Here is a 71445-nt window from a genome sequence, read left to right on the forward strand (position 1 = left end):
CTATTATTAAGGATTTGAATGTAGTAGATTTATCTATTTCTACTTTACTATCAAAATTTTGGATTAAACTACAAAAAAAGTTAAGATTATAAGAAATTCAATCTATATGAAGATTATATCTTTTTAATCATGATAATCTTAAAATAATTAGATTGAAAGGAGATCTTATCACATTAAATATTATTACACTATTATGATCTTTAATTTCTATATCTTAAGGAATAGTCTCATGAATAATATGTCTAGAAGATAACAAACAACCATTTATGAATTCTATATGTACAGATTTAATTTTCTTAAGTAAAGATATTTCTTATTTTTTGACAAAGTCTTTATCTATAAAATAGGTTAATGTTCTTGATTCTAATAATATAAAGACTTTATGATTTTTAGGTCTTAAATATATATTTATTGTAAAATAAGGTAAGAAATAAGATTAAATTCATAGATGCATTTTTATCTAAAAGTGCTCTCTCTTGCTTTGCATCTTTAATAGAAAAATATTTATAATTCTTTTATGATTTGAATTCATTCTTAGAAATATTTACGACTATATTCAGAGAAAGTGATCAAAAAAGAATATCAAAGACTAAGCTTTTATCTTTATAATAAGGATTATTGTCAACCACTATATATACTACTAAATTTTAAAATTTTACTTACAACGTGGATTGAAATGACAAAGCTTTTATCAATAAATTTTGATATGGATTAAAGGATAATGCCAAAGATTTGTTATTGACAATATTAAAGGCAAAATCCTTGAAACAATTTATTGCTCAAGCCATTGCATTTAACAATCAATTATTTAAAAAGCATCAAGAATAAAGACTTTGCTGAAAAGGAATAAGTCAAGTAATCATGGTAGTTTTTAAGTTTTCAAAAATTTCTTCATTAAGGCTGGAATCCATGTAAAATGATATAATATATTTTAAATCTCTCATGGAGCAAGAAAAGATTTGACATTGTTAAGAAGATTTGTGCTTATATTGTAAAGAAGCTAAGCACACTATTCAACATTATTCAAAGAAACAATGCAATCAAAAAATGAGGAAAATAATTGCCAAAAAAGACAATATGTTGAAAAATAAGTTTTTCTAGCTACAATAGAGACCATACTATTGAAATCATGTACAACACCTAATAAAGGTCATATTTTCTCTTCAAAATATAATAATAGAAGTGAGATAATCCACTCATTTTTAAAATAAGAGAAGAACAAAAACTTAATACTCTTGTCAAACTATCAAAGACATGAACCTCAAAAAACTGAAATGTCAATATATTCTTGTCACAAGATTTTATGATTTTTTGTCATAGATTTTATGATTTTTTGGTCATAAATAAACTTCTATTGTAAAATAAGATGAAGGATTAAAAGAAAGAATATGAGCTTTATTATGTATTACACAAGATTCTACCCGCATAATCTCTATTGTAGTTGAAGAAATTTATTTTTTCACACATCATCCTCTTTAGCTTCTTATTTTGTGGTTGTATTACTTCTTTTAATAATGTTGAGTAATGTACTTAGGTTCTCTATAATATAAGCATAAAACTTTTTGATATCATTGAATTTTTTCTTGCTCATTAAGAAGCTTAAAATGTATTATATCAATTTGTATAGGTTTCAATCTTAATGAATAAGCTTTTGTAAAATTAGAAGCTATTAACATGGCTTGATTTTTATCTCTCCAATCAAATCTTTATTTTTTTCATATTTTAAAGAGTCAATTTTCACATATAATGGCTTGAGTAATAAATTTCTTTAATGAGTTTCCTCTTGGCATTGTCAATAATAAATCTTTGATATTATCTTTTAATTCATATTAAAATTGATTAATAAAGGCTTTATCATTCCAATTCTTTTTGCAAGCAAGGTTTTAGAATTTAATACCATATATAGTAGCTAAACATGATCCTTCTCATAAAGATACAAGTTTGGTCTTTAGTATCCTTTCTCAGTTATTTTTTTCAAAAGTAGTCATAAATACTTCTAAGAAAAAATTTAGATTAAAAAAAAAAGCATGAATCTTTTTCCATCAAAAGTAAAAATCAAGAAAGTACACTCTCAAAAAAAATGTATCTAAGAATAAAACTTGAATAAATCCATCAAAATATTGAAAAAGATAGAGCCTTAGATAGAACTTTATTTATTGTAGAAAACTTTGAAATTTTGATCTTCTTTCATCAAACTTCTTGAGCATACTTATCCTTACTTCTTTCGTATTTGGAATAACAAGACTTCTTGGATTTAGTTTTGAGCTTGATCTACTTTTTTCTTTTAATTGAGTAATTTCGTAGCATAGATTTTAAACTTTATTGTTGATCTGTTCCATAAGTATCAAAATACTACCTCATTAATTGATATTAAAGATACATGAGATTTCTATCCTTAGAGTATTGTTAAGTTCATAAAGATTTATAATAGTTATAAATATATTTTTACTTTTACTAAGAATAGTATTTATAATTTTCTTTTATAAAAAATTCAATAAAATCTAAAAGTCAAATTAAAGGAAGATAATTTGTAAATTCTAATATCAGATAAAATTTTCTATAAAGAAAGATAGTCCATTCTTTTTTTAAAAAAAATAATTAATATTAAAAAACTAAATGTGAATTTAAAGGTGGATAGTTCACAACCTTCAAAATACAACAATAGAAGTAAAATAATTCACTCATTACTAACACAAAATAAGGATAATAAATTAACACTCTTGTCAAACTATCAAGGTTATGAATTTCAGAGAATTAAAAGATCAATACACCTTATGATACTCAAAAATACTAGAGAATTATTCAAAGACGGCATAATATTAAACTATAATGACTATTGCCAAAGACAAAAAATCAAAAAGACTTAAAATAAGATTAAGGATTAAAAAGTATTGATAAGAGTGAAGAAAGCTTCACTATTGCCTCCATATATACTATCCAATTAGGAGATATATGACGACATTCTATAAGACCTCCAATAGGTGTCTAATTTTTAAAACACGTCTTAACTTTTAAAGCAAATTTCCTATATGCACACTATATTGTTAGCTTATACCACAAGCTATCCACATAAATAATACATGGCTAATTTTTTGGCCAAATTTCTAACCTAGAAATTAATTATAAATATGTATAAAGTAAAATATGTATCTATAAAGCTTTTAAGAAACTATGCCATAAGATAATATCAAATCTATTTATATTTTTTTCTTATCTAATACTTCTTATGTAAGTAAATACATATGTGCTTGACAATAGGCATAAGAGTTTTTTTACATGCTACAAAAAAAAGAATTGCCTTGTGTTATTTATGCTACACCTACTTCTTTTAGTAGATAAACTGTAAATAGTATTTTAGATCAATATCAAGATCATCAAGATATTTTTGAAATAAATATAAATATTCTTTCAAAATATTATTCTTTTAATTGCTCAATTTACTTTTAAAAGAGAGCTAAATATTTTTATGAATCAATCTACAATGTATTACAAAATGAACTAGATCAATTGAAAGAATATATTGAAGAAAACTTAGCCAAAAATTTCAAACACTATTCAAGGTCTCCAATAGGAGCTTCAATCTTGTTTGTAAAGAAAAAAGATAGATCATTGTAGATGTAAGTAGATTATAAAAAGTTCAATAAGATCACTATTAAGAATAGATATCTTTTACCTTTCAAATAATTGTCTTATGATGGATCCTAAGCAGATCCAAACTATCATGGATTGAAAGGTCTTTAAAATAATAAAAGATGTCCAATGTTTTTTGAAATTTGCCAATTACTATCAAAACTTCATTGAGGATTTTTTTTTCTAGTTTCAATTCTACTTACACATTCGATATATAAAGATAAACTTGAGTGGAGCAAAGAAACTGAAGCATCTTTTGAATTTTTAAATACAACTTTTATTTATGCACTAATATTATATTGCTTCAACTTCTCTAAGGTATTTTTTATATAAATCAATGTATTAGACTTTATTTTAGATATGATATTGTTATAAATAGAAATAGATGACAAACTTCTCTAAAATACTTTTTATTCAAGCAATTTTTAGTAATAAAGATCAACTACAAAATCTATAATAAAGAACTTGTAATTATGGATTCATTTCAAAAAAAAATTCATTATTTAGAAAGTGCTTGAAGTCTAGTTATCATGTATATGGATTAGAAGAATTTTAAGTATTTTATGTCAATATTTTTTTTGAATTGTTACCAAGCTCAATAGAATATGTCTTTATCAAGATTTGATTTCAAGATCACTTGTCAATAAAGAAAATAACAAAGTTTTTTAAATTCCCTTCCTTAAAAAAATTATTTTTTATCAAAAGAAGAAGATAAAATTTTTAATCAATAAAAAATGATTATGTTAAAACTACAAAAATTTCATCTTTAAGCAGTAAAATCAATATTGATTATTGATTCAACCTTTCTCAAGTAGGTTCAATTGAATATATCCTCAAATCCTCTTATTCATGATATTATAATGAATTCTTTTAAATCTTATGATATTTCTAAGTTTGGATTTAAAAATAATCTATCCTATTTTGAAGCATATTTATATGTTCTAAAAAATAAAGCACAATTATATGTTCTTTAAGCTTATCACAACTTCTCAATAGTAGTACATTTTGGATATAACAAGACTTTAGAACTAATATTAAGAAATTTTTGGTAGCCTTAATTGTAAAAATTAATTAAATACTTTGTATAATTATGTGATGATTATTCAAGATCAAGAATTCATTATTATTAACCTTATAAACTTCTTCAACCATTATCAATATCTAAACAACCATAGTATTTTAGTTTTGTGGATTTTATTATAGATCTTTTAATTTTGAATTTATACAATTCTACACTTATAATTATAGGCTTTTTACCAAGATGGCATATTTTGTATCATATATAAAATCTATTAAAAGTAAAAAATCATCCAAGCTTTTTTTTGAGAATATTTATTGCTTTCATGGGTTGCTAAAGGATATTATATTAAATAAGAATATTCAATTTGTATCAAAAATTTTAAAAAATCTTTTCTAAATCCTAAAAAAAGATATAAAACTATCTTTGGACTTTTATCCTATAATTAACGGACAAACAAAGTGAATGAATCAAGTTCTGAAATAGTATTTGAAATGTACCATCAACTACCATTAAATTGATTGAACAAGTCTTTTATCATTGGCAAAGTTTGCTAATAATAAAAAAATAGATTTATCTATTTAACAAACATCTTTCTATAATAATTATAATTATTATCTTTTACTTGATATTTTTGACTTTTCAAAAGTTGATAATCCTATAATGGAAGATTTGGCAAATTATTTATTATAACTACATACAACAATGAAGACACAACTAAAAGAAGCTCAAGAAGGACAAAAAATCAATGTAGATGTGTATTGCAAAGAACAACCTTAATTTTATGTAGGCAAAAAGATATGGTTACCTTGTTATAATATCAAGATTATTTGCTCTTATGATAAGTTTGATTATTTTAAATTTAAATCATTTTTTTATTAATGAACAAATTAATCTAGTTACATATCTATTACACCTATCAAAGTTTATAAAGATTCAACTTGTATTCCATGTGTTTCTTTTAGAGTCATATAGAATTAGAAATTTCTTAGAAATAAGACAATTACAACCTCTTTCGATAGAAATAATTAATAATTAAGAGTTTGAGATGGAAGAAATCTTAGACTTAAGGCAATATTGACTTAGGCTGAAATATCTTGTTTATTAGCATGGATATGATATTAATGAATGCACATGAGAGTTAATTAAGATTCTCACAAATGTAATAAAGAAGGTCAAAGATTTTTATCAACAACATCCACCAAAATCAAAATAAAGAGTCAAAAAATTTCTTATTTTAAGGGAATTGATGTTCAATGAAGATTACATTCTATCTCTTATCCTTGTTTGTGGTTTTTTTTTTTGTGTAGCTACAAAGATAGATAACATATAGCTAAAAGATTTAATTCAAGTCCTATCATTTGCAAAGATTTTAGATAAGACATTACAATTGTCACAACCTTCAAGACAACATAATAGAAATAAAGACCTTCAAGAGCAATATGTTCTTCTTGAAATAGATAGCAAAATATGACACATTTGATATTATGACATTAAAAGAAACTTTCAATGTTTTGTGATTCTATTGGAGATAGAAATATTTTTTAATAGAACTATATATTTTTTATTTGAAGAAAGTAATCAAGGCCTTAACAATGATCAAATATCAAGGTAGTCTTCATGCCATAGAATAGAACATTATTCATGGTTGAGACAACCTATCAACTATCTTTGAAGGAAACAAAGATCAAAATATGTTTCAAATATAATTTGTCGCAACTTAGACTTCTTCAACACGTGATCACTACTCTTTGTGAAACTTGTCTCTAAAAGAAGAGGAAAATAATGCCACAAATATATAAATTTATTCTAATAATTATGTAGATAATATGAATAGATAGATGTAGATAAAAATAAATTAATTTCATAATATCTTGTAAAAGAGCTTCTTAGAAGCTTCACAAATACGACTTTGATTTTGACACGTTTGTAATTGTTTGATAGATTAAAAAATTAGCCAAAACATTAGTCACATATTGTATATATTGATAGTTTTTGATACAAGCTAATTATGTGGCATACATATAAAAAATTTATGTTGCAAGTTAAGACATGTGTCTTGTAAGTTGGACCTCTAGAGTATCACTATATAACTTCTAGTTAGATAGTATATATCGAGGTAAGACTAAAGCCTTTTTCTTTCTTATCAATTCTTTTTTTACTTCTAATCCAGTTTCAAGAATTTTTAGTTTTCTAGTCTTTGGCAATAGCCATTTTAGTTTCTTCTTGAATATACATACATTCTTATTTTTATTTTTTCACCTCTCTTTGCTAAATATCTTACTTATTTACATATCTTCTTTAAATTCTTATTCTTAACACCTAAAATAATACTCAAATTGTCTATTAGGATATATAAGACCTTTGAAATTATAATTTTTTAAACTTTGAGGAGTTTGATACTCCTTTGAAATTGGAGCCTTGTGTTTGCTACCATCACTTTGACAATGTTGTCCATTTATTGCAAGCATCAATAAACTTATTATCTTTAGTAGAATTGTTAATATTGTACAGTGACTACATATTTCTTTATTGCTCTCGAAAAGGCGATCTTACCAAATACATTCTTTGCTGGCAAGCAACATATTTTTCTCTTTTAACTTGTCAATGTTCAAGCCATGGATTCTATCATTTTTTACAAGTATGACTTGGCTTGCCTAAGCTTGCTAAAGATCATGTAGTTGGTACCAAGGCTTTCATTTTTTGCCACAACAACCTGATTAAAAACAACATTAGGTGAGCTTTTGTTGTTGAACACCTCTCAAATAGCCTTGCTTCTAATGGCTTGCCAACCAAACATGGATTTTAAGATTTAATCAAAGAATGTAAATAATGTATGGTGCTTAATATGCTCTATGGATTTTTCTTTTCAAATTATATTTTTAACATTAAAGGTAATTTAGATTATGAAAAATAATTTTATTTGAAAATAAATATCTTGAATCTCTAATCTTAGTGGAGAATTAATCACAATCCATGTTATAGCCACCAAATGAAAACAAAGATATTGATTCAAGTAAAAATGTTGATGACATGTTGACACATGAGCTCTATATTATACTAAATAATTCACAAGTTTCTATGTACATAAAATAGAACTATATAAAAATGAATTTCATCCACTTATTGTTACTAAGTTATCTTTTAGAATTTATAGAACACTCAACTAAATTCCTTCTTGTTTAGTTATTTGGTGTTTGTAATTAGAAACATATATTTTTGTATGAGATCGGTTCAAATGGTTTCTTTAGATTAGTTTTACAAGAGCATATAGAATTACAAAATAACACACATTTTTAGAGAATCAAATAAATTGTTTTATAAGCACCTCTGCTTTCAAGATTGTCATTGAAACAAGTCATGTACTTTAAAAAAAGTACTTTCTAACTGCATGTAATTAGAAGTTTCTACAATTTGATACATGAAATTAATACACCAATCATGTATATATATTTATATTTATTGAAGGAAATAAAAATAAAAATTGAGAGTGTAAATTAACCACACAAACCAGGATGATATGATGTTATTTTTATGTATATATATATATATATATATACAGATTTCAATGGTCGTTTGAATCATAAAAGTGTCGGAAATCATTAATGTTTCTACTCGGTCTCTGGAGTCTGACATTGTAGTCATAGGGTTAAATTTTAAAAATATAAAATACTTATAAAACAACGACGGAATTAAGTTGACTGACATGCAATGGTGTCCGGGAGCGACAGATCATGATCTGGAAACTTCGACAGCAAATCCTTCAGTCAGTTAATCGATATAATTTATCTTTACCCACAAAGATATTTTCTCAAAATCCGATTCATAGTTGACATTTTCTTCACGTCATCACAATTATAAGCAACAAAGTTGAACTTATAAAATGTGAATGGATTCAAAAGTCATGGACCAGATTCTAGAAGAAGCTTAACACTTCCCCTGATCTGCGAATTGGAATGAAAAAATGTCACAAACAATCGCATACAATAAATTATTTCAGGTTTGCAGAATCGTATAGAATCGGTTTATGATTTCATCATCTCAACTTTCCTAGCTACCTTGTAACATACCTAAAATTTCCCTGTTCGCGTTTAAGATCCCACTCGATGTAGGTACATGCAACGGTTAAAGATCCAGTTTAGTTCAAAAGCATCACAAATTATGTCAGAAGTAATTCCAAGATGACCAGCATTCATGAATTGTTTTAACTGGTCAACATATTATGAGCAATTAAGTCATAGGTCGATGGATCATCGAACAGAAGCAAACCCTGCTTCTTTGATCTCCATGATCAACTGGAAGGGGAAAGAAAATGCCCAATCCTCAGTCACATCGCAGTCATTCATAGACCAACTAGGGCTTCTGAATAATTCTAGAGCTTCACAGATTGAAATCATAGGATGGAAGAGAGACAAGAGAGACTCCACTTTACGAGACAGGGAACATCTTTTACGAAACATTCCACCTGCCGGCTGGGACAGGTGCAGAGTAAGGACTGGCTCCAGTGACAACGGTCAACGGTATTACAGAGTCTAGCGATGAAAATAGGGACCAGACCTTGAAACCCCAAGTTCAGGACACAAGACCACAGCCTACACAATCCTTAACTTCCGATAATTCTGTGAGAAATGAATCGAAAACATCACAACAAGCGCAATTCTTTGTTTAATCGCATCGACAAACCTGGAACAGAACAGCGTCGACGAAAAGAGTACAACACACTCGTCACAGTTGAACATATCACAGTAACACAAAAGTACGCACGCAGCGACTTGCATCGACCAGTGAATCAATCCCGACCCCCTCGAATTCTTAATACTTCAAACATCCCATACAAGCGACGCAAAAACGAGGTACAGCTCGAGCAGCATGAAAGAAAGCACTGATCGGGGTGAATGAAAGGCGGCAACGAAATTCCGAACAGTGTAAAGGAACGATCGGGAGTCAAAGCAAAGAATGGTGAGAAGCAAGAGGTGATCGCAGTGGGAGAGGAAGGCACAGCGCAATAGAATGGAGGCAGCAGCAGCTATATGTATTAAAAAAAGCTTTAAGCCTCGCCCAGCACAAGAACTACTAAACAACAACAACCACGTCCTCGACGGTTCTGGAAACACACGCAAGTGTTCGAGAAACCATGATACCCGGAATGTACCCTTATTAGGCCCTGTTGCAGTATGTACGTATTGATACCCTAATTTGGTGATGCTCTCTGATATCTGGGGATCGCGACGCGACATTGATACCCTGGAGGAACGAAGCTCTATGATATCCGGGAAAGCGGGAAACTCTCGTCATACGTGAAAATAAATATTTTTCGCGTCATGTGTATCAATTTTTGCAAAAAATAATATTTTTAATCAGTTAAAAAGCATTGGATTTTATTTTCTTGAATTATTTCTCAGAACAATGTGAAAGCATTGTGCTGAAACTTTTTATTTATTATATTAGAAAGAAAAAAATTAATCTTTTTTATAATTTTATCATTAACTCTTCATGTATACATGTGAATTTCAAATGAATGAGATAACAAGAACATCAAGTTCAAATTATCTTTTTGTCTTGAAACTAATTTCTGACGCTATCAAATTTAAAACAACACAAAATTAATATGTTTTAATTCACATGCAACAAAGAAAGCAAAAGACAAAAAAAAATTATAGTTGCAAACATAATGATTTGTATAGGTATGTGTATGTATGTGCATATATATATTTATATATTTATTTATTGAAAATAATATAATATAACTAGTGGAAACATGTACCATTGGGCACAATAACTATTTTTATATAAATTAAGGCAACATATATGAAAGGGCTACATTTATTTTTACATTGGAAAAGGTCATCAATGTAAACAATATTTTGACAAAAATTTAGGCAACATACAACAAGAAAGGGCAACATGTGTGAAAGGGTTACATACATGTTTACCTTGTGAAAGAGCATGTGTTTTTAGTGATTTTGGCATATATTTTAATTATTTTATTGGACAACATTTTTATAATATTGTAGGAATATGCAATGACTATTGAAATTTGTGGAATAAATTATATTTTACTGACGTAATTATACCTTTCTTATATTTTCTATTTCTATATTAACATATGTTTATACAAATTATTACAACATTAAGAATTTCAAAAGAATAAATGGACCAATATTTGCATTTCAAATTGAAATTAATTGTTATTTGTATCCATGACTTTTTGCATTCTCTGCAAGCACAATAACTACATGCACTTTATATTTCAAGTTGAGGTGATACTTTGATTACATAAACATGGAAAATGTTCATAACTATTTGAGTTGAGGATATTCAAAAACAATTCTAATCAAGCATATTTTTTTACATTTTATTTATTTTATTTTTCATATTTAATACTGATCATAATGATTTTATTGTTGGAAATTATATATTTAAAGTTACATAATATATTAAACATCTAGAAATCCGTAAATAAATCCAAATATAATGACATTTAAAAAGAATCAAAGAATGTAAAATAAACAAATACAATTAGAGAGATATAAATTAGTAAAGCAAGAGTGTACTTAGGAGGGTTTTTATACTTAGGAGACAAGAAGAGAAGTTGCAACTTTTAAATATTTTAATTAGATAAAATTAAGAAGCTTGTATTCTTCAACCAATAAAAGGATTTAAAAGTTGCAATCTCTTATCTTGTTCCTTAAGTATTAGAATCTTTTAATTATACAATAAGATAAAATGTGAATAGAATCCTTTGACTATGCAACAATATTAAATGTGATAAGATTAAATGCTGATAGTTTAAAATAATAATAATAAATAAATAAATAAATAAATAAATAAACAAAACATCCTCATTAACAAAAAAAATTAAAAACCTAATTCTATTTTATTTGCTACAAGTTTTGTTTAGTCTATATCTCTTTCAGTTTGGCGGACATATTTTTTGTTGTAGTAATGACCAAATTCTCATATATGTTTGATTAGTATACTGTTAGAATGATGCCCTTTTGATTTATTTTCATATTTATTTATTTATTTATTAAGTTGTGACTTTGATACATACAAGATTTGGTTGAAACAAGTGTTTTACAAAACGTTCTTTAAAAAATGGCTCACCATACAATTTTTCATGCACAATTTGCTATTTGCATTAAAATGAGGAAGATTTTTTTTTTTTAAATGATTTCACATATTTTACCACTTCAAAACATTGAAACAAGAATGTAAAATATGAACACACCTTAAGGAGCATAAAATTAATTGAATTTTTTTTATTGATGTTAATTCTTCTACTTATTTGAATGTAGGCAAGTACATATGAATAAGAATGAACTTAGAATTTGATTTCTTCAACAAGTATGATACTTTCGAAATTGCTACAAACACAAACTGTATTTATAACTGTGACTATTACCTCTGACGAACATTTTTCGTGAAGCAAAAAGTTACAGGTAATCAAAACCATTAAATCAACAGATAATCTACTCTCACCTGCATTAATAAAATAGAATGAAAAACTAAAACAAATATTTATAAGTCAGCGGTTACAATACATCATGTTTCCAGGACACGAGACAGAATATAGTGATCACAATACATCTGTTTGGTTTTCTTCTTCTAAAAACTTGTATGGGTTTTCAAAATTCAACATATTTTATATCTCTAATAAACAAGGAAACTAACAAACATTATTCTTAACACAGCATTCAGAAATGTAAGTAATAAGACGAGACGCCTTGTCCAATATGTACGCAGCTCATCATACAAGTTGTCGAGTTACTCCAGGATGGACCAACATGCCCCAGGGGCGTAATGAGCTCAAAAGTTGATCCTTTGAGAGTTGTTCAGAACATTTAACTATAATGAGTACATAAAAAATAATTTGCTTAGAACTACATTATATAACAGTACACGCTTTTTGTAGTCGTGTCATTAAATACATACACATGCCTTCGAACACAAACTGGAGCAAAAGTAGCTCAGTAAGAGAAATTGACTCACTGCTTAAAATTCTGAATCTGTAACTACTAAAGCGTAAAGATGTACCGGCATAAATGCATCCAAAAATTATAATATTGAAGGACGGGTGCTGGTTGAGGAACAATGGATAAAACAATGCTGAACAGGAAAAAAAAATGCTGCTTTGAACTTAAACAACACGTAGTGCAACAAACAATCCTGCTATAACTAGGCAGAACATGCGATTAAGTTGTAAGGAATGCAGGGCATATAGAGCAGTGGTTGAGCTAGTGGCAGTACCCAGCTCCCATAAATTACAGGACCCATCGTGAGCTACTTCAACTCCAGCACACTTTGCATCGGCAGCTCCACACCTGGTTATAGTTCCAAGAATCACAGTACATGTGAAGATGCAAAGACATTGAGTAGGACATCAAATTCAAAAGAAATGGAAATTTCCACTAACATAACCAAATTTGCAGATGTACTAAAGTACGTCTACTGGAACACACAATGCCCAGACAAACAACTGTGCCTGTGAAGGCTATCACAAAATGGAAAAGAAAGAAGCATACTGATACTTACCAGTATGTGACCTTATCCACCCCACAAACCCTGCAAAAAGAACCAAGATAGAGATACCCCACATTTCAATTACGGTTGCACATTCTTGGTGTTTCAAAAGCAGCGATAAAGATGATGCACAAACACACAGTCATGGATGAACTGCAACATAAAGGATAAATTGCCCAAAAGTAAAAAAACACCCTTGTTTCTCCTTTGAACTAAAAGGAGAGGTTGAAGAGGATGAATACTTACGGATCAGTTCTGACGCATTTCACAGGGCATGACTTGGTTGTTTGAAGAATGCAAGGCTCTGGATCAGAGTAAAGACAATAGAGTTAATCTGTGAACGTTTATGTATTGATCCCAACAAGTGACAATAAAAGGCTCTGCAAGAGCTGCCCTGGAATGATTAACACTGTCTTTCTCAGAGAAGGAATAAATTTTAAGCCTCTGTTGACCATAGTTGATAAAAAAACAACGAACAGAAGCTTTAACTGATTAAGACAAAAGCCCATAACCCACTATGCAGAATTATGAACTCCAAAACATAGAATCACCAATTTTTATGATCGAATTGGAGTGGATAGTGTACACAACAAATTACCTATGAGCACATTGTTAGCGCCATCAGCAGCAGCTTTAGAAACTACGCTTCGAATCAAGGATTCCTCTGGCCGTAACTGCATACACGCGACGGAACCTTGCACAAACATTGAGTAAATCCTAGAACGAAAATTGCTAGAAAGATTGCAGCGAGACAAGAAGACAGAAGTTCATGTACCAACATATTTCATAAGTCAACGTGTACGTAGCACTGTTCAAAGTTTTCGACAACCAATCGCCATACAGTTCCAACGGATCTCTTCATTTGAAACACCTCGCTGATTACGGAGATCACATCAACGGTCAGGCAGCGGAAAAAACATTTCGTTACCAAGTGACGAAAGCAAATCCACTGCCGCGTGCAATTTCCCGCATCAATCACATGAATACATCACCGATCTATTATCCAAAGTAATCTCTAGTCCTGATGACCCATCCAATTAACCCTTGAAAAACAAATGAAAACCTCAGAATGTTCTGATTCTAGCACCGAAACATCAAGATCAGTCCTGAACTCACACATCTCACCCCACTCGAATCAGACCCAACAAATTGGCGTCCAAATTAGATTGCCAGCCTCGTACCTCAGCACCAGAACGACACGGCGATGCACCGCGCGTGACGAGATTCACGCTCCCATCTCCTCCTCCTCCTCCTCCTCCGTGCTGACTAACTACAAAAGAGTTCTCCTCCGTCCTGGCCTGGATCACAACGCCACAATGAAACACCACCACAGATAGCAGCAACAACAGGGCTTCGAAACAACGCGGACCCCGCCCCAATGCCGCCATTGAAGTCAGTAAGCAAGGAAAGTGTTGTGTTGTGTGTATGGGAGTCAATTCTCGGCCTCACCGCAGCAAGCAAGCAAGCATCATTGTCGCGAATGAATGAATGAATGAATGAATGGGCACGAGCAGTGTGAGTGAGACTATCATGCTGCTTGCTCTGCGCAAAGTGTAAAGGCTGCATGCATTATCATATCACGATACCCACCCAAACACGCACAATTCCCATTTCTTGCTTAGGGCTTGAAGGCAAAAAAAAGAGGGAAAATCGGAGTGTGTCGGCCGAGAATCAGACGCGGAGCATCAAAAGTCGCGGAACTACTTTTTGGATGATCACTTTCGTGAACTCAGTGCACTGCACTGGAACTCACTATTAGTTGCTTCTGGTGAAAAGAAAAAGAAAAGCAATTGGGATCTTCTTTTTCTGAGTCCCCTGATTTTCATTGCCAGTGTGCTACACACAAATACTTTACTTCTTTTTGAAAGGGAGAAAGAAATGAATAAAAGGAAAAAGAAGTTCTAAATGTTGTTGATTGGTGATCTACTACTTTTTTGTTTTGTATTTGTTGTTCATTTTTTCTTAACTAAAAAAATTGTCAAGTTTAATCTACATGCTCAAAATTAAACCTACTGTTGTTGTGTTTACGTCAATTTTATATTCTACAAAGAAAAGAAAGTAAAAATAAACAATAAATAAATAAAATCAATATTTTACAATATTTTTAGATCTCGTGGCATGTTATTTGAAGCTTCATTTGCTTCAAGATGTTTTCTTTTGATTTTTTTTTTCCATGATTCTTTTCAATTTTATTTATTATCATCATTATTATCATTGTTTTTTTTAGGAAGTCATGTGGTTTTGGTATTAGAATAAGATAAATTATAACTCCTTGGAACTCAAATACTCCAGAAATCAAGCTTGGAATCCAAGCTAAGGTTGTAGCAAATATAGTACTTGAGATACACTTTAACACACAATAGAGAAGCATTATTTTGCTATTTGTTTTCAAGAATTAGTGTGGCCCATTCAACTACGGGGGGGTGCTTGGCGTCGAAATTCCTATTCGACGCATTCACACCGCAGAGACACCATATCTCCAAAGTGAGCCACGGTTTATTCACACGGGGGATGCGAGATTCTCCTCCCACGTCATCTGTGTGGTGCCAGCGTGGCAGATCGAGTTTTGTCGTGTTGGCAACGGAATATGCTCGGCACTCCATTCCCAAGGCACTAGGCTGATTTCAAAATCTCCAGCGAGCTTCGCATTGCTCAGTTGTCGTCGTCGTCGTCGTGAGGCGATGGGTAGCTAGCTCCACAATGTGAGAGAGCTCCGACATTTGTTCTCACGCCGCCCCTCGCCGTCGCCACCCAGTTCGCCTGCTTCACGTCGAGGTGCGTTCTCCTTATGCCTTCTGGGTTTCATTAATTGAGTTGGGTGTGGGTGAGTGGTTGATGAGTTTCCGAGATGAGAAGGAAGGAAGTTGGGTTTGATGTTTGGATTGGGAATGTGTGTGTGTGTGTGTGTCCTCACGCGCTAGTTGTGTTTGTTTGTCAGAGCTCTCTGACAGTTCTGAGAATTGCGAGTTGGATTTCTTTCATGTGGTAGGCTGAGTATTTCTAGTGTTATTTAGCTGGAGTGGTCTTGCATTGTGTTGATGTATTGAGTTACGGGGCTTCGGTTGCTTCGATGATAGATTCGTACCTGCGTCTAAAGATTCTGGAGTGAGGTTAAGTTTGATGGAGGGGGGTGGGGGTTACGCTAGACGTTCTGGTTTTCTCTCACTCGTCGTACATTGTGGCTTCTCGCACATTTGACGTGGCAGTGTTTGCAGCACCAAGTTGCGTGCATTGGAAATGCTGATCGCACCTGTATGTAGCTGTAGCAGCGTTACTCTCTGGAAACGAGTTGTTGTGCTCGTATCTTCTTTCAAATCCATGTGTCAAAGTTTCTCAAGTCTTACGCAATGTTGACAACCACCGCAGCCTCGACTTGCGCGTTGTTTGATCTGAATACCACGCTTCACACCTGAGTTCGTCTCATGTGCCCAGTTATTTATAGAGGCATGTATAAGCTCATTCGGGGTAGAGGGTTTATTGTCTTTTTGCTAAGAACTGATGTCCTCGTCAAGCTGTGGATAGAGAAAAGAAATGTTCATGTTGCTTCTGTTTCAGTATTCGTTCAATGTCAGTCCCATCAAGAAAAATGATGGGAATCTCATTGCAATCTGGTTTGTGGTTCACGGCTGAAAATTCTTCGCAATGTCCAATCATGAATGTAACTTGGGTTTGAGCTGAGGCAACGTCTCGATAGTAGTTTGAGATTACATTTTACCTTTCATCCTCTTACAGACTGTAAATAGTTTCCTTATGCTATCAAGCCTAGAGTAACCTCGGTCTATTCTTCCACTGTGTCATCTTGTGAATGTACACCGTCACGGTAATTTGAGAAGCTATAGTATCTCTAAGATTTGTAAAAATTGTTCAGAGTTTAAGTGGATTGCTCACGTAATGAATGCAGAAGCTCTGCTGCTCAAGCTCTGTGCTGGCATTGGTAGAGCTTAGTGCAGTTCTCTTTTTTGGATTCTGATCACAAGTTATGATTTCCGTTCACGTTATATTAAGACTCTAACCTGATTGCCAATGAAACTTACTCGTATCTGAAAGAACCTTTTTTCCCACCCTTTTTTAATATTTATTTTATTATTATTATTATTATTATTATTATTATTATTTTGTTTCGTTTTGTACATTAGCATTGAAAAATAACCAATGTCAGTATTTGTGAGCAAATCTAGTCCATAACGTGGATGCTGTAACTTTGGTTTCACTCTGCATGTTTTACTTCTCATTGCAACTCACTTTTGAACATAACGTTCCATGTCATGACTGGCTCATCGGTCGTTTCGCTAAATTGGTGTGCAGGAGAATTGATCAGTCTGGATTCCAGTCGATGACCACAAAAGGTTTTGACTTGGAGGCGATCAATCTATGTGGTTTTGATTCTAGTCTAGAATGTTCGGGACAAGTTGGAATTAATCTATGTGGTTTTGTCAGCCTTTTTTGGGGACCTGTTGATTTGTAACTACAATGGACATGGCCATTATCACAGACAACCTGGTGCTGTTTGGATCGATATGCTTGTTTACCGCCGTGTATTTCTATGGCTATTTTTTCTTATTCAGCAAGCTATGGAAGGGGCGATCCCGATACGAGGCAGCTAGCTGTGGAATGTCTTTGACCCATGGTACCGCTGTGGCTGCCTTGTGCTGTTATGAAATTTTTTCCAAAGAATGGGTTCTGGACGCTCCCAACACTCCTCTACAGAACAAAATCATGGAGTATTCCATGGCATATTTTATTGTTGATTTACTCAACCTTGCATTCACTGCCCCGGATGACTATCTCTTCATCATTCATCATATTGGAACTTTGTCCTACATGATATCGTGTCGGTACTTCATTCAGCATGGGGCCATATCTGTGATGTGCTGTATAGCAGGGGGAGAAATCACAAGCCCTGTGCAGAACATTTGGACTCTGTCTAAAATGGCGCAGGATTCATCTCAGAAAGCTAAGCAATTATTCTTAAGCATCTCTCCTTTTTTTACAGTGTATTTTACCATTGTGAGGGCAGGCTTTGGTCCGTACTTGACATGGGCTCTTGGGAGATTCTACTTGGGAGGCCACGCGGACCACATAATGCCAAGGTGGCTGGCATGTTGTTGGTTGTTCAAGCTCGTGTTTGCAATCCTCGCGAGCATGTTGTGGGTTACGCATCTGTGGGTGGCACTGTTTAAGTTCTACTCCTGGAGAATGCCCCAAGGATCTGTTCAGGAAAAAATTGACTGAAAAGTCTCTCTCTCTTGGCTACCCACTTCGAACATCTTTTGTTCTTCATGGATCTTGTACCATGTGATCTCATTGATTTTGTAGTTTGTACCAGGATGCGCAGGTCAGCTTTGCTTCTGATTTAGAGTGAAGCTTGGAGGCTCCCAGTGGAGTTGAGGCTAATTCCTGGAAACTTGGAATTGATGAAGGTGCTCTGCAGCACCCATTTGGATCGGTGTACATACGTTCTTGCCGAGTTGTCAATGTGGGTGATTGTTTGCTTCTGTCTGTCAAAAAATGAATGTCTGGAGGAAGTTCTGCTGGTCCAATTTAGGTTCCCATAGGTGCTGTGTAGCTGAGAAACTCTTCGTAGGCATTAAATTGATGGATTTTTGAAAAAAACATCCTTCGTGGTGTTGTCAAGATTGTACTGTTGAATCTTGATAGCTGGATTGTTTATTGGTGAACTGGGTTATTAATTTCCTACTTTTTGTGACTGGATTTCCATGATGATTAAGACTATTCTATTAGTACTTCTATGTTTCTTTATTCCATTGTATAGCGATGTTTGATATTTGTACTGTTGTCAAGCTTAGTTGCAAGATCCTGTACAATCTAGGAGTTATTGCTTTGACCATTGTGAATTTCAAGCTTTGCACATTCTTTCAGATGACTCTCAAGCTATCATCAATGCTTAAAATACCACCAACGTATTTGATTCACCCACTTCGGCACTGTATGTGCGTGAATATATATATATATATATATATATATATATATATATATATATATATATATATATATATTATATATATATATATTTTTTATATATATATATATGTGTGTGTGTGTAGAGTTTCAAATCTCTTTTCTTTTTGTTTTTATATTTTTCTGTTAAAAAGGATAGTTGTACCTCCAATCTAATTAGGTACCTTGGAGATGCCGGCCAATAAACTCGTATCAATTTAAGAAGATGAACTGTGAAGACCATGGTTGCTGATGTCAACCTTGAGCATTAAGACAATTTAGAGTGAATGAATTTTTCATGAAAACTTCTTTTATCGACCTTCAAATGCATTTTGATATTCTCAGAGTAACTAAACAGCTATATTTATATTTACGTACATATATATTTGTATATCTTTGGTGACAAGTTAGCGAAATAGTAATAAAAAAACGAAAAACTAAGGGTAAAGATGCACATTCGATTTTTTTCGATTAGTTTAAATAAAATAAACAATGATAAAAGTTTAGTCTGGATGTTAAAACATATTACTACATTCTGAATGCAGGTGGACCAGTTTTCAAATCAATCCTTTGTTTAACATTAACTGCACCATCAATGTCCAATTCTTTTGACATACATACACTTCAAGAAATCTATAAACATGACAAAAATGAAATTTGCATTCAAGTATAACATTGAAATATGTTTTGCTGTCTATTCCAAATCCTAGTTCTTCACAAACTCCTAACTTGACACCAAAATGAACGAGTTCTGTGTATTTTTTTTGATTGATTTATTTATTTATTTCAAATGGATGCTAAAAGTTTATTTCTACAATGAAGAAGGTCATGGTTGTGTGGTAGCTCACGCCATTTTATGTTTTTTAATCGTCGATCCGCAGTTTTCATGTGTTGTGGTGCAGAATTTGATAGAAATTTCTGAAGCCGTGTCGACGAAGACAAAAAGCAGGGTCCTGAGAGCAAAAACCAACCCCACCACCGCGCACGTTCTGCCCTCTTTCGGAGGCCAGTTCTGGCGCAGAATCTGCCACTCAATTCCCTCACGACCTTCCCCGATCTTTCGACCTACCCCAGCATTCAAGACAGTACTGACCTAACTAAAGGATCACGGAACGACACTAAAATCGGGCTGGCGTTGATACCCGGAAGGACGGGTATCGAATCTATATCTGGAGCAGTTGAACGAATAAAGGTTCCATCACATCATGACGGGTCGAGCCGGGCTGGGCGGAGCGTGGCACCCCGACCCAGCCCGCGCCAACGCTGGAGCTTTCCAGGAGAGTCGAAGAAGAGCCCTTCTCCGTGCTCGGGATGCCGAGTCGTCTCTGGCATTCAGTCAGTCAGTCTCGAGAGAGAGAGTTTCGCAAGCGAGAGAGGGTGCGGAGTTGCGGGACATTGTGCAAGTTTACGAGGGTCAAAGCATAGAGGAGGGTGAGGAATTGGCACCATTCAGCGGACGTATGGAGAAGCCGAGCACCAGTTTACAGTGTCGGTGTTGTATATGTATGCAGATTCGAGATGCACGAGTTAGCCCTAGTATTGCGAGTCCATCCCGCGGTGAAGCGTGTCGCGGGGTTGTTTAATCCCGAAGGTGTGGCGTAGGTATTATCGAGATGCTTGTCGCGGTTGGCGTGGATTTGCGGTTATGTGCGATCGTTGAGGAGTCGGAGAGCTTGTGGATGTGAAGCCTCGGTGCATTGTAGGGGGGAATGGATTGGTTGTGATGTAGGAAGGGGAATGTTGTGGCTGGAAGTAGCGGTTTCGGTGTCGATTTTGCGCACTGGTAGAGAATGTGCTGATATGGTGCTAAGCATTCTCTCCGTAATGGTTTCCGTGTGTACGACCCGTGCTTTGTCGGTAGCTTGTAAATGACTTCATTTTATTTTATTTTATGTTATTTATTATTAGATGCTTGAGGTAGTGTGCTTAAGGTTGTGGTGCGGAAGAAGGCAGATTCAGGCTTTGTGTTTTCTGTGGTTGAGTTACGAAATTAGGTGCTCAGGGTTTTATAGATTTTTTTTTGTAAGCCGTGGACGGTAAGTTGAATAGTGTAAATCAAAGCCATGGCTGCCCCAGATGGGGAGGCTCGGGTGCTGGCGACCGCGCAGCACATCGTGAAAGCTCTGGGAACCACAGACACTATGACGGATGACATGCTGCATATTTTATCCAAGTTTGATCATCGATTCTCCAGCATGAATGCGAAAGAGGACGTTACTCCGGAACCATCAAGCTCGCATGATTCGGACGTTGAAGATTATCCCCCTCGGACCAACAGATCAACCGCTCGGAATTCCACCGTCCGAAATTCCAGCCAAACAAGAGCTAACAACTTCGCGTTGGATGCAGCACAAAATGTGATATCGCAATGGACCAATGGTTATTCAGACAGAAGTGGATCTGTACAAGCTGGACAGAAGTGGATCTTTGAGGGTTCCGAAGAAGATTCGTTACAATTTCTGCAAGCAGTAGACGAGATCGTCCATCAATTAGATTTTATGAAAATTCATAATCGAGATCCTGGGACCCTGGAGCGAGCTCAAAACCTACATCATTTGGCTCTTCAAAAACTACTGGAAGAGTTTCGATACATGTTGGACAAGTACAGCGAAAAAGTGGACCCGGATTGGTTGTTGGATTTGCTATCCGCCGGGTACTTTAGAGCTCCTGCAAATGATGCAGTTGATCCGGAGTCGGGAAGCTCCGACGGTGAAGACGACGAAGATGAGGATGTTCCCGTGGCTTATCCAGTGGATAAAATTGAAACTTCAGTAGATTTGGTTCCCCCACAAGTTGCAGCTGATCTTGCTGACATTGCGAAACGCTTGATTGGGGGAGAGTATAAAAGGGAGTGCACGGATATGTATGTGAAGAAAAGGAAGGTCATATTAGAGGGAAGTTTATATGAGCTGGGAGTCGAAAGAGTGACAATTGACGAGGTGCAGAAAATGCAATGGGAAGTTCAGGAAGACAGAATCAAGAAATGGAACCAGGCCATGAATGTAGGGGTGAAGGTGCTGTTTGCCAGCGAAAAGCAGCTTTGTGATGAGGTGCGTCTTTATCCCTTCATTGAAACCATCCTATTGCTGTTTATGACGTAGGCTGCAGTCTAAACTTTATTTTATTTTTAACGATTTTTTTTTGTTGTATGTGTTTTGAGTTTCTTTCCGTTTTTAAAGTTTTGGACTTGATTGCAAATTGAATTACTTACACTTCGTGTCATTTTCTGAAATTGTCTCGACTGTGCAAGCCCAGTTATTTCCACTATCCCTGAGTGAGAACATTTTCAATGAAATCGGGAAAGGAGCTATGATGCAACTCCTGAGCTTCGGGGAGGCTATAGCTATTAGTCGGCGGTCTCCTGAGAAGCTTTTCAAAGTTCTTGATATGTATGAAGTATTACGAGACATCCTTCCCGAATTGGATGTCGTTTTCGCCGGAGCTTCTGGTGCAAGTGTAAGGTCAGAAGCCGAAGGAATTCTAATGCGTTTAGGAGAAGCGGCAAGAGGAACCTTTGGTGAATTTGAAAATGCCATTCAGAGAGATGCTTCGAAGACTCCAGTTTTGGGAGGAGCCGTGCACCCACTTAACCGGTATGTGATGAATTACATCAAATTATTGTGTGATTATACCGAAACTTTAAAGCTGCTTTTTGGGAAAAAAAAGGAGGTTCCAAAGTTGTTAGGGGATGATCCCGAGTTGCCTGGGTACGGAGACGATTACAGAGGGGGCAGAGAAGAGCTTTCACCCTTAGCTGTGCAGATCAACTGGTTGATGCACGTTCTCCAGAACAATTTAGAGACGAAATCAAAAATTCACAAGGATCCCGCGTTGAGCAGCTTATTTTTGATGAACAACGTCCATTACATGGTTCAGAAGGTGAAAGACTCTGAGGTTAGGGCGTTGATTGGAGATGACTGGGTCAAAAAGCACACCAGCATGTTGCGTCAGTATGCCACAAACTATCAGAGGGCTGCTTGGAGCAAGGTCTTATCATTTTTGAAAGATGAAGGAATCCAGAGCTCGGGCGGATCTAGTAATATTTCTCGAGCAATTCTGAAGGACAGATTCAAGAATTTCAATGCTGCTTTCGATGACGCCCACCGTATACAATCACAATGGGTTGTGTACGGCGATGAGTTGCGTGACGAATTGAGGATTTCCATCGCTGATAAGTTGCTCCCAGCTTATCGAGCTTTTGTTGGGCGTTATAGGAACTTCATAGAAAATGGACGGCATCCAGACAAGTACATCAAGTACCAAGTTGAAGATCTTGAGGTTTATATTGGTGATTTTTTTTCAGGAAATTCTCCAAGTATTAATTCTAGGAGAAAATCGTTTTCAAGTCAATGATTTCAAGTCGCTACCAACAAATAGGGATAATTCTTTTACAGGGTAGACATGGCTCAGTGTTCAGAGGCTTAAGACTCAAGTTTTTCTTCAATCTTCACAACTCGGAAAGTTCCATATTTATCAATACTTCCTACTTGTGAAAGTTACCAGACGTTGTAGTCCCTGTCGATAATATGCACATTCGCTAGACTATCCTGTTGCAGTTGCTCAGAATCTGAAAGCCGGCTTGAGCAATTCTGTGACACTCAGTGTAGGAGTTACTAGTTGTAGAGGTGACCGACTAGATCATTGTTTCGAGTTTTAGAAATCCTGTTACACTTGGAATAGAACTTCTGCTAATCCTTTACCATTATATCCTCCTTGCGTGTTTTTTATGCCCAGGTTAGAGTAGAAGTTTGGCTGGGTTTCTACATAGTGTGTATTTACTGTATTTTAGTGTGTTGGAAATTATTTTCTACCCATGGCAGAGATTACGCTGTCCGGTTATGTCATTTACCTGAAATAGCAGATGTAGTGAGTATGTAATCTATGTTTACGAGGCCTCTTTTCTCAGTTGCAGAGCCGGTGTGCCGCGCAAACTGCAACTACGCTTGTCATCGGTTTTGAAATTCGGATGGTTTGGAAAACCTAGTCACGTAGCTTGCTTTTTCATGCTGTTCTCTTTACTACCCAGCGTATTCTCAACCTCGCCATTGTGAACATTCAATCGGTTCCAGATTTCAATTTCCCCTGCCCCTGTGACTGCTGCCCAGAGCTCCTGTAACATTGCCAGCCCCAATCTGTGGTAAATTACTCCAGATATGGTACCGTTCTGAGAGCCCTGTCCCGGTTGTCATCCCAACCATAGATTTGGATACGCTTTTATTCAATTATTCGTTTATATCGTATCTGTTCCATGCAACCAGTTATTCCTAGATATCATCACGCGATAAGCGTTAAAATTCAGCTTTTCTATCCGTTGTGGAGATATTAATACCTGCTGGGGTTGTTATAATTTCTGCATCGTGGCACCTACCGGTTGATCCGGTTGTCAAGTCCTCTGATCTGCTGCAGCGTCGTCAATTACATCTCCACGAAGCCTCTCAAATGCATGAAGCTGAGCTGGGTGGAAGGATTCCATCCATCTCCCAAACTGGGAAAAGCCATGGCTTCGGTGATTCTCACGTGGCGCTGCAAGTGATCCGCCGTCGCTAGTTGTCAGGCATAATCCCCCTCTATTATAGGCTACATCGCACTCAGATTCCACATCGGAATAGTTGGTGTTGTAAAGGATGCTCACTGGTGATGAATCCACGAGCCTCGCGAATTACTAATCCCTGTGTTGATGCTGCGTATGACCATGTTTGTAAGCAGAGCAATCGGGGTTGCCAAGCGGAGGCTCAAAATGGGAGGCTGCAGACAAAAGCGGCACTGTGGCAGCGCCTACCCTAAAACGGCAGCTTCACAATAGCTAAGGATGTTACAATTCTAGAGGGGAAGCACTGGTGGAAACGATCTACAAGTACAAATACTTTTCCTGGTGATTTAGGCTACTTGTTTATTCTAACGATGGAAAGTCAGTCAAAACCCAGTTGAAATATGATAATGAAAGTTTGAAGCTAACTTACAATTCTGCTAAGGAAGGAATGACAACTCGGCTAAATTATAAACCAACATGCACTGCAAATAAACCATATGTCATGTGTCCAACATCTGCATACAACGGTGAAGTTATGCTACCAACACAGCACCTGACTGACTGTCAAATGTAGGTACTCTACCATTGATGAATTCTCAACAATTCAACACCGAGGGGTCTATTCTCTTCAACAATAACTAGAGTTTGATACACATTCTAGAGAAATTATGTCCAAATGGAAGACCCCAATCTTTGCAAAGTTCGCACCATTCCAGGTGGATCCAGCAGACGAGTCGATCACATGGAAGAGTTCAATTGGTTGCGCAAGTTGCCTAGGTCAAGAGTTTCGAGTCTGTCGTAATTGACTCTGTCTTCTTTCAATCCTCATGTATAGTCTATCAATCGCTAACAGTTGTATACAAGTCTTGTAATCATACAGTACAGTTCCCAGTCTTCACTCTTCGTTCCAATTTCCATGGTTCGATGGTTTGAGCGGAATGAAGGGAAGTAGAAGCCGAAAGCTTGGGTACTGTAGCCCTCTTGCTGCACTCTCCACAACGAAGACTTTTCATCATTCTTATCGCGCCCTGGCATCGAATGATCTCCCGCCCCTCCTAGCCATCGCGGACCGGTTTCGAATCGTTTCATTCCAATCTTTATCAGTTTTTCAGCTCTCAACTTCTGCGGCTACTGAGTTCACGCAGCTCACTGTAGAAAGAAAGCGACTTATCTAAAGGCTGAATTAATCACGTGCAGTAAGAACAGAATTGGGGAGTTTGCGAGTTTAGTTTGCAAGTTGGGTGAGTGGTCATTGTGCTGTGGAAATTTGTTCTCTGAGGACGAGTATCTGTTAGTATTAGTGTGTTGGGAGGAGGTGGAGGAGGAGGAGGAGAAGCTAAGATGTCGCTGTGGAATCTCAAGCTTGAGGTGGAGTTTTGGGGTTCGGAATCTAATAGGTCGGAGTATGGGTATTCTGCAAAGTTTTCCTGGAGGTTTGCGAAGAGAGAAAGTGATGTTGAGACTTAGTTGTCAAGTTATGTGGGTATTCGGGCTGCCCAATTGGAGATTTTATCTTAAAAAGTATGCTTGTGGAAGACAGAAGACCTGACTGTGGTGGTGTGCGAAGCTGAGCGAGTATTTGTGACCTAGAGTCCTAATGCGTAAAGAAGGAGAAGTGGAGGGGCAGGCAGAAGACGGGATTATTTTAGGTGTGCGTCGGTGTCTGAGTTTTTGGGGGTTTGAGTTTGCGGTGGAGGATTTTGGGTCCTGCACTGCGAGGATGCCATAAAGGAGGTGAATCCAAAGATGGAAATCGTGAAGAAGAAGAAGAAGAAGAAGGCGAGGAAATGGTCGTCCTCGACAAGAGAGCCTGGGTTCCGCTAGCAGCGAAGCTAATAATCTAAGCCCTTGGAACGTCGAACGTCATGATATTCGTCCTGAGAAAGTTCGATCGTAGGTTGCGTCAAGTCCCTCCAGCCGTGTGCCAAGAGGATACACAATTTGGCCCTGGATTTGGCGAGGAAAATCATCATTCACTTGGACTTTTTCTAGTCGGAGAGGCAATGTCACTTTTATAATTTCGAGAGCAAGATTGATGATGCCCAGACCTACATCGATGCTGTTGACGAGGTGTTCACCAAAAATCGAGTCTATGAGACTCACAACCGCGACCCTAAGCTCCTGGAAGAAGCGCAACATTTCTTACAATTAGTCATGAAAACATTGGAGCAAGTGCTCAAACAAGTTGTTGGATCGCTTCACAAAGTTTGTTGACCTTAAAGTCCTCCTGGATGCTTTCTCTGTTGGATCGTTCCGAGATCCTAACTGCGTCGATGACGGCCAAGGATTCCACGGCCAGTAGGATTCCACCAGAGTGCGTGCATGTGTACATTAAATCCAAGAAAGTGGTGCTTAAGAACAGTTTGTTAGTCGTGGAAGGCAACCATAGACGAGGTGCAGAAGCTGCAATGGGAGAACCTCGAAGGTGAGATCAATAAACAGAACTAGGCTACAAAAGTAAGCGTGACGGTGATGTTTGCCACTGAGAAGCAGCGATGCGATCAGGTAAACTTATTGAATGGACTCCAACCATGTCTCCAATATCTTGCAATGCTTGTCAGTAAGTGCGCTCAGTTGTGTGTTATGTCTGTTGGGCAACGTTAAGGAAGTCAACCAACAAGGTTTACGGCTAAATTCTCTAGCAAGAATTGCATTGTCTGTTTTGATTAATCACGTACACGTGAAGGATTGGATCCGTCGTGCCTGGATAGAGACAACAACCCTTCATTCTCATGCATAGTGGAATTAGCATTTAGATTCATGTCTCCAAGCTGAAAATCCTAGTGTCGGTAGATCGAACTCATTTTTTTACATGCAGTAGGCAATTTGTTGCAATGCTGTAGCATAGTGTCTAAGCAAGGAAGGCGACAGTTCAGCGAGTGAATGCACCGTGACAAGCCTGCTGAAGTGATGCAATGAAGTGGGGCAACTTCACAAGGTGCAGAGATAAACATGGAACTCCATAAGTCGTCTTAAGCTTCATAGCCACAGGCGAATAAAGAGTCCCACATCTGAACTGTTTGCATCTAATAGTATGTCCGGAAAGTGAATTAACCCAGTAATTGATTTGCACTATGCATTCTAGAATAGATCATATTAACAGCTTTCACCCTCCAGTGGCGGTTTTTTAACATATAATGTAACCCACATGACAGATATTCCTCACCTTGATGTTGTAGTAATTGATTCCATCACTTCTGCATGATGTTCAAGGGACGTACTCTAGGTTTGAGGTGAATGTAACCCGCTTTCACGAATTTCTTTCTTATGAACAACACTGATCATGTGGTTCAGAAAGTGAAATCCTCTAAAGCCAGGGCATTGCTTGGGGATATATGGGAGTTCGGCGAGCTATCACAAGCTCCAAGGATTTTAACACAAGTTTGACAAGCTTCACCTCACGCAGTTGTAGTAGGTGAGATTGAAATCTGGGTTTGGGTGATGAGCTCTGGATTTTCATAGCTGACAAAATTTGAGATGGAGATTTGTTTTGTTTTGTTTTTGTTTTTGGTTTGTTTTGTTTTGTTTGCAAGTCTGCAGAACTACAGGAGCTACTTTCCATATGGGAGTTTCAAAGAGGGTCCAGATCAGAGGAAAGTTTTAAAAGAACATGGGAGAAATGTTGCAACACATGGAAGTTATTTATCCATATAGACTGGTTTCACTCATGCAATTTGAGCATAAAAAGCAACAATGTTGGAGCATCGAAGTTTGGGAAACAGTTGGAGTGTGGTATATGAAGTAGATTTATGTTCTTCATAATTCATTGCGTTGCAGTTTATTTTTTTAGGATTGGTATCAAATTGGAGTGAAAGGAAATTGAAGAAAAGCAGTTTTTCATTACGGGAACTTCAAATCTTAATTTGAAAAACTTCTTCTTGATTATGTTTGATGCCTAATACATTGTATATAATTTTGGTTAAATAAGATAATCTTGTTGTAAGTCTAATGTTATTAAATCTAATTATACTATTAGTAATAGATTTTAACAATATTATAATAAAAGAAGATATTTGGAAGGTGTTGAAGAATAATGAGTTTGTCAAAGTAACCAACAAAAATAAGATTAGTAATACATATTTAATTTTTAATTAAATGAATAAATTATAATAAAATTTTAATAAATTTAATATTCATAAATTAGTAATATTCATGAAAATAGGCATTTAACAAGAGATTTATTTGTTTCATTAATACATATTTAAAAGCTGCATTTCTAAAACATCAACAATATAATATACCTTAGTTACTTTTTGCTCTAATAAAGAAATGGTAGTTTATAGTAAGAAGTTTTATTTTAGACCTTTCAATTTACAATGACAATCTCAACTTTGGAAATTATGAACTATTTATAAAAATATCTAATCATATTTTATGCAATAAAGATTTTTATTGGTGTAAAAAAAATTATGTTTTTTATTTTCTAATATTTCCATAATTATGGTTGTTTTAACACATGTATTATTAAATAAAAATAATTTAATTTATATCTAACAATGGATATCAAAATTAACTGTATTATAATAAAAATATCTTAGAATAGATAATTAAAACAACTATATTGATGCAATTTTAAAATTGTATATTTGTTGTAATATGACCTATTAACAAGATAATTGAACTAATTCCTTGTTGTTGGTAGAATGCTCTTATAATAATTAAATATTTTATTTTTTTATATTTATTTATTTATTTTACATATATATTTTTAGTTTCAACCACTATCTTCAATTCTATCTTTCAAAATTTCTCAAAATCCTAAGTATAAGAACTTCAATTAATCCTTGTAATATTATTAAACAAATCCTTTATATTAACAAAAAAATATTTATATATATATATACACATACTCACACACAAAAGATATTATTAAAAATCTTAAGTATAATTTAAAGGAAGACATTAGGTATTAATATAATATGTAAAACAAATATACCATTTAAAAAATTAAATCATTAAAGATTATAAATTCTATTTACAATTATCTACCAAATCACTTTGTTTAATTTTTTTACCAACTAGATGCATTTTAAGGAAAATAAAATTAATATCTTTGAATATAAATTAAAATATAATTATAAGTCACATATTTTAAATAGTAACATTCTACCTCAATCTCTACATAAATTTTTAAATAAAATTCATATACAAATTTAAAAAATTCTTTGATTTAAAACTTAAATATTGTTATTCAAAATAATTAATACACTAAAAAGGTTAAGGTATTAGAAAAAGACATCAAATTTATTATTTAATCAAATTAACGTGTCACTAAAATTTATAGGTTTTCTTAGTTATATCTTTATATACTAAAATTCACACACACATATATATATATATATATATATATATATATATATATATAAATTTTAAAGATTATATTACATATATAATATTAATAAAATAATTTAAAAATTTTACCTATAATTATATATAAATAAAAATGCTATAAAAGTTTGTGAAAAATATTAAATATTTAGAATATATAAAAATAGATGATTAAAGAACTTTATAGAAAAATTTTCTACAAGAAAAAGTAGTGTCTTAAACATGTAAAAAGTTGCAACTTTAATCACTGCTTAAAATAGTTTAGAAACTTTTAAAATTTTCTAAATATTTGTACCAATTTTTATAGTTATTTTAAAGTCTCTAAATATTTTTATAATCTTTGGTAAGATTCAAAAGCCCTCTAAAATGTTTCAAAGATTACCAAGAACCTTCTATGATCTTTCAAAAGCTTTTATGACCTTCTGTAGCATTCCAAAATCATTTTTAGTCGTCTTAAAGTTTTCATAGAAGTTTTTTACACTTTCAAAATACTTAAGAATCCTTAAAAAAACTCTAAAAAATTTTGGTAGTATCCAATTTTTATAGTATAAATTACAAGATAAAAAAATAAAAAAACTTTAATCTCACGAATTTAAGTTTTGAAACAAGTAGTCTTATTTTTAGTCCTATATTTAAATTTATTTCAAATCTTAAATATATATATATATATATATATATATATATAATTCTTTTATTTCTATAAAATTATTTTTATTTTTATCATCCTAAATTCAATAATAATTTATTTTAAATTTAAACTATAGATTTTAAAGACATTATAGTTAATAAGATATAAAATTAATTACAATATTCTTTTAACACTTTAAGCTAGTCCATAATGATTTATAATATTAAAAATTTACGATTTATTAATATAATTTAAAAATAAAAATAGTTTTTTTAAAAGATATTTATTAATCTAAAGCTAAAAATTTAATTTTAGAAAAAAAATATATTTAATATATAAAATACTTGTTATTAATTTTATACTATAATAATAATTATTATTTTCTTATAATAATTTATAAATTTTAATTATCTTTAAAATATGATTAAAAATATTTTTTTATTTTAATCTATAATATAGAAACTTTAATCCTAAAGAACATAATTTTTCTAAAGATTTATATAACCTTACCATAAATGAATTCCATCATCTTTATATTCTATAACTTTTTATAATCACCTTTAATCATCTATTTGTTTGTATTTTGGATTTTTTTTTTTGTAGATATAATCTATATATTATTATTTTTATTATTATGTATTATCAGTGTTTTAAAATTTTTAGGAGTATATATAAGAAAATAATTCTTGCTATAGCAACTATTTTTTGTACATGTACTTTTAGCAAGAATTGCTCTAATACTTTTATACACAAATACTAGATTTGTTAATTAGCAACACTATTTTTTGTTCCAATTTAATTGAATTAGACCTTGACTAGATAGAAAGTCAAGATAGAAAAATTTCTTTTGTGTTCAAAGTTATACATCATCATTACCATTTCCCAATCCAACAACTCATGTTTCATTTCTACTTCAATTTAACAAAACAATGATATTGATATCTAATAAAATATTGTTTTATATTTCATCCTCCAATTCATCATTAAAATACTCTTAAATTAATCTTCTCTAACACTTCAATTACATATTATGATATACCCAATCACACTTGTGCAATGAATTTTTAGTACATAAAAATTCCACCAAATCACCATGTTCCATCTTTTCCACCCTTGCGTTACTTTGTCTAGTGACTTAGCTCACTCTCTAGGAGGACATTTCTTCAGAGAATGCCTCTGAGTCAAAATCCCTTCACAATCTATACTTACAGTCCAAAATTATTCAAATGTGCTTTATTATGAGGACCCAGATTTGCTAAACAGAAGGCAGCAAAATTCATTGCTTGTCTCTGAAAGTGAATAAGAACTTGTGGGAGTTGATACAAATATGTTAGTTCAGAGTGGGAGAGCTCGCGAGGGTTTTCATTTGTTGGTTTGATCGTTGTAAGTTTGCCTAATTTATTAACAGTCATGAAATGGAAGCATTTGTGTGGATCGGAGGGATGAGATCGGATCGTGAGAGATTCACGATGACCTAAGACCTGCAGGGGTTCTCGCTTTGGAGAAAAATTCCTGCTTCAATGCTGCTCATGTCGGTGAGAATGGCCAAGTCAGAAAGCGGCACTTTTGCTTCTGAGCAATGCTGCACTATTTGCTAGGAACCCAGCTTCTCATCCCCGCGTCACCAGGCTGAACTCTTCTTAAGAAAATTAGAAACAGAGCATCTGGAGATCGAGAAAGAATTGTTCAAAATGGCAGATGGTCGCTCATGCTCAGATGATGAACACGAGGAACGTGAAAACGCTTTTCCAGGTTCCAATCGTGACTAAGACCATTCGGATCTGCAAAGCCAGTTGAGAGAATGCTCGGAGGGTCTAGAAAGTGACAGAGCTTACTCGCACTATTTCACCCACGCTCCTCATCATGACTACCACTATTATATTCCGAGTCAGATCCAGAAATTGAAAACAACTTTGTAACTTATTCAAGGAAATTCTAAAAACAAAGAAAAACTGAAGCAGCGGTGGTGATCTTTATAAAAGAATGACATCGAAACTGAGTTTCACTCCGTACCCTGCAGTGACTTGGTCTCCAGAGTCCGTATATTCTGTTGAGTACTATGTCCATGCCATTAGTAGCTAGGTAAGAGATTACCTCCTACCATTCTACCATCAATGGCAAGGTGGCAGGAATTAGCACCTGTCCATTTCTTACCTAGTATTGCGCATATACAGTAAAATATGAACCCTTCATCTAAATAACATAATACGGCAAAAAGCCACTTTCCCAGATGCTACGAAATGTTACGAAAATTTCTACCTAAAAAAGGTTCTCTAAAGCAACTATGCACCATTTCAGGCACTACATATTGCACTAAGCTAAACAAAATTGCGCGAGAAACAACCAATTTGTTTCCCGTCCTCAGGCAGTTTTGATGAACTTCACCCTTCAAGCTTTGGCGAATCAGCTTCTGGATTAAATTTAACAACTTGAATATATGCTATGTTACTTCGTGAGACAGTAGCCTCCCTACTCCCTCTTCTGAGTCTGTAGTGTCTTGCTCTGCCGCATTGCCCCTCTTACTAGAAGCTATCAGATCATCACCATCCGAATCAGTGTAATCAGATTCCTCACCGGAAAAGCTGAACCATCTGCCCTCCATGCCTTCCTCATGTCCCAAACTTTCCTCCTGTTCTCCATCTTCATTGTCGTCCTCATCATAATCCTCTTCAGTCCAATTATCAATGCCAAAGTCATCCTCATCGTCATCATCCTCAACATCATCTTTCTTAATCTCTAATTCGCTTACACTACTCGTAGCACTTCGACCGTCTGATGTCAAAGTGTCTTCATCTTCTTCTTCGTCTTCTTGCCTGGAAGCTGCCAAGTCCGGCCGTCCTTCACCAGGAGGCCACCCACGATAAAATATAAGTTTGCTTGGTTCTGTATCGAGTAAAACAGCCCCAGTAGATTCCTGAAAGAACCAGCAATAGAGGGCTTGTAATCAGTATTTCCGCCTGTTAATTAACGTATCCAATATAGAAAATACATAACATGATTTAGCAATTCTACATTTAATAGATTTTCTAAAATATTTTTAAGAGTATATTGTAGTGAGCATCACAGATGTGAGTCATTCAAGGGTGGTGATTGCTTCTATTTTTATTTAGCTTCACACGGCCTGCTATACCCAGAAGTAAAGGAACACTGCAAGAATCAAGTCACACCCGGGAAGTAAGAATACCTCAATTTGTTCCACAACTGAAGCCACCGAGGTACCCTTTGGTCTTCCCTTCACACCAATTTTTACAAAAGGATTCTTTTCAAGAAACGCACAAATAGACTTGGCTAAGTCTTCATACACAGTCTCCTTTCCTGGATTTCAAACCACCATTTAAATCAGCCTCCTTACAATACGATAAAGTAAATAAACAGGAGCAAAAAAAGATATTTCAGGGCAGCCGAGAAAGAATACTATGATACTCACCAATGTTGAAATTAGCAGCTTTCCCCATCATTAGTGGAATTTGTTGCCGCAAAAAATGCCTTTGTTTACGTGTAAGAGGTTCAGCCCGGAAATAGGAGCCACTCTTTTCCTTCACTCGTGAAAATTCGCCGTCATACTCAAATCCGTCAAATGCAAAGTCTGCGTCGTCAAGGTCTTCAAGTTTGCTTCGTGAGCCGTTGTCACTTTCCGAATCATCTTCCTCCTCCATTTTGCTCTGTTCAAGACAATAGTGCAACCATTAATGAAGTAAATACTTGCATAATCATGGCTTCGTTCACAAATAAAACTCACGTTGTAGCGATAGCATTAGCTAGTAGACCAGTTGAAAATTCAACATCGTGATCACAAGCTGCTGATAATGCTAGGCGTGCTTGAGGACGTACACAACAGCACCTTAGTCGCTTTGAAAAAAAACTTTCATGATAAAACATTGGTTGCTTAAAACTCCTAAAAGATGCAGTTTTTGGTTTGATTGTTTCTTAGTATATTATCAAGCATTCTGAAACCCACCAAGCCTGCCTGCATTGTCTCAATCTCCTTCTTTAGTACCCGGATATGCTTCTCCAAGGACTGCCACAGGTACACAGAAAGAAATCATTTGATACTGCAACAGGGCATTCATATATAAACATGTAGACGTAAATTGGCCATATCCTACATGCAAAAATCATAACTAATGCTCCAAGTCGTACTAGCAGACTCCAGATAAACGTGGTAGCTTGAATTATACATAGGCATCATTCTAGTAATGCTCGTTGGCTAATCTTATCACTAGCAACACAGAAGATTCAAGACCGTTCTTTTCGACTAGCACAGTCCACAGTCAGATCAAAGACATGGTAGGTTGTAATTTAAAGGCTGAAAATCATACCTCCATCCGCTGCATCTCGAGAGATCGTTTCAAAGCTTGTCTTTTTGTGAGAAGATGCCTCGGTCTAAGTTCAGATGGACGCTGGTAATTCTTGCCTCGGTACATCACAATGGCTTGTCCCTTAGAAGTAGTGATAATATCAACCAAAATTCCTCCACTCTCATTCTCAAGTATTTTCGCTATTCGTTCAGCCTCAGGCAGTGATGTCTTCACAAGAATTTTTACAAGTTCCCTATATTTCCAGTGAAGGTGCATATTCTCAACAGTGCCGCTGAATACTCCCCTCCTACCTGTGAAACGCCAAAGAGAAGTTGCACATCAAATTCTTGCTACAGATTGTGAAAACCTAGGCACAGCACTGCAACGAAATGGACAAATATTTATTAAGTTCGTTATCTGAAAGTTTTAGATGTTACTAGTAAGATGTGGAGAGAGAACAATCTAAAGGCTAGCATGCAAGTTTGATAAACAAAGAACAAAGTCTCACCCAATAGAAGAAAGGCCTTCATTTTCAACCCAAGCTTTCTGTACATGTATCTCTCTCCATCTGAAAGATGCTCCTTATCCAGGGTAACATTAGCAGGAGTCGTTTTTGCTTCAACCTTGTTTAGCTCTAACTGTGCTCTTTCCATCTTTTTAAGTGCCTGGGACAAACACAAGTAGAGAAATGTCTTAAATCGGGGTAGCACAAAAAAAAATACAATCAAAATTGGGCCTTCTTTTCGGTTAAAAGGACTTCTCAAAACGGACACACCCTTGTTGGGGTAAAGTTGTTACGTGTCCAGCCCACTACGATTCAAAGAAGCGGAACCTTATGTGGTCACCTATTCTAGATGATTGGCAGAAAAACAAACACCACAGCTCTAAAATACTCCATGTGTACATGGAAAAAAGAGCGTTTCATCTACAGCATAAACTTGAAGTAACTAAACGTAGTCCAGTAAACACCATTGCAGATTCAACAGCTAATCTGAAAGAAGAAATTGCCCTGCTTGGTACACATAAGATGCTGCAAACGTCTTTTTAACTCATACAACAGATAATGGACTCCAACTATACAGTGTACTTACCAAGTTCAACTTTGACCGTATCCTGTCAGTGGCCTGAGCTCTTTTCCTCTTCCGTGCTGCTATTCTTTCTTTGCGAGCTTCATCACTATCCAGCCAGGCTTCCCACTTAGCTCTTGTTTCCAGGGCCTCTTCCAATGTCCCCACTTTGCTGTCAACAGTAAAAGAAAACGAACATCGTCAGGAGCAACTAAAGGAAGTCATCTGAGCAGTACCAATTCTCAGACACAGAAATAAAACTATGAACTAAACGCCCTGGTACCTGGTTTCTTCGACGACTTGCACTGGTCTACTCCGGCCCCCCATACGAAACCTTTCTTCCTCCTCCTGCAATGCTTTAGCCATTTGATCCCTCTCTTCAAGTGCCGCTTGAACTGCTGGGGGTAAAAAGTCTTTGCCACGATGAAACACGATGAACTCCTTATCTCTAGATAATAAGGTTCCTCCAGTCAGCCTCTGCAAATCATTAAATAAATAAAATCGTCATATCTGTGATCTCCTGATGTATGAGACAATGGTGAGATGACCAGAAAAGATGGAATTTGCATACAAATTTTACCTTCAGCTCTTCAGCCATTCGCTCGTTGCTTGTATTTTGGACCCCCCTCTTCACACCTATCTTCACAATTTCGCTCCTCTCCCACAATTTCACAATAGCTGCAGCAACTCCATCAAGTCCTCTATTTTTACCTGTATACAACACCCAAATGAGTGAGACTGCTAGAAACGGGATTTTACTGTAAGCAGCTCTGAAGACTAAAAATACAACTTAAAGATCAAGTCAACTTTCAGTGGTACTGCTGCAGTCTAGCCTACCAGCAATTGACATCTTAACGATATTAACGGACTTTATGAATACACTTGCAAGTAAGCAAGCAGAAATCAGCAGAGAACAACACAACTTCGCAACTACAGGACCAATCCTCACACACAAGACAGTATCAATTTAGTTACTCACCGAGTACAATATGAGGAGGAATAGGTCGTGCCAGATGACGTAGTTCTGTCAATTCAAAATTGTTAAGTTTGGGTTTTACTCCATAGGGCAGTAGCCTGAAGGGACGCTTGAATTCAAAATCTGAACTTAGCAAAAGATCCCCATCCACTGGCACTGGTCTCCTCCCAGTCCAGTCGGCATACCGTGGCCCTAGTCCATCAAGAATTTCTTCCACCATCCTCAGATCATTCTCCTGCTTCTTCAAATATGCTTCCCTCTCTACAGACACTAAACAAACACATCAACACTCATTTCAACTGAAGGCCACAGTATGCGAAATTGTCCTTCTATGATGCAGTAACTCTTTACCGAAACAACTCTCTGTCGACCATTTTTTTCATCCGTAAAAAGATCACAAATAGTGTTTTCTAATTTAGATAAGGAATTAAGAAATCAAACTTCCATGAATTCAAAAATACGTGTTGCATCAGCTGACCTGAATCCAGTGGTGCTTCATCCACTGACTGCTCTTCTGTGCTATGAAGTGTCACAACTTTGTTTGACGGCTTCTCTTTCTCTTCATTACCAGTAGACGTGGAGTCTATTTGTTCTTCCCTTTCTTCATCCTCGTCCAGATTAAGAGATAATAATTTCCTCCTTTCCCTTTCCTCTCTTTCCTCTCTCTCCCGCACAGATGGGTGGACATAGTCCTTCCCACGATAAACTACTGCGGCACTGCCTGAACGCCATATGACCAACCCGCCAGTCAATCGCTGCAGCCACAGCAATAAGAACAACAATTTCAAACAAGCTTTTCATTGTAATGTAAATCGCCAACTTAGCACCTCTAAAGAAATACTTTCATTCGGCTTGCTCACTTGAACGACCGAATTGCGACTATTGTTTTACTTGCCATTGATTAATATTATAAAACCGACTCAAACTGACCTCGTCCAAACTTTGATCAAAGCCTTCTACCTAAACACCGTTATTAAGAAGGTCGGAGAGCTTGAGCGGGGAATCAAAGCGAATGCTACAACTGAAACCCAAGAAGCTGAAAGAATTGAACTGCTACTTTCTCAGAGAAGCAAAAACTCGTATTGACTGCATCACACTCTGAAACGCATACCTACTCAATAAGACAGGAAAAATGTGATCAATCAACTGAAGACGTTCAATACATATTATTCTGATATTTTCCTTTATATGATTAAGCGGAAGGAGATAGTGAATGATGAATCATTACCTCAAGATCCTCGTGTGCTTTCTTCATATTCATTGATAGGGGAGCATCACATTTCACTTTAGCGATCTCACAAGTGCGCCACCTTTCATGGATTGCCTCCACAATTCCGGGAGTCACTCCTAATCGACCAATCTTCAGCCGTCCCTGCAACTGCAGCCCAAGTGTACGCAACCTTTTCAACTCAAAATCTGGTATTGTGAGCTCGGCCATGGAGGGAGATCTGACTCTCTGTTTCTTGGCAACCTGTCCTTCTTCTTCATTGACTTCTTCATGTGTATTCTTGTCCCAAGGAAATTTTGCATCTAGCGTAAGCTGCCCAAGATCATCAGAAGCCTGCTTTGGTACTGGATGATCGGAGTTGCTCCATCTTCCATTTAACCCAGACTGTGCAGCCTGACCAGGTCTGTGAGCAAAAGGAAAATTGTTTAACCTACGCTTTCATGATGAGATTAATCACTGTGTTGTACCTAGACATGAGAATTTCCACAAGGACAAATAGCTGCTACTAAATCACAAAAACATCCAATAAAGAGCAAAAGCGCATAGCCTCATCCTGGTCATCAAATAGAATCCTACATGAACTAACGTAACCGAATAAGGTCCTCTGCGTTGACCATTAATTTTTCTTTTTTCTTGAGGGTACTCGCAGCACAAACAAACAGCTAGATCCTCCAAATGTTTTCTTCCAGTAAAACCCATATCACTTTAGCCAGCTCATGGTTGGAACCCCGTCAGTGCAGTCCATGAAATAAGAGACTCAGCGACCACATCAACCACCACCCAGCGTAGGGACAGTCGATAGTACGCGAGTTCAAACACGTACCTTGGCAGAAAGACCGAAGTCGCAGGGACAGGCAAACTTTTGTTGGAGCCCGCCGAAATTGCAGACTGATCGTTACCAATTGCACGCAATTTTTCCACGATTCGAGCCATAGCAGATTTTCGACCTCCGCCCGAGTAGGTTTCTGCGCTCGATCTGGAATCTTCAAAGTCGAACTCTTCCTTTTCGTCAACATCTCTTTCATTCAAACTCCTGTTCATTGACGGTGACAAACTCCTGTCTCGAAATTTTCCTTGAGCTGCTCCGGACTCCCATGGTGCCCTATGCATGTTCCGCCCCGAATCATGTTTAGGATACCTAGAAGTGGTTGGCTTCGAAGATTCATTTTTTTTCATTGGGTAATTACCCCCTGCTCTACCTGTTTCGTCTCCTCGCCTATTGGAGGCAAAAGAGCCTGGTTTCTGGTACCTAGAGTTTGAGTGTCGCATCTGCGCATCCCCTCTCCCAAAAACATTTTTATTGAAATCCGGTGAAAACTCAGCATCAGACTGCCTATCTAGGGCACTATTCCCATATCTGCGTTTTTGAGAGTAATTGGTCCCGTCATTTGAAGGCTCGTCTTCTATTGCTTTTCTCCAAGGAAATTCTGGTTCGGAACTCTTCCCCCGGACAGGATAGGTGAATTTGTCTTTGGGTTTAGGAGTTGGGGTTGATTTCTTCCATTTGTCGCGTAGAGAAGGAACTTCACCTTCCTCAATATTCTTCAGTGACACAATGCAAGTCTGTCCCCGTCGCCAGTTGGGAGACTGAGAATGCAAAGAGGGGAACCTATTGTGGTGAATGAAAAACAGAAGAGAAGTTTTGGAAGTTCTACGAACAAAAGATGTGGACGACAGGTTGCGTGGGCCTCGAACATCCAGCGCACGAATAGGCCCTAAAAACCGAACGGGAGCCACGCTCGCCATGATAGAAACATCCATAAAAAAGCTTCAAATAAACTCGCTCGTCACTTCGCCCTCGTTATTTCTCAAGGACCTGAACCGCAACATTCACGTGCATTCCGCACCACCTAACAAATAAGTGAATAAATAAATAAAGATTCCATTGCTTACAAACGCCAACCACAATTTCATTTGCCCTCCAACTTCCTAGAAACTAGAACAACACACCTACCACTGCTCATCTCTCTACATCCCAATTCCCGCCACATAATTTCCAATAATCACAAAATCCATGTGAAAAAAATCTTAGAAACACAAGGCGACCCTACAATTTCCGAGCTTCGTCCACTTTAAGTCTGTTTCTCGAGTCAATCCGCACCTCCAACTCAAAAACCTCAGCTCATACATCCCTCCAAAACACATTGAAACAGTAAAAAAAAATTGAAACGCTTTACAATTCGCCAATTGCTATGGCATTCTCGAAGTTTCCAAAGCCCATTATCACTTCCACGAAGAATTCTCAACTACCAAACCAGAACCCTAAATCTTATCTTCCGGTAATTGACACACTGATTGCAAATCCCAATCAAAACCCCGTACTAAACTCCGCTTTCAACCTCGTTTCCCCCCCTAAAATGCACCTTACCTCGACATGCTCCCAACTACCGATAATCCTATTCAATGGAAATGAATCCCGCGAACTCTTCCGCGGCAGCCAGCTACGAATCGCTCCCAAGCAACAATAAAGTTGTAGTGTGGAATTGCTCCAGGTCTCGGAGGCGCTCGTGTAACCATGGACGAGTCAGTTTCCTGGGATGGAGCGGGAGGGGCCGTACCCCGGGTCGGGTCGGGTCTAGTTGTGGATAACCCGCGACAGGCTCATTTCCAGATGCCGAGGTTCTTCTTTAACTGACGTGCGTGTAAGAGGCCCCGGTAGCTTCCCCGGTATTAAGCCCCGGTATCGTAGACAGTTATGCAGAACGGGATAGGGTCCCCCTTGGAGATGGTTGACAATGAATGACCAATCTCTGATTATCCGATAACCAGAGTTTATCCTGCAAAATTAATTGCATGAAAGTGCAATAGCCCTTGGACATTGGCTCTTTAATTACGGTCTCCAATGTCTAACCCTTTTATCTAGTGAAAAATTTATATATTTATTTTTCATGTAATTTATGTAAAACGATAAAGTAAATTAGTAACCCAATGTAATTTTTTTATGGATTTGTAATTTCACATGCAATATGTTAACTTCTTTTAAGCATTACATGATTCAATGGTTCTTTTTAAGAGAAAAACCAATTCGGCAAAAAGACAATAGAACACAACAGAACAGAACTCATCAAAGTAGTTGAAAGGGTTAATAACAAAGACTAAATAATAGTTTGATGATGGGTTGAAAACCTAATATCCAACATTTTAAAAAGCAGGGTTCTATAACAGACAATTTATGTAGTGTAATTTTTATTGAAAACTAAAATATAAGTAACAAACTAAACCCACAACAATTGTATGTGTGACTTTACAATCTAGAAGATGATACGATCCTTTTTTGGGTTGTTCTGTAAACAATAGACACACAAACTAGGTCAAACTCATTGTTTGAAATAAATGAAGCTCATTGACATCAGCTTGCAACAAACTGAAAATAAATGAAGGAATAAATAATCAGTGTGTTTCATATTCATTTTGTTGTTGATGTGATTACATCAATGATATAAGTTGCATTAAAACGTATTGGGTGTACTGAAGTATGGTAAAAAAAAGTTGATATCCATGTGATTTAACTTTATTTTTTTATTTTATAATTATTTGTTTTCTATTTTTTTTGTTTCAGTCTGTTCATTTACAAAATATGATTGAAAGAATTATCTTTACTCAACTCCAACAGGCTTATTATATGAGCATGTTCAATTTGTTGGTGTATGCATTTATGTTTGTGAATATATATATTTACACACACACATTTATGACTGTCCCCTCTTCTTCTTTGTTATGATTTTATTCATATACAACATCTATGTGCATATTACAACTATTTACTGCATAAAAAGGTTAATGAAATAATAATAATTCCAAAAAAAATACCACTACATGTATCTACATATAGATAATTAATTTTCCATAATCAATTTTCATTGACTTATGTATATCTACATATAAATTGATGTCAACAAAAGAAAAAATAAATGGTGGAAGATGAGAATGTTTGACAACTTTGTGAAAAAGAAAGAAAAAAGAAAAATAGAGTATTACTTCAACTTTGTGTAGATATTCCATCAATACTTTCACAAATAAAGCTCTTGTGTGCTAAATATGATCACATCATTGACATGAGTGACATGTATTTACTTGTTGTGCCTCTTTAGACTCGTTGTATTTATTTATAAAATCTTTTAAATATTTTTTAAAAACCTCACTTCTATTCGATTTGATTGGATTTTAATTTCTCTTTTTTCCAAATATTATAATTTGCATGAGTATGATTGCAGTTTAAAATAAAAATCCCTTTAAGATCTAGTGAAATCTACATTTGTCAAAAGTAAATAAACAATGTTAATGGTTGTGTGTGTGTGTATATATATATATATATATATACATACTTTTTGTTACAAAAATGTACTTATGTATGTATGTATGTATATAATAAAATCAAGATAACATGTCAAATACAAAATATCAATAGTTCTTACTATTAGTGATGGAAATTTCAATAGAAGAATTCAAGACCTCAATTGTTTGTAGTGATACAATTGAAGAGAATATATATATATATATATATATATAATGGATTGGATATTACAATGGCTCCATTCTCCTAATCAACAGAAGTTTGAATGAATAAATTCCAATCATGGGCTTGCATTAAATCTTACCCACAAACCAATTCTGATTGGAATGAAGAGAGAAAAAAATATAATAATAATAATAATAATAAAAACAACAGAAATGAAGTCAATTAGTCAGTGTGAATAGGGCTTTTATGATACCATACATAGTTAACACACAGGAAAGAATCAAAACATTCTGGATCTTAACAAATTTGCTCTTCAGCTACATTAGTCTCTTGCTTTGCTATATGAGTATTATGTTAAAGAAAATTATTGATGTACAATAATATATAATAAAATAATGAATCTCAATGCAGGTGATAAAATCATGAATTACTGAAAAGTAATATAATAAAACATCATAAAAGGAATAGAAATAAAATAAATTGTATTATTTATAAAAAATAAATAAATATGTATATAGACTTACACATATACATATATAACACACACACACACACACACACACATATATATATATATATATATATATGTGCATGTTATAGTTTTGATTTGTTAAAATAAACATAAATATAAATGCTTTAATAAATCTGGATAATTTTATATTATTTTAAAACAACATATATATAATAAATCATTTTTTTAACTTTTTGAAATATTAGTTTCATGAATGCACCATATGTTTTATTATTATTATTATTATTTAGTTTCTCTAAAAAATAATTCAAATTATATTGATATTAGAAATTTAATTTTATTTAATTTTTTAAAGTAATCATTGAAAAAATCTAAATATATTAATATGATATTATTCAAAAATTTATTATGAAAAAAATAATTGGAGTATTTTTTTTTAATTTTTTTTTCTTGAACCTTTAGAATAATAACAGTAAATATGATCACCACTTTATTCACATCAATAATGATACTAACATTTGAGTTTATATACAATGTCTTCTTGGTTTCCAACTTGTTCACTAATAGACTTAGATTAACTAATTAATAAATAGAAGTGCATTGAAATAAAAATGTAGAGAAAGATTATGATTATTTATTTATTATTTATTATTTATTATATTTATTAAAGACATTAATCTAAATAACTTTGTAAAAAATATTCTCATGTACAATTAAAAGATAAATAAAAAATAAAAAAAAATTATTTATAATATAAGAAGGTGATAGAATGTCTATTTTTAAGTTCAAAAGAGTAGAGACCCTTGAACCATGACTAAAGTACAAGAAAGGTCCATGATAAGATTGTCTATAATTTCAATCTTCTTTTTGTATCAACAAAAAAGTTATGTCTAAGTTTTTTGAGGACTACAAGCCAACTAACTAAATATTTTAATTGTAAGATGCTTTTATAATAATTTTTTAGATGTAAAAAACTTCTTAGAGAATTTTTTAAAGCTAAAAAAGATGTGACAAGGACATGAATCTTGAAGAAAGAAATCTTCAATATACTCTTGTCATTCAAAAGGACTAAAAAATCACTCAAAGATGATATACTATTAAACTAAAATAGTTGTTGCTAAATACAAGAAAATTAAAAAGTTTTAAAATAAGACTAATGACTATAAAGGCATTGACAAGAGTAAAGAAGGCTTTACTCTTGCTTCTATATATACTCTCAACTAGGAGTTACATTGCAATATCCTATAAGTCCTCTTAAACATATTGATTTTGCAAGACAAGTATCTTAACTTGAAAGACAAGTTTTTTTATATGTCTACCACATAGTTAGCTTATTCTATAAGCTATCAAGACAAAGTTAACTTGTTGACTAAGTTTCTAACCTATTAATCAACTATAAATACATATAAAATCAAAACAATGTCTATAAAGCTTCTAAAAAGTTTCTATAAAAAAATATTATAAAATAAATTTATTTTTATTTATTTCTATTTAATTATATAAATAAATATTAAAATAATTATATATAAATATGGTATTTCACTCTTTTCTAAAATAAAATTTACAAGTTATAGTCATCATATGTTGAAAAAATCTAAGATGCGACAAATTGTCTATGCCACATATTCTAATCTTTCTTGTCTTTTAAGTTGGTTGATAGATCTTTGTAGCCATTGATAGTGTCTCATACTAAGGTAGAAAGATCACCTTGTTATTTAATTATTTTTGAGGCCTTCATAACTACCTTCAAATAAAATATTTGTAATATCATTAAGAATTTGTCACGGACACAAAATACAGACTTGAAATCTAACAAGAAATTCAAGAAGAAGTGGCAGAACTAGATTAAACAGATGAGTATAAGAACAACACCAGAAAGGTGAGCTAGAACTCCAAGAGATGTGTTGTCGAGACTGAAGAACTCTTCAGCCTCGACTCCTATATATACTACTGGCCTATGGTTCTAAGGAAGCACATCAAGAAGCTTCCCAAGAACTATGAAGCTTCTCGAGCAACTACCCAATAGCTAGGAAGCTTCTCAAGTAACTTCCTAGAATCTACTAAAATATTCTAAGAATCTTCTAGAGCCTTCTAAGGGAATCTTTAGGGAATCTTCAAAGAATCTTTAGAGAATCTTTGAAGAATATTCTAAGAAAATATTCAAGAAATCTTCTGGAAGTTTCTAGAGACTTCTTTCTAGAAGGTTCTAGAAACTTGTCTCTAGAAAGGTCTAAGGACTATGTCCCTAACATCACCTCATCCTTTAGCTTCGAGGTCTCCGAGAAGCAATGTTATCGTCAGTCAATACCAACGCAAGAAAATGAAGATCTATCGCATAACCTCTTCTATGAACTCCAATTGTTGTTCACGAGGCAAGTGATTCAATGGTCCTTGAAGCCAACGGTAGTGGCCCACGCCTTCAACTTCTGACCAAGCATGAACCTCCATGTCTTTATTGTGAAATTGTCCTGCAAACACTCCTTCTGGCTGACCATTGTAGGCAGGCTCGACCTCAAATACAATCACCAGCGATCTGTTGCTCGGAATCCTTCGACGTCGTCGTGGTGCAGGCGGTTCTTCATCTCGCGGTCGTCTTCGTGAGCTAGTTGCTTGAGATGACATGACAAGTGTAGTATCTTGGCTATCCATATTCAAAGGCTAAAACAATAAGAACAAACTTGGGCTACTAACAAAGTTCTACGCTATCTTGGAGAGAATGACTACATCAACTATGGATTTTGGTGGTGCTCTCTCCTCTTTTCTGTTTTCTGGATGAGCAAGCTTCAATAAGAAGCTATCGTCAAACCGGCTTGGATTTCTCAGGATATCGTCGATGAAACTCCTGTACCTTTTGCGGTGCATTCGCGAGATTTTCGGCCGGCTCCCATGTTCGTTCATTAATATCGTAACCGCTCCAATGCACAAAGTATTCTAATTTATCCCGTCTTTGCCGTGAATCCAGGACCTTTTCCACCTCGTATTCTTCGTGGTTCTCTATTTCTATGCTAGGTGGTGGACATTGTACTCTTCCAGGAAAAGACGATTCTCAATAAGGCTCCAACAAAGAAACATGAAAGACAGGATGTACCTTCATAGTAGCTGGTAACTCCAAACGATACGTTACAGGATTGATCTGCTTCTGGATAACAAATGGTCCCAATCTTCGATAGCCCAATTTGTCACATGGCCGCTTGGTCTTAATATTTCGTCGAAGCAGCCAAACTTTGTCTCCAATCGTGAATTTAGGTGCCTGATTCCGAAATTTATCCGCGGACGCCTTGTAAGATTCTTGGGCAGTTTGCAATTGAAGCTTCAATATAGTTTGAAGTTGTGAAAGCTCCTTCACCAATCCTTCAGCTGCCGGATTGTTAATCGTTGACGAACTCCATAAGTCAAGCTTCGGATGGTATCCATAATTGGAAAAGAATGGCGTTTGTTGAGTTGACGCATGAAGGGTGTTGTTATTTGCGAACTCGGCTAGCGGTAGATATGCGGCCCAATCATCTTGTTGATAGTTGATGGTGCAACGTAAATATTGCTCTAAAACTTGATTCACTCGTTCTGTTTGGCCGTCCGTTTGAGGATGAAATGCTGAAGAAAGCTTGATATCCACCTTCAATATCTCAAAAAGAGATTTCCAAAACTTTGACACAAACTGGGTTCCTCGATCCGATACGATATCATCTGGTAGACCATGATATCGATACACATTATCAAGAAAGAGTCTTGCTAAGTCTTCGCTTGACGATGTCTTCTTGCAAGGGACAAAATGTGCCATCTTTGAAAGCCGATCTACGACAACAAAAATGCTGTCAAATGAATTCGATGGTGGTAGATCCGTAATAAAGCCCATGGAAACCGAAGACCATAGTCGACGCAAAATAGGCAATGGCTGTAGAAGTCCATAAGGCCGATGTCGAGGGTTTTTGGATCTTGAACAAATGTCACAAGATACAACAAAATCTTTCACATCCTTTCACATTTGAGGCCACCAGAAATCGCGGGAAATAAGTTCTAAGGTCTTATTGAATCCAAAATGTCTCGCAGTTAGAAAGTCATGACGAGATTGAAGAACTCGGAGTCGTGTTGGCCCTTTTGGGATATACAACCGCTCTTTGAAATATACTAGATCTCCTTCCATCTTGAATTTATCATCACTAGCATGTTGCTTGATATCAAGGGCTAGAGAATCTTCAATGGTTGCGGCCCGTACCTGGTCGAGGAAGTCAGCATCAATTGGTACAATAGCTGCGTTGAGTCAAAATTTCTCTAGCTTCAACAATGTCATGCACTTTTGATCAAATGCTGCATCTCTAGCCTTTGGCGCGAGATATGATCTCCTTGATAATGCATCGGACAACCCTTGTTGCTTCCCAGGCCGATAAGTAATAACAAAGTCGAACCTGGATAGCGACATACTCCACCGAGCTTGACGCCGATTCAAAACCCGAGCCGACATAAAATACTCCAAATTCTTGTGATCCATATATACGGTCACTGGATGTGCAGTTCCTTCGAGAAAGTGGCGCCACTCTTGGAAAGAATCTACTATAGCAAGGAGTTCCTTATCGTGGATCTCATAGTTGATCTCAGCAGCAGAGAATTTTCGAGAATAGAACGCAACTGGATGGAGCTTCTCATCTACGCCCATCTGTGAAAGTACAGCTCCCAAAGCAAAATCCGAAGCATCTGTCTCCAAATAAAAGGCCTTTGTAAAGTCCGGATGTACCAAGATTGGAGCTGTAGTAAATACCATCTTCAAATCTTGGAATGCTTTTTCTGCGATAGGTCCCCATTCGAGCTTGTCCTTGCACATTAACCGAGTGAGGGGGGCAGCAACTTGAGAATAATTCTTGATGAAGATCCGATAGTAGTTAGCAAATCCAAGAAAATATTGTACGTCCCTAACCGTCTTCGAAACTTCCCAAGACATGATTGCTTCCACCTTCTTTGGATCCATCTTCAATCCTTCCGTAGTCGCGATGAATCCCAAAAACTCCATCTCAGTTTGGTGAAATAAGCACTTCTCCAATTTGGCATAGAGTCCTCGCTCCCGTAGTTTTTTGAGTACCAGACGAACGTGCTTCTCATGTTCTTCTTCGTTCTTAGAAAATATCAAAATATCATCTAGATAGATGACAACAAAATCGTCTAGATGCTCTCAAAAGATGTCATTCATCATGTGTTGAAAGACCGCTGGAGCATTAGTAAGACCAAATGGCATGACATTGTATTCAAAATGGCCATACCTTGTTCGAAAAGCTGTCTTCCATTCATCTCCTTCCTTGATTTGCACAAGGTTGTAAGCTTCCCTTAGGTCAATCTTTGTAAAGATCCTTGCATGCCCAAGTTGTTCTAGAAGACCAGAGATCAAAGGCAATGGGTAGCGATTCTTTTTTGTCACCTTGTTGAGACCTCGATAGTCCACGCACATCCGTAGTGAGCCATCTTTCTTCTTCACAAATAAGATTGGTGCCCCAGCTGGCGACTTCGAATGACGGATGAAGTTCTTGGCTAGATTCTCGTCAATGTACTTCCGCAACTCAGTCAACTCCGTCTGCAACAAATTGTAGATTGGTCCAAAAGGTGGTTGTGCTCCTTCTTGCAATTCAATGGCACAGTCATAGGGTTGATGCTCTGGCAGCATATCAGCATTCTTCTTTTCAAAGACATCTTTGAATTCTTCATACTGCTTTGGAATAACCAAAGTCGGAGTTGCATCTTCTCGAGTCGGAGTTGCAAAGATGACAAGAGGTGTATTTTGCTTGGCTTCCTTCATGAAAGCCCTTGCATCTATAAACAAGGATTTGTTTCTAGACATTGTCTTGGCAGATTCCACCTTCAAGGAGTTTGTTGAAAATGTCACTTTCCGCAACTTCCAATCTATCAATGGATTATATCTATCAAGCCAAGATAGTCCCAAAATGATAGGACATGAAGGGGTCTTGATAACATTAAACACAATATTGCTCTCATGGTTTTCAAGACGTACCTTCAATGGTTTAGTTTCATGGATAACATTGCCCGAAGACAATGGTCGTCCATCTATGACTTCTACATGGACAGGCTTAAGTTTCTTTACAAGAGAAATATTGTGAAGCTTGGCAAACTCTTCATCTATAAAGCAAGCGGATGCACCCGAGTCTAATAAAGCATCGACTTGTAGTTCTTGAATACCCAGATGTAAAGGTACCATAAAACAATCTGAAGGTTGAGCTGAGAGAAAGGGACCTTGATTAATTTTGGATGTTGAGATGTCCAGCCGCACGGTCCCTATTGTGGCTGGGCGTCCTTGTTTTCCTGCATGCTTGTACTCCTGAGTCTTGTTGTTTGAGGCTTCTGTTTCTTCCGACAATCTACAGCTTTATGGCCCGCTTCTCCGCAATATAAACACAAGTTTTGTTCAAACCGTCACTTCTTTTCCTCAGCTGTGAGGGGTTTGAAACGTACCGCATCAATTTGCATGGGTTCAGGATCTGTGGAGTGATTCTCTGGACCTTTTGAAAATGTAGCAAATGCTCCATCATTTCTCCAGCCTGATCGTCTTTCTTGTCGTAATTCAAAGAGGCGGTTGTCACAAATAATTGCCATAGATATAAGTTCTTCTAAAGTATCCGCCTTAGGCATGGTGATCAATAAGTTCTTGACATCATCTCTCAGTCCATATCGAAATCGTGTCATGAACGTCTTATCATTCCAATCAAGATCACATGTAAGCTGTTGAAATTCTGCAGCATAGATTGCAGCAGAACGTGATCCTTGTCGCAGATTTTGTAACTTTCTTTCAGCCACTCTTTCTCGATCGCTATCTCCAAACGCAGCAGTAAGTCTCTCTATGAAAGCCTCTAGGTCGTACAATATTAGAGAATCCTTCTCCAATAGTGGAGTAAACCAAGAGCAAGCATTTCTTGATAGAAGAGTACCTATGAAAGCAACCTGGGTAAATCCATTCGGATAACGAGAAGGGTATAGGCGTAGGTAAAGTCGTACTTGTTGCACAAAACCTCGAAAGTTGGCTCTTGTTCCGTCAAACTTGTCTGGCATACTCGCTTTTGGTTCTTTCGTACTAATCCTTGAAATATCTATAGGGGTTGTATGTGACACATGTCTTGCTTCTCTCAGTCGAATAATCTCTTGTTGTAGGCTATGAATTTCGCGTCTAGCTTCTTCGATCACTAGATCAATTTGAGGTTCTTTACTTGGATTGCGAAGAAATGTAATCTCCTTTCGTACACTATTCATAAGAGCTTGAAGATCTGCAAGAGTTGCCACTCTATTGTCTACTTGTGGAGATGCACTGTCTATGACCTGGTCTACTTCCATATTTAGAGAATAGATGGATTAAAATTTTGAGAGAAGAAGAAATTGCTAAGTCTCTTGGAGAAAATTGTAGCACTACCTGTCACTAAAACCTACTCGGAGAAAAGGAAAAAAAAACACTAAACAATTTCAGTTTTAGAGGAGGGTAATCCGCAACCTCTAAAAATGCCTCAATGCTTTCGAGAAGAGGGGTAATCCGCACTCTATCAAGAAGGCAAAGCTCTGAAATCGATGTTAACAGTCTTTTCTACTAGCTATGCTAAACAAAAAGAAGGAATTAATATCAGTCCAAGAAAGGGTAATCCGCAACCCTTAGAACGCTCAAGTATCTCCAAGAAAAGGGGTAGTCCACTCTCTGCCTCAAAGAACTAAACTCTGATATTGTGATTGAGAAAATATCAGTTTAGAGGAAGGGAATCCGCAACCCCTAAAGCGCTAGAATACCTTCAAGAAGAGGAGTAATCCGCTCTCAAACAAGAAGGATTCAGCTCTGATATTAAGATAAAGGTAGTCTCGACAAACTGTCACGGACACAAAATACAGACTTGAAATCTAACAAGAAGTTCAAGAAGAAGTGGCAGAACTAGATTAAACAGATGAGTACAAGAACAACACCAGAAAGGTGAGCTAGAACTCCAAGAGATGTGTTGTTGAGACTGAAGAACTCTTCAGCCTCGATTCTTATATATACTACTGGCCTATGGTTCTAAGGAAGCGCATCAAGAAGCTTCCCAAGAACTATGAAGCTTCTCGAGCAACTACCCAAGAGCTAGGAAGCTTCTCAAGTAACTTCCTAGAATCTACTAAAATATTCTAAGAATCTTCTAGAGCCTTCTAAGGGAATCTTTAGGGAATCTTCAAAGAATCTTTAGAGAATCTTTGAAGAATATTCTAAGAGAATATTCAAGAAATCTTCTGGAAGTTTCTAGAGACTTCTTTCTAGAAGGTTCTAGAAACTTGTCTCTAGAAAGGTCTAAATACTATGTTCCTAACATAATTGTTCGTACTTCTAATAAAATTATCAAACATCAAAAGTCTCTTCTAAAATTGTGATACCAAACATGTTGTATCTTGCCATCTATTTGAAAAAAGATATGTTGTTTTTGAGGATCTTCATTTCAATTATGTCATCTTGAAGGTTGTGATAATTACAATGTCTCATCCAGTAAGTTAGCAAATGATAGTTCTTGAATTGAATCTATTAGTTGATGATTCTCTATCTCTTTAACATCTCAAATAAACAAAAAAGAATAAAAAATAGAATGCTATCTTCTTTAGATCTTGTTTTTTTTATAGTAAAGATTTGTTATTTTTTTATCTTGGTTTTGATAGATATTGTCAATAAAAAGCTTGAATCTTCTTTGTTATATTTACAAGATTTTTTTATTAGCTTCTATAAGCATTTGCTAATATTATATCTGTACTAATGAATAAGATATTCTAATCTATTTTGGTGCCATCTTGAATCTAAAACTTCTTCTATCTTAAATTCTTAATTATTATTCACTTTTATAAGGAGACATGGCATTTATCTTCTTCTCCAAATATTCATTGTCTTATATGATTTAAAAAGTTATACATAGAATACAAGATAGATCTTCATAGACTTTGATAGATATAATTAATAAAAAATATGTTTGATTTTTTCACAAATAAAAAAAATCCAAATCTGTAAAAAACAAGAATTCGATGAAAAAGTAATTCAGACAAGTGAGCCTTCACTCAAAGAAAGGTAAAAAAATATAAATAAACAAATATGTATATTGAAAGAAAAATTCGAATGGCTATTGCCAAAAGACAAGAAAACTAGAGATCCTTGAAACTAGACTGGAAGCAAGAAAAGAGTTGGCAAGAGTGAAGAAGGCTTCATTCTTGTCTCTATATATACTATTTAACTAGGGGCTATGTGGCGATGTTCTATAGGACCTCCAATATGTGTTGACTTTGTAGGACACATGTCTTGACTTACAAGGCAAATTTTTCTATGTGTGGGCAACATAATTAGCTTGATCTTTAAGCTAACAACATGTGTGGCACATGGCCAACTTGTTGACCATGTCTTAATCCAAAAAGTCAAATAAAGACACCTATGAAGTCAAAGCATCATCTATAAAGCTTCTAGGAAGCTTCCATATTAAATATTATAGAATTAACTTACTTTTATCTACTTTTACTTACTTCCACCTATTTGTATATGTAATTACTAGCTTACATGAGTATGTCCGTGACAAAATCTACTATAGTCTAATTTATTATAAGGACAAATAGTCTTGTTATTACAATAAAATAGCCATATCTTGTCACCTATAATGAATTGCAGCTGTTTTTTGAAATAGGCATATATGCTAATCTTTTGTTGTTCTTGAACTTCCTTTAATTATGCTTTCATTGTTGCATATAGCTTTGAAAAGCAATTTGTCAAATCTTCTATCACAAGATTATCAACTTTTAAAAAGTGAAAAGTATCAAATCATACATGATAACCATAATTACCAAAGAAAGATATTTTTTGAGTAGAAAAATGTACCAAATTATTGTATGCAAACTCTATCAATGGCAAAAGAGTTGTCTAATCATATTAATGATAGTTGATGATATATCTCAAATAACATTTTAAAACTTAATTCATCTATTCTATTTGTCTATCACTTTGAGGATGAAAAGCTAAAGAGAGCTTTATATACATCTTTAGAATCTTAAAAAAGATTTTTTAAAATCTTAGAATAAATTAAATACTCCTATCTAATATAATATCTTTGAGCAATCTATGATAGCAATAGATATTATGAAGAAAAAACTTAGTTATTTCTTTATTTGTAATATATTTTGTACATAATATAAAATGTACCATTTTAGTAAAATAATCTACTATCACAAATATAGAATCATATGAATCTAAGACTAAAAGATCTATGATAAAATCTATAGAAATAAAAGACCATGGTTGTTTCAAAATAGGTAATGGTTGAAAAAGTCTATAAAATTAGTAACAATGAGTTTTTGATTTCGAACAAATATCACATGATTGTACAAAGTCTTTAACTACCTTCTACATTTGAGGCCACCAAAAATCTCTTAATATTAGCTCCAAAGTCTTATTGTATCTAAAATATTTAATTGTTGGAAAGCCATGACAATGTTGAAGAACACGTAATTATGCTTCACCTTTTAGAATATATAATCATCATTCAAAATAAATTTAATTATTTTTTAACTCAAAATTTGAAGTATCATGAGACTTAAAAGAATTATTCTTCATATCATAAGTTACCTTTTTTTTTTTTTTGATGATAAACTTTATTATTTTTTGGATCAATAAATAATCTTAAAATCAAATATTGATAAAAACATGCTTCAATGGATTTGGCGATAATTCAAAACATGTATTGACATGAAATACTTGAAGTTCTTGTATGATCTATATATATAATAACTAGATTAGAAGTATCTTTTTGATAATGACACTATTCTTGAAATAAATCTATGATTGTAAGAAGCTTTTCATTATGGATTTTATAATTAATTTTGGTTATTAAAAAAATTTAGAATATAAAGTTATCAGGTGGAACTTATCATCTATTCCCATTTGTGACAAAAAAATACCTATAGCAAAGTCAGATGCATTTATTTTGATTAAGAATGTCTTTAAAAAATCAATATGATACAAATTTAGTGTAGAAATAAATGTTGTCTTCAAGGCTTCAAAAGATGCTTCAATTTCTTTGCCTCACTCAAGTTTGTCTTTACATGTTAAGCATGTAAGAGGAGCCATAACTTAAGAAATTTTTTTGATGAAGATCCAATAATAATTGACAAATTTCAAAAAATATTGCACATCTCTGATTGTTTTTAAAATCTTCTAATCTATGATATTTTGTATCTTCTTAGAATCTATTATAAGACTATTTTTTGAAATGATGTATCTTAGGAAGTCAACTTGAGTAGTATAAAACATATACTTTTTTATCTTAACATATAATCCTGCACCTCTTGATTTTTGTAATACATAATGAATATGAATTTTATGCTCTTTTATGTTCTTAAAGTATATTAAGATATCATCTAAATAATAGATGATAAAATTGTCAAGAAACTCACAAAAGACATCATTCATTAGATGTTAAAAAGCAACTAGCGCATTTAAGAATTTAAAAGGCATGATATTATATTTAAAATATCCATACCTAGTTTGAAATATAATTTTTTACTTATCTCTTTTTTTAATATGTATCCAATTATATATTTCTTGTAGATCTATTTTTGTACAGATATTTGCTTAATTTAGTTGATTAAAAAGTCTTAAAATCAATTTTAGAGAGTATCTATTTTTGATGGTGATCTTATTAAGTCATTGATAGTCCACATACATCCACAAAGGTCCATCTTTTTTTCTTCATAAATAAGATAGGAGCCTCAAATAGAGATTTAGAATGGTGTATGAAGTTTTTTGCCAAATCCTCATCAATATATTCTTTGATTGTAACCAACTTATTCTGTGATAGGCTATAGATTGATCTGTATGGTGGTTGAGATCCTTCTTAAATATTAATCAAACAATCATAGTGAGGATGTTTTAGAAGAATATTTGCATTCTTCTTTTCAAAAACGTCTTGATAATCTTAATACTTGCTTAGAATGCCACTTGAGATCTTTTCTCCATTGACAATAGGTATGTTGTATATAACAAAAGTTGACATTTCTTTTGCAACATGCATAAAATTATTGCATCTATTAATAATGATTTAGATATATTAAATTAATAGATTTTTACTTACCTAACAGAATCTTAGGCTAAACTATGGAAAAAATCAAGATTGCAAGAAATCTAGTCTATATGAGGGATATACCTTTTTAACCATAATAATCTTAAAATAATTGAATTAGAAAGAAATTTAATCACATTAAATATTATTAAACTATTATAATTATTAATTTATATTCCTACAAGAACAATTTTATGCATGACATTATCAAAAAATAATGAACAATCATTTGTTACTTTTACATGCACAAGTTTGATTTTCTTAACTAAGAATATATCTTATTTTTTGGCAAAGTCTTTGTCTATAAAATAGGTTGAAGCTCCTAATCCAATAAGACTAAGACTTTGTAATTTTTTGGAGCTAAAAAAACTTCTATTGTAAAATAAGATGAAGAATCTTATGAAAAAATAGAAAATTTATTAAAAATTATGTAAGATTCTAGCCGCATGGTCTTTATTGCAATTGAAAAAAATTATTTTTCAATATATCTTCTTTGGCAACCATGCTCTTCATTTTGTAATTGCATTTTTTATTTAGACAATGTTAAGCACTATCCTTTGATTCTCTATAATATAGGCACAAATCTTCTTGACAATAATGAGTTTTTTTTGTTTAGTAAGAGATTTAAAATATATCATATCAATTTGTATTAATTTTAGCCTCAATATATAAGTTTTTAAAAACTTGGGAGTTGACATCATTACTTGATTTATTCATGTCCAACCAAATCTTTATTCTTGATTCCTTTTAAATCATTAATTGTTGAATGTAATGGCTTGAGCAATAAATTGTTTCAAAGATTTTGCTTTTGATATTGTCAATGCAAATCTTTGACGTTGTCCTTTAAGTCATATTAAAATTGATTGATAAGAATTTTATTATTTTAGTCTATAATACAAGTAAGGATATAAAATTTAGCAACATATATAGTAGCTAATTGTGATCCTTATTGTAAAGATAAGAGCTTGGTCTCTGCTACTCTTTTTTAATAACTTTCTCTAAATATGGCCGTAAATACTTTTAGAAATGAATTCAAATCATAAAAGAGTCGTGAATTCTTTTCCATCAAAGGTACAAACCAAAAGAGAGCACTTCCAAGTAAAAGTGCTTATATAAATCTAACTTAAGTAAATCCATTAGAGTATTAGAAGAGATGCAACTTTAGATAGAACTTGATTTTCTGCAAAAATTCTTAAAATTTTGATCTTGTTCCATCAAAAAAATTGAATATACTAATCCTTCTCCCCATTCTACTTGTAGAAGTAAAATTTTATGGATTTGATTGTAACATTGATCTATTTATTTTTTTTAATTATATAAATTTTAAATTTAGACTATAAAATTCTTCCATAGGTATAGAATTAGTATTTCCATAATTGATACTGGTGATGTGTAAAATTTCCACCCTAAGAATATTGACAAGTATGTGAAAAATTGCAATGGTTGCAAATTGTCATGGACATACTCATATAAGCTAATAATTACATATACAAATAGGTAGAAGTAAGTAAAAGTAGGTAAAAATAAGTTAATTTTATAGTATTTAATATGGAAGCTTCCTAGAAGCTTTATAGACGCTGCTTTGACTTCATAGGTGTCTTTAATTGATTTTTTGGATTAGAAACGTGGTCAACAAGTTGGCCATGTGCCACACATATTGTTAGCTTAAAGATCAAGCTAACTATGTGACCCACACATAGAAAAACTTGCGTTGTAAGTCAAGGCATGTGCCCTACAAAGTCAACACATATTAGAGGTCCTACAGAACGTCGCCACATAGTCCCCAATTAGATAGTATATATAGAGACAAGAGTAAAGCCTTCTTCACTCTAGTCAACTCCTTTTTTGCTTCTAGTCTAGTTTCAAGGGTTTCTAGTTTTCTTGTCTTTTGGCAATAGCCATTCTAGTTTCTCTTTCAATATACATACTTATTTATTTATATTTTGTTACCTTTCTTTGAGTGAAGGCTCACTTATCTAGATTGTTTATTCATTGAGTTCTTATCCTTGATAGATTGATAAGAGTACACCTATAATATCATAGCTTTGTCTAATCTTGATTAAGAATGGATTACCTCTTTTTCTTAATAAGATATAAGCATATTAGAAGTTGCGGATTACCCTCTTCTAAACTAATATTGTCCTTAGTATTTTCTTTGTTCTCAAGTCCTCTCTTCTATTTGTCTTGAGAGATACTAGACATCTTCTCTTTTCTAAGTATTATCATAGCAGAACTTCTTGAAATGAAGAATGCAATGGCACAAATGCAAGAGTAATTGAGGGAGTTAATGCTTGCGATGCATCGACTCAATTTACCACAACAAGGAGCAACAAAATTGGCAGGAAGTGAAGATATAGAAATGGCTGGAGCTGCTTCAACATCTGCACCAAACCATGTCCTTTCTCCTGTGGTGGAACGTCCTTCAAATATTAGAGAATCAAGAATTGTCCTACTTGAGAAGTTTCATAGCACCAGATCCAAGTTTTGAGGATTTATCAATCAAGTGTAACTTATGATTGAACTTCAATCCCAAAGCTATGCAACTCCAAGATCGTAAGTTAGATTCATTAGTACGCTTCTTTCAAGTTCAGCACTATCATAGTTTTCATCTTTTTTTGAACGACGAGATCCAATATTGGATAATCTAGAGGATTTTTTGGCAGAGTTTCAATCCATGTATGGAAAACATGATGCAATTCGTATTGCAACCAATAAGATCTGTATTTTACAACAAGGCAATTGATCAGTAATGTTGTATGCTTCACAATTTTGACAACTTGCAACTGATATCAAGTGGGATGATGCTGCACTTATTAGCCAATTTCTCTATGGATTACAATATGAGGTAAGAAAATTAATGCTCAACTTACCTGATCCTCAAACATTAAGTCAAGCAATTGACTTTGTTGTAAAGTGCGACAATCACCTTTTTGAATTTCGATCTGAGAACCGTACAAGTGGACCTCAACGTTACTATAATTCAATGGCAACACCAACACCTCTTCAATACATACATTCAGAAGTAGAGGATAGGCAAATTGATGCAGTACGTTTCAAACTTCTTACGGAGCAAGAAAAGACTCGTCATCGTTAAGAAGGATTATGTTTATATTGTGGAGAATCAAAGCACACTGCTCAACATTGTCCAAAGAAACGACGCAATCACAAAATGAGGAGTATGGCTGTGAAAGAAGACAATATGTCGAAAAATAAGTTTGTCCAGCTACAATAGGGATCGTGCGACTGGAACCTTATACAACATCTAGTAAAGGTCCTATTCTCTCCTCAGAGCCCTCTCCTTGTTTTACATTAAATATTATTTTAGGACCTAAACATTACAAAGTCTCTACCTTATTAGATTCAGGAGCCTCAGCGTGTTTTTTAGATGAAGAATTTATTAAAAGACATAGCATATCTTTAGTAAAGAAAACTAAACCTGTTCATGTAGAAGTCATAGATGGTCGTCGATTTTCTTTTGGAGATATTACTCACAAAATCCTTCTTATAGAAGTAATAATCAATGGTCATAATAGTTTTGTAGTATTTAATATCATTAGATCTCCCTCTAATCCAGTCATTTTAGGTTTATTGTGGTTAGAAAAATACAACCTTCAAATAGATTGGATTTTCCAAATTCTTACTTTTTCTAAAAGTATAACTAACAGTGTAGTTAATCAAGTAGAGAGTCATAAGTCTAGTTCAATTAAACCCGTATTTGTAAGTGCAAAAGCTTTCTTGCATGCTGCTATGAAAGAATCACCATATATTATTTATGCCACACATGTTCCTACTGGTGAAAAGACTTCAAGTGGCATTCGAAGCCAATATCAAGAATTTCAAGATGTATTCGAAAAAAAGAATGCGGATACACTCCCGGAATATTGTCCCTATGATTGCTCAATTGACCTTTAAGAAGGAGCATAACCGCCATTTGGACCAATCTACAGTTTATCACAAAATGAGTTAGCTGAACTCAAGGAGTATATTGAAGAAAATCTAGCCAAGAATTTCATACGCCATTCTAAATCTCCGGCAGGAGCTTCAATTCTATTTGTGAAGAAAAAAGATGGATCATTGCAGATGTGTGTTGATTATCGAGGACTCAACAAGTTTACTATCAAAAACAGGTATCCACTATATTTAATATCTGGACTTCTTGATGAGCTGAATCAAGCTAAAATCTATACAAAAATAGATCTTCGGGGAGCATACAATCTAGTACGCATCAAAGAAGGAGATGAATGGAAGACTACATTTCGAACTAGGTATGGACAGTTTGAATACAATGTCATGCCTTTTGGACTTACAAATGCACCAACAGCTTTTCAACATCTAATGAATGATGTTTTTTGAGAGTTTTTGGACGATTTTGTGGTCTGTTATCTAAATGACATCTTGATCTATTCTAAGAATCCAGAAGAATATGATCTTCATGTTCGTCGTGTGTTACAAAAATTAAGAGATGCAGGACTCTATGCCAAGATAAAAAAGTGTGTATTCCACACTACTCAAGTCGATTTCTTAGGTTACATGATTTCAAATGATGGACTTATGATGGATCCTAAGAAAGTTCAAATTATTATAGACTGGAAGATCCCAAAAACGGTAAGAGATGTCCAATGTTTTTTGAGATTTGTTAACTACTATCGGATCTTCATCAAAGACTTCTCTCGAGTTGCAGCTCCACTTACACATTTGACTTGTAAAGTCAAACTCCAATGGAATCAAGAAGTAGAAGTTGCTTTTGAATCTTTGAAGACAACATTTGTTTCTGCTCCAATCTTGTATTGTGTTGATTTTTCCAAAGCATTCTTTATGAAAACAGATACATCAGACTTTACTGTGGGTGCGGTTTTAACACAAATGGGAATAGATGACAAACTTCATTTAGAAGCCTTTCATTCAAGAAAATTCTTAGCAGCAGAAATCAATTATAAGATCCACAACAAAGAACTTCTTGCAATTGTGGATTCTTTTCAAGAATGGCATCATTATCTAGAAGGCACTTTAGTCCAATCACCGTGTATACGGATGACAAGAACCTCAAATATTTTATGTTAGCATGTGTATTAAATCGTCATCAAGCTCGTTGGAGATGTCTTTATCAAGATTCGAGTTCATCATCACTTATCGACTAGAAAAACAACAAGGTTTATTGGATGCATTGTCTAGACGTTCTTATCTTGCACCAAAAGAAGGAGATGCAGCTTTTGAGCAACAAAGAACGATTCTCTTGAAGTTGGAGCAATTTCATCTTCGAGCAATAAAATCAACATTGACTGTTGATTTAACTTTTCTTAAGCAAGTCCAATTAAGTATGTCTTCAAACCCTCTTGTTCATGATATCAAGAATAATTTTTCTAAATCTCATGATCCCTCTAAATTTGAATTCAAGAACAACCTATTCTATTTTGAAGGACGCCTATATGTTCCAGAAGGAGAAGCACGTTTACGTATTCTTCAAGCTCATCACGACTTCCTAGCAGCAGGATATTTTGGATATAATAAGACTTTGGAGCTGATATCTAGGGATTTTTGGTAGCTTCAAATGTGGAAGGCAGTCAAAGATTTTGTACAATCATGTGATGTTTGCTTAAGATTAAAAACTCCTCGTCAACGACCTTTTGGACTTCTTCAGCCATTATCCATTCCAGAACAACCATGGTCTTTTGTTTCTATGGACTTCATCACGGATCTTCCAATCTCAGGTTCTTATGACTCTATATTTGTGATAGTAGATCGTTTTACCAAGATGGCACATTTTGTACCATGTATAAAATCTATTACAGGTGAAGAATCAGCTAAACTCTTTCTTGACAATATCTATGGCTATCATGGATTACCCAAGGATATTATATTCGATAGGAAAACTCAATTTATATCAAGATTTTGGAGGACTCTTTTCAAGATTCTAAAAGTGGATATAAAACTATCTTTGGCATTCCATCCTCAAACTGATAGAGAAACGGAGCGTGTTAATCAAGTTTTAGAGCAATATTTAAGATGTACCATTAACTACCAACAAGAAATTTTGGATAACTCTTTTGCCATTGGCAGAGTTTGCTTAGAATAACACAGTACATTCTTCTAAAAAAACAAACACCTTTCTTTGCTAATTATGGTTATCATCCACGACTTGATACTTTTGACTTTTCAAAAGTTGATAATCCTATTGTGAAAGATTTGCGATTCATTTATCAGAGCTACATGCAACAATGAAGGCACAATTAAAAGAGGCTCATGAACAACAAAAGGTCAATGCGGATGTCTATCGAAAGGAACAACCACCATTCCTCTTGGGTGATAAGGTATGGCTACTTCATCGTAATATCAAGACCACTCGTCCTTGTGACAATTTGGACTATCGAAGGTTGGGACCATTTTCTATATCTGTACAAATCAATCTAGTTGCATATTGTTTACTTCTACTAGAGACAATGAAAATCCATCCAGTATTTCACGTGTCTCTTCTTGAACCATACAAGACAGTGGACATACCAAGAAGACGACAAGCTCCACCTCCTCCTATAGAAGTGGATAATAATGAAGAGTTTAAAGTAGAAAAGTCTTAGATTCAAGGCGGCGATGAAATAAATTGGAATATCTTATCCATTGGCATGGACATGGTATTAGTGAACGCACATGGGAGCCAATAAAGAATCTTACAAATGCAGCAAAGGCAGTGGAGGCTTTTCATCGACGACATCCATCAAAATCAAGATGAAAACCTTCTTTATAAAAGAAACAACATCTAGGCAAGATAACATTCTACTTTCAATCCTTGTTCATAGCTTCTTTGTAGTTGTGACGTTCAGGAGATGGAGAACCAACAACTAGTGGATTTGACTCAAGAACCTTCATTTGCTGACTTGTCGGACGAGACATTAGAATTGTCAGAATGTTCAAGATGATGCAATCGAGATGAAGATCTTCAAGAACGACATGTTCTTCCTCGAATAGATGGCGAGATACAACGTGTTTGGTATCACGATTTGGGAAGGGACTCCCGATGTTTGGTGATTTTGCTAGAAGTAGGAACAACTGCTGATGGTGTTCCAAATGTTCTATTCGAAGGAAGTTATGAAGGCCTCAACAATGATCAAATAACTGGGTGATTTTCTCGCCCTGGTATGGGACACTACCGATGGTTGAGAGGCCCTATCAATCATCTTCAAAGAGAACAAAGATCAGAGTATGTGGTGAATACAATTCGTCGCATCATAGATTTCTTCAACATATGATGACTGCTCCTCGTTGAACTCGTCCCTAAAAGGGGGGATAATGTCACGGACATATGCATGTAAGCTAGTAATTACATATAGAAACATGTAGAAGTAAGTAAAAGTAGGTAAAAGTAAATTAATTTTATAGTATTTAATATGAAAGCTTCCTAGAAGCTTCATAGATGCTACTTTGACTTCATAGGTGTGTTTAATTGACTTTTTGGATTAGAAACGTGGTCAACAAGTTGGCCATGTGCCACACATGTTGGTAGCTTGAAGTTCAAGCTAACTATGTGGCCCACACGTAGAAAAACTTGCCTTGTAAGTCAAGGCATATGTCCTACAAAGTCAACACATATTAGAGGTCCTATAGAACATCGCCACGTAGCCCCTAGTTAGATAGTATATATAGAGACAAGAGTGAAGCCTTCTTCACTCTTGTCAACTCCTTTCTTGCTTCTAGTCTAGTTTCAAGGGTCTCTAGTTTTCTTGTCTTTTGGCAATAGCCATTCTAGTTTCTCTTTCAATATACATACTTATTTATTTATATTTTGTTACCTTTCTTTGAGTGAAGGCTCACTTATCTGGATTTTTTTTTCATCGAGTTCTTGTCCTTGACACAAATCTATCCGCACTTCCACTGAGTGAAGCATCCATTATGTTTCCTTTTATTTTAAGCACCTTAACGATTTTACAAGTCAAAATAAAAGAAGATAATCCACATTCTCTAATATCAAAAGAAGAATTATTCACTTTTTTTAAAGAAAAAAAATAGTATTAGAAAATAAAACAATTTGTTTAAAAGTGGATACTCCACAATCTTCAAAATACAACAATAGCAGTGGAGTAATCCACTGACTTCTAAAACTAGATAAAAACAGAATATTAGCACTCTTGTCAAACTATCAAGGACATGAATTTTGAAGAAAGAAATTCTCAATACACTCTTATATCAATCATAATTACAACTTAATTATGATTAAGTTTCTAACCTATTAATCAACTACAATTAGATATAAAGTCAAAGCAGCATCTATAAAGCTTTTAAAAAGTTTCTATAAAAAATATTATGAAATAAATCTATTTTTATCTATTTCTATTTAATCATATAAATAAATATTGGAATTAATATATATATATATCCATGATAAGATGTCAACAAATGTAATATATTTTTAATATATTTCTACAAGTTTTTTTAAAAAGTATCTTATCTGTCTAATCTATTTTTATATAATTTCATATGTTTCAACTTATTTTGTTTTATTTGATTAATATAAATATCTATGTTGATTTTATACAAAGATGACAATGAATAAAAATTTATTATAGTAGAGTAAAAAACCAACATCTTAACAAATTGCAATGAAGTTTAAAGCAATAAATCTTAAGTAGTTATAATATTTATAGTATAAATAAATTTGTAGTTTTTATTTTGGGATATACTTTTTAAAAAATTGGCACATAAACATGTTCATTTGTAAGTTTCTAGTGACATTTCTATACTCCAAGGTTTTGACTTTAGAACAAGCAAGCATACAATGTTTTATTTTTATAGAAATATGAACTTGCAGTTATATATAATAATCTTATATACATGTATTTTCTAAATTAATATATAAGCAAAAATTATTTTTGATACTCTTTAATCCAATATTCTTATAGTTGTTGTGATTTCATAGGATTTCAAAACGACAATGTTGAGGGTATTATAAATAATAGATACAAAATATTAGGAGAAATAATGTTCATATTTTAAAATAAAAATATATTTTTTTAAAAAATAAAATAATGCTATCTAAACATGCAACAAATATCTCTTATTGATTGCAAACTAAAGATTATATTTTACTAAAACAAATTTTGTTGCTAAGACATCATGTAGAAGTAGATGATAATTAATTATTTAATTAATTTTTTTGATTTTTTTAAAATATAAATAAATAATATATTTCTTTCAAGTATCAATTTTGATTTTATTTGTAGTTATTTTTATTTTTATTTTTATACTTTTCCTTCTTCTATAATGAAACATAATTTCATATTTAGAATATCTAACCATATTTCGATTGCATTTGTAGTTATAGGAGCATTTCTAAGACAATCAAAAGTAGGTTATTCAAACCAAAGTTTTTATTTTAATTAAGAAAAAATTGTAACACATATATACTCTAAATTCTTTGCCAAAAAATCAAAGTTAGTTAATTGATCCATTCATATTAGTGTTGTAATTTTAAAGATTATTAATTATACCTTAATTTAGCATATTATTAAAATAAATAGAAAGAAGTTAATAAACATGAATAATTGATTCTTAATTTTTAATGGTACTTATCAACATGCAACAATTGTAAACACCATTGACTCTAAACAATCAATCACATCAAAGGCTAAAGTAAAAAAACAAAGAAAAAAGAGAAAGTGCCACTCAATAAGTAAACGAATACTTAAATAATGTACAAATAGAATACAAGTTTCACAATGCTCAACAATGGCTATACTTTAGGGTTTTGTTCATGGCTTGGGATCACTCGGAGTAGGGTTAAGTTTGGAGCCGAGGCTGCTGCTATGGTGGTGATTAGTTTGGCGAGTTACGCTACCATTAATCTCTTCGCCGCAAATCCAACTTTGCTTAACTTCAACCTCCGAGCCATGAATGTGCCCTTTTCTCAAGCTTGGCGTGACTTTTCTTCCAAAAACTCCATCGAAATTGCGTTTCTGTTAATAGAGGCAACAGCATTGAGTGTCGCTGCGATATTGGTTTCATGAACCGCATTTTCATGACCGAAATAGAGTTCGAGCGAGTGATTTTTAGCACGCGAAACTCGAAGAAAAATCGACACCAGAAATGGCGTGTTGTACTAAGATTTTATTGCACCGTAGGAACTGATAACGTCGTCGCCGTCGTCGTTGGCTTCTTCCCGAAGCCAGCTCCAAAGTGCGAAGAACCGCAGTGAGTTCGCTTGAGTTGCGGGGAATGCCCTGACAATTATATGTGAGAGACTTTCGTTCAGGTTTGCGCTGAGCGGTTGTTTCTACGTGGCGGTTTGGAAAAACTGCCAGGAACCCCGCAGATCCGCAGTAACGAAAAGAGACGAAGAGAGTTGGAGCGATGGTGAGGGCGTTCGTCAGGCAAGGGCGGTGAAGGGGGCAGTAAGTGCATGGGCAGGGTCTCGCTCTGGATTCAAACAAGAAGTGACAGACGAGGACGGGGCAGCACAGTGCAGTATCCACCCCTGTACAGAACGCGTGACTTCCGGAGGAACGGCTCTCTTCCTGTTCAGGAAAGCCCCTGCATTAGTGTATACCTGTACCGGAATCCGTGACTGACGAACTGGTATGGTAGAGGAGGTTTTCTTCTGGCCCTGACAGCTTCCACTGCGATTCTCCCTCAAAGCTTTCTCCTCTTCTTAGCAGACTGGACGTCTGAAGCTGAGCGCATTGATCTTCGTAACATCTGTACCAGCGTACTTTGTTATTGTCTCTCGCGCAGTCTGCCTGCGGTGCGTTGCTCTGCATACCTGGACTGAGCAAAGTCTGTCCAGAGTGAGGTTGCTTGTGACGTGAACTGGCCGGCTCTGCAGGAGGTGGATGTGGCGGTAGCGGTGGAGATGGAGTAGCGAGAGTGGGAATCTGATTGAGAGATGGGAGGAGTGCGGATTGAGGTGGGCGGGTTGGTTCACGTAGATTATTTTTTGTTTAGAGTCAAGTGAGCACGTGACGTGGTGAGATGCGGCGGACTGCGAGTGTGTCATGTGTGGTGGAGCGGGGTCGAGATTGAGTGGGTAACTGCTACGGTTTATGAGAGGGTATAGAGTCGGGGTGGAGAGTGGCACTTGTAGCGAAACTCATGGATTAGCGAGGTTGTGTGCGAAGTTGCGTTTAGGTTTTAGGTGTGTTGGAGTTAAGTGATTGAGGCTGGTGTTGTTTTGGAAAAATGGTACAAGTGCACTTGGATGCGTGCTTGCCGGATGTTAGAGTGGCGCCTGTGAGAATGGTAGGAGTATCTCAGCAGTCGCCTCGCAGGACTGCGAATTCAGGAGGGGTTAATGATCCGGGGTCTTTGCACAAGAGTACGAAGAGATTCTCTCGATCGAGGAGTTTGCGTAATTCGGGAGGAGAGGAGGATGTGTATGAAGCAGAGTTCGGTGGGCCTGCGGAGCGTGCTCCATCGCGTGCCTCCTCACGGTCCAAGAGTAGGATTGCGAAGGATGCCCGAGCGGAATTGTTTGGCCTTGATGATGCAGTGCACAATGTGGTGCGTCCTAGAGAGTTGCGCAGCAGAAGCGCTGCGAGGGTTGAGGGTGTAGACGTGGAGATGGTCGAGGAAAAGAACGAGAGCGTACACATTGAGGTTCCTAAGTCTCGCTCTTCTTCCCGTATGAGAGGTCAGAGAACGAAAGAGAAAAGCGACGCAATTGCAATGCAAGCTTCACTGCAGGGTTCGATGGAAATGGAGGCGCGTAGTGGTCGTTCTTCTCTACTGCTAAAAAATGATTCAGCTGCGCATGAAAATGATGGAAGATTGTATACAGCTCGGTCTACCCCGAGCTTGCCCACCGCGCGTCCATCTGATAGAGTGACAACTCCCCGCTCAAGCTTGAGAAGCTTACGAGAGCAAGAGGAATCAAGAGCTTCACCAGATGTGCCAGTGAGAGAGGAGTTGCGAAGCTCCACCGTGGAACACCGACCATTATTGCCGAATTGGGATTACGATGTCGGTGGAACACCTGAGCAAGAGGCAATAGTATCTTATCGCATACCCACGAAGAGCCCGCGATTAACTGGAGAGAATAGTGATCCCCCTGAGGAGAGGCTTCTCAGAGTTGAACGTCTCACGAGAAAACAAGGAAGAAGTCCAAGGAAAACGCCAGAAGAAACCACAGACATGGAGGTGGAACCCGGACTGGTTCATACTGAGCGAGCTCCGCGAAGAAATGTTAGAAAGGCAGACTTGGACGGACCTGAAGACGAAGAAAATTATATGGATCTGCATAGAAGAGCCAGGGTTGCTCGGCAACCTAAGAAGAAGGTGCGGGATATACCTACTGATCCTGCCTCATCCCTGCCCGTCATCCTACTTCCCCAATATGTGATGACAGATGTGGATCCCGTCGAGCATGTAGATCCTTTTCTACCAGTATCTCCGAATTTCTCGTCGCAGTACTTCAGAGGTTAGTGAGTTAACATTGTTCGCGCGATGAATTTTTCTTTAATGGCTATTCTTTACATGCTTACAAATGGATGGTAGATTTTTTAATCTTCTAAGATCTTACGAACAATTAGATCATAGTATAGATTTATATGTCTGATAATAGGAAACCACGTGCTCAATTTACAACCTTGTATGACGTTGCACATTTATCTCCACTTGCAGTTGTTCGTTCCAGTAGGGGGCATAATCGAGGTGTATGCCCTCGTGAAGTCCTACAACTTATGCTCGTATTTTATCTTTAACTCACATCAGACGTACGGAAAGAATTAGTGGCTTTTGGAGGCATAAATGGGTGCGTCTGATTTATTTCAAATTTCCTTCTTCCCAGTACACATTTTAACTGAAACTACTTTGAGCAGAGACTAGCACCTCACGAAGTGTCGCCTGGCTCCATGTGTTAGGTATGATGGATTGCTTGTACTTTATTTAAATTGACTGCCGTATTCGAGGTTTGCTTTCTCTTTGTTTTCTTATCATATCATGTATTATTTTGTTTAGAAATCTGCTCTCGAGGACGATGGCTTTGTTTTCCGTTACGGACATTTTTTTCCTTGAACTCTGGTATACATGTTCGCTATGGGCTGATCATTTTTGAATATTTTCCTAGGGTTAGCATCACTATGACTAATTTTTCAATATGACACTGCCCACATCAGTATGTAAGAAACCATAGATATTTTGGTCTGATTATTATTTGGATATTCTACAGGGGATCTGGTCATGTGGAAAGATGTCCCAAGATCGACTCTTTGGTTTGGTGCAGGAAGCTTTGGCATCCTCTCCGCTTCTGTCATGAAGGAAATACAGTTGGGGTAAGTTCTACTTGATGTGGCTTCCTTTCTCAAAGCAAGTGATATTGGACAGCTCTAGTGTCATCCCAACTAACTCTGGTTATCAGCACAAAATTGGATGAGGTCCAGTATATGTAATCTGATCCACTGCGGTTTCCTCTACCAAGATACCTGCAAGGAGCTTCTGTATTAAATTTGAATATCTGTGACTTTACACAGGATTGTTGCTATATCTGCCAACCTGGCATTGTGCTATTTGGCAGTAGTTTTCTTCTACCGAACTTTTCTACATAGGTATTTTCTTATTGTCTTCATCATTAATAAACTCTAGTCGTGTTGTTCCGAAATGACCCTTTTTTCAAATTCGCTTGAACTTAGTGAGCGTGATGCTGAATTTGACCAGAATCCCCATAGATACATCATTATTGTTTGTATAATACTGTGATTGTATGTGACATTTACACTGGATCTTCTACCAAAACTCTCGATGGTGTATTGGTCTCCCAGATCAGTTGCTCAGTCAAGTGGCGGACAAATTAATTCCAGTGAAGTCACTGAAGCTGACTTCCTAGGTCTGATTCAGTTTGTCCTACCAACTATAAATCTGGCGTTGAATAAGTCTAGAGAGATTTTCTCTGGTGACCCTGCTACCACTTTAAGGGTATGTCTTATGATTCTTATCAAACTTTCGTACTCAAGTCTTGCGCTGTTTATGAGTTTCATCTGTTTTAAATCTTGTGCCGGAGATGTTTGAAAATGAAATTCTGATCTATGCTCTTAGTCACTAGGTATTACTGCCAGATCACCCTGCTGTGTGAGGTTTTGGAGTTCTACAGCTTTGTTGACTATTCTCCTGCCCTTTCCAGGTTGCAATCGTGCTCTGGTTGGTTTCAAAAATGGGTGCAGGGGTCTCAATATGGAGCTTTTTACGCTTTGGTACGTTTTTTTCTACAGAACAAGTACATGCCCTGTTTAAATTTAGAAAAAATTTCCTGTAATTTCTTAAACATCAGAGTATACGTTCACATATAGGTCTTTGAGCTTGACACTGGGTAGCCACCAGTAGCGTGAGTTGCTACTTGTTGAATCTGCAGCTTTTTAGTTGCAGTTATGGTGTGCACCTGATTTACGGATGTGTGTTGTTTCTTACTTTCATGTGGGTTCTTTCTTTCGATATGGCAGAGCATTATTTCCTAATTCGTTACATGACATCTTTCTTGCAGGCTTCTTTGCGCTCTTTACTATTCCGAAGTGCCATTCCCGCTACTCAACTCAACTATATGAACTTGGTATTAGCTTGAAGCCCTTAGAGGTTTGCATTTGCAATGTAGCTCCAGATGCTTTGTCCATATCCAGGAAGCTGTGCGTGGTTCGGAGGACCTAAGTAAATTATTTCTCTCTCATCACCCTTATTTGCATCAAAACAATTTCAGTGACAAAATCAATTAATTGCTGTTACTGAAGTTTAGCCGAGGTTGTCGATTTATGTCTTCATCACGGCACTATCTGACTACAAACCTTCATGTGAGGCAGCTCAATCTCTTCTTCTACGAGGCAGGGCGACATGGGACTCATTTACGCACAAGAAAGCAATTTTATTAGGTGGTTTCCTGCTCGCTTGGAACACATCTTCATATTCATCTCGATTTTGGGGTGGTAAGCTCTCAACTAGTCCATTTCACTTGCTTGAGACTGATGCAGAAATTGGCGCTATTTCCAAAATATTCAAATTACAACTTTAATCTCTTGGTTCTGTGACTTGGTGCAGGCTTTATCCTCATGGTTTGGCTCAAATTGTACCAGCAGTCAAATCCAGCAAATTTCGAGAAGGCCTTAGCTGATGCCGGTGACAGCAGTGCAATTGATCGTATCGACCGCAGGAGGAGCTTATTACATTCCACGATCGCATCACAGGTGTGATCATCTTGCTTTTATTGGACTCTTCTTGACCTTCTGAGGGTTGACCTATTAAGATGTCTTGGGTTACACTTTGTGATATTATCTGTTGTACCACCCGAGGTTTCTCATGCCTTGAGTTGCTCTGCTCTTTCACAGGTTTCTCAAGCCGTACCCATGTCAGAAGATGTATTGTCGAACAGCCAACCAGTCCAGGAATTTCCAGGTGAAGCATCCCGTTCAGAATCTTGGTTATTTCAGAAGGTTCAATGTTTTATGGTGTAATTATTTGTTCTGACTATGCAGGATTCTAAAAGTTGACTTTGGTGCAGATAGAAACGTGAATGGGGTTGGATACAAAGCATGAGGAGTCATCAATTTGTTTTGCATATGTGTGCATTTGTGTCTATCAAAAGCAACTTTCAGCATCTGTTCTGTTAGGCAGTACGCTGTCTGGTCGAGTCTTGGAATCTAAAGCAGAGCAATCTACAAACTTATGTCTGATTCCTTGATGTTGGAAGACGCTGCAGCTGGTATATATGTTAGCCTCACAACGTAGTCTTTCTTTCCATGTTTTCTAGACACTTCAGAGAGTTGTACATATCTTAGCCCTAGCCAGTTATAACCTATTCGCCTACTGTTACCGCATAACGACACAGCGGTTAGGGTCAAGATTGAGAGCAGAAGGACTTTAACATAGGGTTTGGTGAATTTAGTTGACCTTGACTTATCTTGATATATCCAGCATATGTAAATATCTTTGTTCATGTTCAGAAATTTCCTAACCTTGAGCGAGAGGGTTCTCTCGGAAAACTGAGCCATTTACTTGATTGTTTCGAAAATTATTTGAACACCGTGCAATTGTGTAGGTAATTCATCATCCCGAATGATGCATCGGGTCTCAAATAGCAAAAATTGAAACGTGTTAAATGTGTTCTGTTCCTTGTAGTGGTCCAGTCAGGTCTTCAAGCTGGATAGCATTATCAGTTGAGCTAGAGATTTCCATCTTACTGTTTGCATTGTCGCGACTTTGCAATATCGCGCAGTGTTTGCAGGAAAATGACACAAAAGTCGGGCAGCAAACTGACATGACCACGACGGAGAGGCTCAGTAATAAATGTT

General features: G+C 35.3%; 5 protein-coding genes and 1 long non-coding RNA gene across 11 annotated transcripts; 4 read left to right on the forward strand and 2 right to left on the reverse strand.

Annotated features, from left to right (window-relative positions):
• Nucleotides 1-12506: 12506 nt before the first annotated feature.
• On the reverse strand, nt 12507-14822 carry LOC112289270 (uncharacterized). The gene is made up of 6 exons (XM_024534355.3): nt 14621-14822; nt 14353-14469; nt 13770-13845; nt 13418-13475; nt 13184-13213; nt 12507-12972 (listed from the first exon to the last, which is right to left on the reverse strand). Exons 1-6 carry the CDS (start codon nt 14735-14737, stop codon nt 12789-12791), a joined length of 582 nt encoding a protein of 193 aa, XP_024390123.1. The 5' UTR covers nt 14738-14822; the 3' UTR covers nt 12507-12788.
• Nucleotides 14823-15837: 1015 nt separating this feature from the next.
• Nucleotides 15838-18893, forward strand: LOC112289205 (TLC domain-containing protein At5g14285). The gene is made up of 2 exons (XM_024534231.3): nt 15838-15946; nt 17477-18893. Exon 2 carries the CDS (start codon nt 17642-17644, stop codon nt 18401-18403), a length of 762 nt encoding a protein of 253 aa, XP_024389999.1. The 5' UTR covers nt 15838-15946; nt 17477-17641; the 3' UTR covers nt 18404-18893.
• Nucleotides 18894-20451: 1558 nt separating this feature from the next.
• LOC112289644 (exocyst complex component EXO70B1) lies at nt 20452-24034 on the forward strand. The gene is made up of 2 exons (XM_024535021.3): nt 20452-22179; nt 22385-24034. The coding sequence occupies exons 1-2, from the start codon at nt 21193-21195 to the stop codon at nt 23480-23482; spliced, it is 2085 nt and encodes a 694-aa protein (XP_024390789.1). The 5' UTR covers nt 20452-21192; the 3' UTR covers nt 23483-24034.
• Nucleotides 24035-25741: 1707 nt separating this feature from the next.
• LOC149988032 (uncharacterized) lies at nt 25742-28544 on the forward strand. The gene is made up of 2 exons (XR_016505802.1): nt 25742-27164; nt 27954-28544. It is a non-coding gene; the product is annotated as an uncharacterized LOC149988032 (long non-coding RNA).
• Nucleotides 28545-32563: 4019 nt separating this feature from the next.
• Nucleotides 32564-40689, reverse strand: LOC112289733 (CRM-domain containing factor CFM2, chloroplastic). Of its 3 annotated transcripts, none has more exons than XM_024535233.3 (14): nt 40553-40689; nt 39008-40000; nt 38185-38587; nt 37435-37711; nt 36960-37217; nt 36561-36691; nt 36264-36457; nt 36005-36152; nt 35422-35578; nt 34935-35224; nt 34574-34633; nt 34043-34277; nt 33800-33930; nt 32564-33529 (listed from the first exon to the last, which is right to left on the reverse strand). In XM_024535233.3, exons 2-14 carry the CDS (start codon nt 39943-39945, stop codon nt 33056-33058), a joined length of 3696 nt encoding a protein of 1231 aa, XP_024391001.1. In that variant the 5' UTR covers nt 39946-40000; nt 40553-40689; the 3' UTR covers nt 32564-33055. The 3 variants fall into 3 exon arrangements, with proteins under 3 accessions (XP_024391001.1, XP_024390998.1, XP_024390999.1); XM_024535230.3 differs by having other exon boundaries at nt 36960-37226; XM_024535231.3 differs by having other exon boundaries at nt 36960-37226; nt 39008-40034; nt 40553-40686.
• Nucleotides 40690-65661: 24972 nt separating this feature from the next.
• LOC112290041 (uncharacterized) lies at nt 65662-71136 on the forward strand. Of its 4 annotated transcripts, none has more exons than XR_016505804.1 (11): nt 65662-67595; nt 67996-68037; nt 68346-68448; nt 68647-68721; nt 68935-69088; nt 69294-69363; nt 69651-69811; nt 69961-70083; nt 70196-70341; nt 70483-70549; nt 70656-71136. XR_016505804.1 is itself a non-coding variant. In XM_024535938.3 (11 exons), exons 1-11 carry the CDS (start codon nt 66359-66361, stop codon nt 70688-70690), a joined length of 2118 nt encoding a protein of 705 aa, XP_024391706.1. In that variant the 5' UTR covers nt 65662-66358; the 3' UTR covers nt 70691-71136. The 4 variants fall into 4 exon arrangements, 3 of the variants coding, with proteins under 3 accessions (XP_024391706.1, XP_024391707.1, XP_024391708.1); XM_024535938.3 differs by having other exon boundaries at nt 69651-69716; XM_024535939.3 differs by having other exon boundaries at nt 69651-69716; nt 70660-71136.
• Nucleotides 71137-71445: the final 309 nt, after the last annotated feature.

Source organism: Physcomitrium patens, chromosome 12 (assembly GCF_059467195.1).
Source record: "Physcomitrium patens ecotype Gransden chromosome 12, ASM5946719v1, whole genome shotgun sequence".
NCBI lineage: Eukaryota > Viridiplantae > Streptophyta > Bryopsida > Funariales > Funariaceae > Physcomitrium > Physcomitrium patens.

What these genes read in the sequence shown, in the direction of transcription:
- LOC112289733 (XM_024535230.3), bottom strand. Translation starts at nt 39,945, where the DNA reads ATGGATGTTTCTATCATGGCGAGCGTGGCTCCCGTTCGGTTTTTAGGG. An exon ending in CAAGTCGTCGAAGAAACCAG is followed by an intron (nt 36,153 to 36,263) that starts GTACCAGGGCGT and finishes TACTGTTGACAG; the next exon opens with CAAAGTGGGGACATTGGAAG. An exon ending in TACGGTCAAAGTTGAACTTG is followed by an intron (nt 35,579 to 36,004) that starts GTAAGTACACTG and finishes TGTTTGTCCCAG; the next exon opens with GCACTTAAAAAGATGGAAAG.
- LOC112289270 (XM_024534355.3), bottom strand. Translation starts at nt 14,737, where the DNA reads ATGCAGCCTTTACACTTTGCGCAGAGCAAGCAGCATGATAGTCTCACT. An exon ending in CGCTAACAATGTGCTCATAG is followed by an intron (nt 13,476 to 13,769) that starts GTAATTTGTTGT and finishes ACTCTGATCCAG; the next exon opens with AGCCTTGCATTCTTCAAACA. An exon ending in AAATGCGTCAGAACTGATCC is followed by an intron (nt 13,214 to 13,417) that starts GTAAGTATTCAT and finishes TTCTTTTTGCAG; the next exon opens with GGTTTGTGGGGTGGATAAGG.
- LOC112290041 (XM_024535938.3), top strand. Translation starts at nt 66,359, where the DNA reads ATGGTACAAGTGCACTTGGATGCGTGCTTGCCGGATGTTAGAGTGGCG. An exon ending in TTCATCTCGATTTTGGGGTG is followed by an intron (nt 70,084 to 70,195) that starts GTAAGCTCTCAA and finishes GACTTGGTGCAG; the next exon opens with GCTTTATCCTCATGGTTTGG. An exon ending in ATTCCACGATCGCATCACAG is followed by an intron (nt 70,342 to 70,482) that starts GTGTGATCATCT and finishes GCTCTTTCACAG; the next exon opens with GTTTCTCAAGCCGTACCCAT.
- LOC112289644 (XM_024535021.3), top strand. Translation starts at nt 21,193, where the DNA reads ATGGCTGCCCCAGATGGGGAGGCTCGGGTGCTGGCGACCGCGCAGCAC. An exon ending in AAAAGCAGCTTTGTGATGAG is followed by an intron (nt 22,180 to 22,384) that starts GTGCGTCTTTAT and finishes GTGCAAGCCCAG; the next exon opens with TTATTTCCACTATCCCTGAG.
- LOC112289205 (XM_024534231.3), top strand. Translation starts at nt 17,642, where the DNA reads ATGGACATGGCCATTATCACAGACAACCTGGTGCTGTTTGGATCGATA.